The sequence below is a fragment of the Oncorhynchus nerka genome, linkage group LG6, assembly GCF_034236695.1.
Source record: "Oncorhynchus nerka isolate Pitt River linkage group LG6, Oner_Uvic_2.0, whole genome shotgun sequence".
NCBI classification, from domain to species: Eukaryota; Metazoa; Chordata; class Actinopteri; order Salmoniformes; family Salmonidae; genus Oncorhynchus; species Oncorhynchus nerka.
In genome coordinates, this window is record NC_088401.1 from 82548850 (window position 1) to 82620938 (window position 72089).

General features: G+C 41.0%; 1 protein-coding gene across 1 annotated transcript; it reads left to right on the forward strand.

Annotated features, from left to right (window-relative positions):
• Nucleotides 1–2370: 2370 nt before the first annotated feature.
• Nucleotides 2371–26489, forward strand: LOC115126072 (homeobox protein EMX1-like). Its single transcript, XM_065019152.1, has 3 exons — nt 2371–3121; nt 23592–23776; nt 24944–26489. The coding sequence occupies exons 1-3, from the start codon at nt 2779–2781 to the stop codon at nt 25112–25114; spliced, it is 699 nt and encodes a 232-aa protein (XP_064875224.1). The 5' UTR covers nt 2371–2778; the 3' UTR covers nt 25115–26489.
• The last annotated feature ends 45600 nt before the right edge of the window (nt 26490–72089 follow it).

Sequence of the window (72089 nt, forward strand, 5' to 3'; positions counted from 1 at the left end):
AGGTAATGTTTCATGTTTTGTGTGGATCCCAGGAAGAGTAGCTGACGGTTTTGCAACAGATACTGGGAATCCTAATTAAATGCAAAAAAAATAGAGCTCCCAAAGTAACTAATTAATTCACTTGAAATCATTAATTAACCACCAAATTAAATGCAAATGAAAATAAATTATTAAACCAGCACAAGATTTGACAAAATTATGCCCCTCAACTTTACCCTTGACAAATGTACTTAACTAGGACAATACTGTAACTATTTGAATTGATAAAGTTATTATTAAAATACTGATTTAATATCATCAACAACAATGTATATTTAATAAGGGGACTGTTTTCTTCATTCCATTTCTCATTCAATGTACTGAAACCATGAAGGTAATCTGTAATGACCTGATGTTGTCCATGAATGTTCCATTCATCAGAGTTCTATAAACTGCTCATGTTTTTCATGTCCTTTATTACTGTAGCTTACTATGTATAATAAAGTAAATGACAGGCATTTCCTATAACACATCCTATTTCTGTTCCTTTCTGAATAGAGTAACCTCATTCCTTGTAAAAAGGACTTAACTCCAGTTAGCTGATTCAAGGCAGACCATGCAGGAGGACAATAATCACATTTTAACTCAGCTTCACACCCCTGCGTGCCTACAAAAACTCCAGCTGCTTAATACCTCCTTTCAGACCAGCAAATTCTGTCATTAATTGCCAGAGGCAAAATTAATAGTTGTTAATGGCCACCTGAATCAAAGGCTTCGGGGCTAGATCTGCCAGTAAAACCTATTAATTCTATACAGGGGGACTGGGCGGTATAGGATTGGTATAGGGAACAAGAGGGGTGGAGAGTAAACTCCTTTGGGACTCAAAGGGCTCTTTGGTCCTTGGTGGTTCACATCAGCTTCCACAGAGCAGATCATGAAAGATGGAAGCAGGGGGCTTTTGTGGTTCGTCCTGATTATTTCTCCCCTGAAAGGACTGACATCTGTCCTGGGTTCCTGGGACTGGCTGTTCCTCTGATCTACTGGTACCCCCTCCTCTTCCTCAACAACATCTAAGATGGTAACTACCAAAAGAGGGAGGGAAGGTACCCTGGACATAACGTAAAGAGGACATATTTCCCAGACCTTTGACCTTAGTAAAACAATACCTCTTCAACTGACCTATTCTCAAAAGGAGTTTCATTTAGCAGACCTATAGGCCTATTCTGTAAAGGACCTCAATTTAGCAGACCTATGGGCCTATTCTGTAAAGAACTTTCATTTAGCAGACCTATAGGCCTATTCTGTAAAGGAGTATCAAATATCAGACCTATAGGCCTATTCTGTAAAGGAGTATCAAATATCAGATCTATAGGCCTATTCTGTAAAGGAGTATCAAATATCAGATCTATAGGCCTATTCTGTAAAGGAGTATCAAATATCAGATCTATAGGCCTATTCTGTAAAGGAGTATCAAATATCAGATCTATAGGCCTATTCTGTAAAGGACTTAAATGATTTTCAGTCATCAGTGGTTTTCGATGCCTTGACTAAAAAAAAATCATAGTAAACCTCAGAGATATTTTGTAGTTAATCCCTAGAATGATCAGGGACTAGTCTGATGACTGATCTGATATTTGATCTTTGACCTAGAATTAAATTGATCAATAAACCTACAGGTGCCACTGTCAGATATGGGCTATAAGATATGGAAAAGATATGGGCTATAAGATAGGAAATAGATATGGGCTATAAGATAGGAAATAGATATGGGCTATAAGATAGGAAATAGATATGGGCTATAAGATAGGAAATAGATATGGGCTATAAGATAGGGAAAAGATATGGGCTATAAGATAGGAAATAGATATGGGCTATACGATAGGGAAAAGATATGGGCTATAAGATAGGAAATAGATATGGGCTATAAGATAGGAAATAGATATGGGCTATACGATAGGGAAAATATATGGGCTATACGATAGGAAATAGCAGAATAACTTATTTGTGTGAGAATCTTTATGGTTTTCTATTACAAGGCTAATTTCCTAGATTTTAGGGACCATTTGGGGGACGGGACATAGGGAATAATAAACTTGTTATGAGTAAGTTACAATTAGTCAATCATTAACAAGAACATCTCATATTATGGTGCTTCTGATTTAATATGATATCACTTTGCAACATTTAAATAAACGTATATGGATAGGCTATTATTAGTCACAAGTCAATTCAATAGAGCATAAGTCACTCATTCAAACTAACAAAATGGCTGTCATCCGCTAGGCTACACGGTCTTATCTGCGCATGCCCACCACACCTCTGTCACCGACAGTAGAGACCAGGTATTGAGTCTGACGAGTGACAGGCTCTTTCTCAAAGGCTTAGCCTACTGATTCTGGCTCCTAATACAGCACAGTCCAACAATGGTTTCCAGGAGTGATGAGACCGAGACAAGAGCCAGGCTGTCATAAACCTAAAGTAATCACAGACTAATAGATCTGACGTTGCAGTGGTAACTAGAACCGAAACTTGATTTTTGGCATATTGTTACAGTAGAGAAAACCGGACGATATCCTGAGACAAGTGACGGCGACAACTGAACCGGCTCTACAGGCAACCTGCTTCCAGACGTCCACTGATATTGGCAACGAGGTTTGCACGCGCAAGGAACTGCGAGTTATGGATTTCCCGGGAACTGTCCTACTGCTTCTGTTGTGAGGTTTTCTTCTGCATCACCTGTTTTATAACAGTGTTATTGAATATATTATTAGAAATATATAAACTACAACCTATTTGATCATGTACCAACATAGTAAGAAATGTTTTACCATCGAATCCCTGGTTGGGAAAGACGTGAACTCTTCGACTACCGGCGACGAACCGATCAGACCTACAGCGCTGAGGTTCACGGAATCAATTCACCCGGCGCCCTTTGGGAGTTGTTTCCAGAACTCCGGCAGGACTTTATACAGCAGTCCAGACATGATGTTCCCTGACCCGGGCACACACACAGGGAACTCCGGTCTGCCCCTGCATCCCCTCCAGCTTCCATCTCAGCCTTTCTTCAACCCGCATCAGAGAGACACGTTGAATTTCTACCCGTGGGTTCTTCGAAACAGATATCTCGGACACAGGTTCCAAGGTAAGCGAACAAGTACTTTAATTTAACGAATATTGCTAAATTATTTTAAATAATATTATATGTTTGTGCATATCCTTGTTATTGCACACGTATGGGGACATATTACGCACGACCTAAATTACAATGACTGTAAACATTAGAATTGAGAACTCACTCTATAGTTCCGTGATGGAAGAAATGTCCTTATGATCCCTGAACATGCAACATGTTGGTAGGGATGGTAATTTATTCAGGAAACAAAAAATGTCTAAAAACGTCGTAAACAAAGCAACAAAAACAGGATCAATGCAAATGACTGAAACTACTGTTTGCAGAGGACAAAGTTTCAACATCCAACTATAGTTATTTTACTCCTTAAGTTATAGGTCTATTCATTATTGCTACATTTGTAGCATCTGAGATTGGATGCATTAAAATAAGCATAAAACAATGCACCCAGGCGTTGAACTCGCCGGTAGCTTAAAAAGCCTGTAAAAAAAACTTTTCGGCCATTTCCAGTAGTGATTTAAAAAAATACATTAATATATGTTTTAATTCAATGAAAGTAGACTATATTGTTTATTTTTATTCATTTATTCATTTACACATCGAAGCAATTGCACTTTTTTATAATATATGTTCCGATAAAGTTGTTAGGAGATCAATAGTCTAATATGTTTCATCATAATAATAATAATAATAGGGTAAATTCAATTAAATGTGTAAGTTGTATGCAATTATTGCAATAAAATAGGCCAATAATCAAGAATGATTTCACTTTTGCCTAACCATTCGTTTTAGGTTTTGCATCATTCAAAAAGTTAATTATAAGTAGTGGTGCAAAAAGTACCCAATTATCATACTTGAGTAAAAGTAAAGATATCTTAACAGAAAATTACTAACGTAAAAGTAAAATACGACTTGAATAAAAGTCTAAAAGTATTTTTTTTTAAATATACTTAAGTATCAAAAGCACAAATATGAATGATTTCACATTCCTTATATTAAGCAAACTGGACGGCACGATTTTCTTGATTTTTAAATTTACGTATAGCCAGGGGCACACTTCAACACTCAGACATAGTTTACAAACGAAGCATTTGTGTTTAGTGAGTCTGCCAGATCAGTGGCAGTAGGGATAACTAGGGATGTTCTCTTGAGAAGGACCATTTTCCTGTCCTGCTAAGCATTCGAAATGTAACGAGTACTTTTAGGTGCCATAAAATGTATGGAGTAAAAAGTACATTATTTTCTTTAGAAATGTAGTGGAGTAAAAGTAAAAATATATATAAATAGTAAAGTGAAGTACAAATACCCTAAAAAACGACTTAGTAGTACTTTAAAGTATTTTTACACCACTGATTATAAGGATTTTTGTTTCTCAAATATTTAGATATAATTACCGTAACTAATATTTAATTAGACAATTTAGACAGGAATAATGTAATATTATTAATAATCATATTATGGTATTATACAAATAGTAACAGAAATAATAAACAATAATCAAATAATAACAATATTATTTGATTGAAATTTGCTTTGTGTTCAAATGTTGATTTAAGGGCTGCATATTTCTGATAAGACAATGGACAGATACAAAAGTCTTTAGGAACCAAATAAATCCATGAGAGAAATTGAATATTGGAAAATCTCAGGATTCAGTGACCAAAACTTTAAATCTTATTACTCAAGCTATGTGCAGTGCATTCATGCAATACATGGTGAACATCCTTAATAACTGATGCTGGGTGGTCCTCAAAAAACAAAAAGCAATTTGTTAAACCAGACAGATCAATAACTTTCAACGCTCATCTCGTTAACTCAGTGGACAGCAGTAGTTAGCCACATCAGGTGTGCTCTCAGGTATGTTACACTCTGACCAAGGCTGTATTCACAGTGTCTCAGGGTATTAGTGCTAATCTAGGATCAGCCTTTTAGATCATTAATGAATGAGATTATGAGGACAAAGAGGGGGAATCTGATCCCAGATCAGCACTCCTCTTCTTTATGGTCCTGTCCAGGCAACCTTCAGGGTGTACCTCAGTCAGGTAATCAGTGGGAGTCAGAGGTTGTTTGTCACTGTTGCTCAGATCAGGATCTCAGATAAAGTGGCTTTGTTTACAGACACAGCAGATCCACTCACTGATGGTGTCCAATAACCATGAACACTAGTGTTTAGACAAGGCTAACTACAGACTGGAGGAGTGAGAGGAGAGGATTAGCCATCATGACTGTCACTTACTGTTAGGGATGGATGGGAGATTTATTTTCTTTCATACTCCCCACACTTCCTGAGAGAGAGAGAGAGAAGTACAATATAAACAGGTTCGTAGGTCTTACACATCTGAGCAGCTCTTTATATTGGGGTGCATTTCAGTGTGTAATCTCTGGGGTACATTTGAGTGTGTATGAGATTGTTATGGGATTGTTATCATCAGGAAGGAGGGCAGACAGTTCATTCACCCATCTCATCTCCCAATGGTCTGATGGTCTGGAGGTTTGCTTTGACACATATTTATTCATTATGAGGTGTTGAATGTCAGAAGATACGTGTCCGAGGTTAACTGATAGGATAACAGGGCATTGTAAACATTATTTTCCAAACATATTGGATAGTTCATAGAATACTCCTCTTTTGTTTTTGTTTCAGTCTTTGGTTTATAATCAGACAGAAAAACAATCAATCAATCAATCACTGAAATAAAGACGGACTGTATGAGGAGGATAAAACATTATGATTACTTGCATATAAAATCCTAATAGATAAAATGTTGTATGTAAAGAATCATTTATGCAGGAATTGATAGTTTCCTTTTCACATTCATTAATTAGCTCTCTACACGTATACTTTATAGTCCATTTAGTGCTAAACGGAAATAGACCATCCTAGTCCTTAATAACAGCCATCCGGCTCCCTCTGTATTCATCCATCCAGGGTTAGAATGAGAGATTGGCCCCCACCACTACCCAGTGTGTAGCTGACTGCTGACAAGACCATTCTTGTTGGTGCCAAGGGACTGGTGTTATTGGTGATGAACACAGCTCTCTGGCTGGCGCTGCCATCTGCTCCCTGGTAGTCATGTTGGAGGCATGTTCCCCCATGTTCTGACTACAGGCCAGAGTGTTGAAGGCTCATCGCCTGGAGGGTATTCCCTCTGTGGGTTAGTATTCACAAAGAGTCTCGGAGTCAGAGTGTTGATTTAGGATCAGGTCCCAGAGTCCATATAATTATATTTATTATGCTCTATAAGGCTATATTGATCCTAGATCAGCACTCTTACTGAGTGGAGGTCTGAGCAGAACCAGCATTTTTTAAATTTGATTTTACTAGGCAAATCAGTTAAGAACAAATTCTTATTTTCAATGACGGCCTAGGAACAGTGGGTTAACTGCCTGTTCAGGGGCAGAACGACAGATTTGTACCTTGTCAGCTCGGGGGTTTGAACTTGCAACCTTCCAGTTACTAGTCCAACACTCTAACCACTAGGCTACCCTGGCGCCCCAAGCATTCAGGCCTAGTGTTCAGCCTGGGGAGTTCCTCCCCAGTCTCAGTCTTCTCCAGGGGGATGTGAGTGGAGGTGACGCCACTAACGCCGTACAACAGATGATGCCAGTCTGACTGTCTATCTGAGTGGCTAAACCACCAGCCAGAACTAGCATGGGGTTCACCAGTGTGTGATAGGAGGGAAAATTCTCAAGGAAAATCATATTGTTTATTTCCTTATTAATGCATTACTATATTAGATGAAAACTACAATAGTTACTGTTGTTAAAAATTAAGACTTTAACACAAGATATATTACATTACATTCTCCTAAATTTATTTAATTCGGCCTAATGCTGAGATTTACAAAATAAATGTACCACAAAATGGAGATAATATTTAGTTATTTTATTTTAGGACATGGACCCTAAAACCAGGATATCCTGTGACTTCTGTGACAGTATGGCTCGTTGGTGTTCAGTGCCCCTTGAGAAGCATTAAGACCAAAGTTTTCATCACCTGCAGCTGCAATGGATCTCTTTTTACATTCTCCTGTTCTACCAGAGTCGCGCTCCTCACATTCTCTCTCTTCAGAGGTGTCTCTATTGTTATCTTCTCTGATGTTCAAAGCATTTTCAGCATGCCAGCTGAAGATGGTTGTTAACGACAGTCCTGTGGCAGAAAATATGCATTCTTTAGTTAGCTAACCCAGCTGAAGTGCTGGAGAGCATACCGTATTTGGTGCGGACCCCAATATACTGTTATCCATGGCATTGTTAGTGCTATAGCCTATTTATTGTAGCAGTAAGGGGTGCTACAGTGCCTTCAGAAGTATTCACACCCCTTGAGTTTTTCCACATTTTGTTGTGTTACAGCTTGAATTTAAAATGTATTACATTAAGATTTTGTGACACTGGCCTACATACAATAGCCCCAAATGCCAAAGTGGAATTATGTTTTTCGATTTTTTTTTTTACAAATGAATTAAAAATGAAAAGCTGAAATGTCTTGAGTCAATAAGTATTCAACCCCTTGGTTATGACAAGCCTAAATAAGTTCAGGAGTTAACAAGTCACATAATAAGTTGCATGGACTCACTCTGCGTGCGATAATAGTGTTTAACATTATTTTTGCATGTCTACCTCATCTCTGTACCCCACATACATCTATAAGGTCCCTCAGTCGAGCAGTGAATTTCAAACACAGAATCAACCGCAAAGACCAGGGAGGTTTTTCAATGCCTTGCAAAGAAAGAGCACCTATTGGGTAAAAAAGAAGAGGAAAGAAAAGCAGACATTGAGTATTCCTTTGAGCATGGTGAAGTTATTAATTACACTTTGGATGGTGTATCAATACACCCAGAACCCTACAAAGATACGGGCGTCCATGAGGCCAATGTTTACTTTAAAACAGTTGCAGAGTTTAATGGCTGTGATAGGAGAAAAATAAGGATGGATCAACAACATTGTAGTTACTCCACAATACTAACTTAATTGACTGAGTGAAGAGAAGGAAGCCTGTACAGAATACAAATATTCATTTTTTAAATTAAAATTATTATTTTTCTTATTTACAATGACGGCCTGGGAACAGTGAGTGAAAGGCCTTGTTCAGGGGCAGAAAACAACATTGTCAGCTCAGGGATTCGATCTAGCTACCTTTCGGTTGCACGCCCAACGCTCCAACCACTAGGCTACCTGCCGCCCAAAACATGCATCCTGTTTGCAACAAGGCCCTAAAGTAAAACTGCATAACATTTGGCTAAGAAATGTCCTGAATAAAAAGCGTTATGTTTGGGGCAATCAAACACAACACGTCACTGACTACCACTCTTCATATTTTCAAGCATGGTGGTGGTTGCATCATGTTATGGGTATGCTTGTCATCGGCAAGGACTAGGGAGTTTGGAGCTAACCATGGAGCTAAGCATAGTCAAAATCCTAGTGGAAAACCTGGTTCAGTCAGCTTTCCAACAGACACTAGGATACAAATTCACATTTCAGCAGTACAATAACCTAAGCCAAATATACACTGCATTGACTTAACATGACGACATTGACTGTTCCTGAGTGGCCTAGTTAGTGTTTACATAAATCTATGTCAAGTCTTGAAAATGGCTGTCTAGCAATGATCAACAACAAAATTAACAGAGCTTGATGAATTAAAAAAAAATATATATTATGCAAATATTGTACAATCCAGGTGTGCAAAGCTTTTAGAGACTTACCCAGAAAGACTCACAGCTGTAATCACTGCCAAATGTTATTCTGACATCAGGGGTGTGAATACTTATGTAAATGAAAGATTTCTGTATTTCATTTTCAATACATTTACAAAAATGTCTAAGAACATGTTTTCACTTTGTCATTATGGGGTATTGTATGTAGATGTGTGGGGAAAAAAAATATTTATCCATTTTGAATTTAGGCTGTAACACAACAAAATGTGGAATAAGTCAAGGGGTATGAATACTTTCTGAAGACACTGAGTTTACAAAACTTTAGGGGGTCTCCAACCTTTTCTAGCACAAGAACTACTTTTAAAAAATGTAACATGTCACAAGTTACACATTTTTTTCCTAGTCATTAAATAGGCCCGTTCTTCTCTTCTCCCCTGCAACTCTTCCTTGGGTCCTTGGTGTACAAGATATGTGTTTTCTGTCAATATAGGTGGTAATATAATGGTTAATAAACAACTCTTCCCCGGGTCCTTGGTGTACAAGAGAAAGTAGTGCGCTGATTTTTGGGCAATATACCTTGTAAAATAACACAAACAACTCTAAGGGAGGCCTTATAAAATAACGGTTCACAAACAACTCTAAGGGAGGCCTTATAAAATCTGTGATTCTTTCCCCAAATTCTGTTGATTATTTTCCCAAATTCAATATACCTTTCTCCGTTTTAGTTTTCCTGGTTTTAGTTGAGTTTTTCGCAATCAAAAATACAATTGTTCATAGAGAAACAACGAAATTGGACGTTCTGTGTTGATGGCAATGCTAAAATCATATCACATTTGTTTTAGGTCTGGAAGAAAACAAACACATTCAGATTTTTTTTGTGTGTAATTCCCCTTTAATTGCGCATCTAGCGAGTGAGGATTGTGCCATCTAATGTGCTGCTCTAGCGATGGTTCTAGTGGCAAAGTTAGTAAATAACAAATAATAGATACAAATGATATACTCATGATATACTTCTGCCAGGTAAGCAAGCCTACTTTGCAGTTAACATTTAATTGAGAAGGTTTGAGGGAAAGTATTTCTGTCAACCCACAAGACGTTAATCACATCAAATCGCCACACACGGAGTGATTAACAAACACGTGCACCACACAGGCATACAGGGGCAATATTGCTGGAAATTAATTGGCAAATATTGTGTTAGGTTTGCCTTTTTAAACCAGTAGTAGCTAACCAGGGGTGGGATAATGTCAATCTTGCGTCGATAAGATAGTAGCTTGGAACTTGCTGTGTCTGATGGTTGTGAGATTTGTTAATGACAGTATGCGGTGGAACACATGAAAATCACTTTACCTTCAGAATTGTTTGGCAAACTACTCAGCGGTAGCTACTGGTAGCTGGCGATCGACCTGTTAGAGACCCCTGAGACACAGACTGTCCAGGTGAAAGCTATGGTCCCATATTCATGTCACTTGTTAAATCCACTTCAATCAGTGTAGATGAAGGGCAGGAGACAGGTTAAAGAATGATTTTAAGCCTTGAGACAATTGAGTATGTGTGCCATTCAGAGGGTGAATGGGCAAGATAAAATATTTAACTACCTTTGAACGGGGTATGGTAGTAGGAGCTAGGCGCACCGGTTTGTGTGAAGAACTGCAACACTGCTGAGTTTTTCGCGCTCAACAGTTTCCTGTATGTATCAAGAATGGTTCACCACCCAAAGGACATCCAGCCAATTTGACACAACTGTGGGAAGCATTGGAGTCAACATGGGCCAGCATCCCTGTGGAACGCTTTCGACACCTTGTAGAGTCCATGCCCAGAGGAATTGAGTCTGTTCTGATGGGAAAATGGGGGAGGGGTACATAGGACGGTGTTCTTAATGCTTTATACACTTGGTGTATATTCATCTGTGCATGTAGAAAAACATTGTTGTAGCATTGTTTTGAATAGAAGCTGAGGAAACCTGCTGTTAGCTATTATTACCTGGTGCTAATAAGAAAGATTATTTCTTTATTTGATATATTAGGATCCCCATTAGTCGACACTGATGGCGACAGCTAGTCTTACTGGGGTCCGACACATAACAAATAATACATTACAGACAAAAGACTTTACAATTGACACACATTTATTTTTATTTTTTTATTTAACCTTTATTTAACTAGGCAAGTCAGTTAAGAACAAATTCTTATTTTCAATGACGGCCTAGGAACAGTGGGTTAACTGCCTGTTCAGGGGCAGAACGACAGATTTGTACCTTGTCAGCTCGGGGGTTTGAACTAGCAACCTTCCGGTTACTAGTCCAACGCTCTAACTACCCCATTTGGGGCGGCAGGTAGCCTAGTGGTTAGAGCGTTGGGCCAGTTGCTGAATCTAATCCCTGAGCTGACAAGGTAAAAATCTGGCCTTCTGCCCATGAACAAGGCGGTTTACACACTGTTCCCCGGTAGGCCGTCATTGTAAATAATAATTCGTTCTTAACTGACTTGCCTAGTTAAATAAATGTAAAACATTAATGTGTGTGTGCATCTATCAGTTACACAAACATGTCAGTTCATACACACAACCAGTAGATCACATGTCAGTACATACACACAACCAGTAGATCACATGTCAGTTCATACACACAACCAGTAGATCACATGTCAGTTCAGACACACAACCAGTAGATCACATGTCAGTTCATACACACAACAAGTAGATCACATGTCAGTTCATACACACAACCAGTAGATCACATGTCAGTACATACACACAACAAGTAGATCACATGTCAGTACATACACACAACAAGTAGATCACATGTCAGTTCATACACACAACCAGTAGATAGATCACATGTCAGTTCATACACACAACCAGTAGATAGATCACATGTCAGTTCATACACACAACAAGTAGATCACATGTCAGTACATACACACAACCAGTAGATCACATGTCAGTACATACACACAACCAGTAGATAGATCACATGTCAGTTCATACACACAACCAGTAGATAGATCACATGTCAGTTCATACACACAACCAGTAGATCACATGTCAGTTCATACACACAACAAGTAGATCACATGTCAGTTCATACACACAACCAGTAGATCACATGTCAGTTCATACACACAACCAGTAGATCACATGTCAGTTCATATACACAACCAGTAGATCACATGTCAGTACATACACACAACCAGTAGATCACATGTCAGTTCATACACACAACCAGTAGATCACATGTCAGTTCATATACACAACCAGTAGATCACATGTCAGTTCATATACACAACCAGTAGATCACATGTCAGTTCATACACACAACCAGTAGATCACATGTCAGTTCATACACACAACCAGTAGATCACATGTCAGTTCATACACACAACCAGTAGATCACATGTCAGTTCATACACACAACCAGTAGATCACATGTCAGTTCATACACACAACAAGTAGATCACATGTCAGTTCATACACACAACCAGTAGATAGATCACATGTCAGTACATACACCCAACCAGTAGATCACATGTCAGTTCATACACACAACCAGTAGATCACATGTCAGTTCATACACACAACCAGTAGATCACATGTCAGTTCATACACACAACTAGTAGATCACATGTCAGTTCATACACACAACAAGTAGGTCACATGGGGGAGAGGTGGTGTTGCTGTTTACTTCCGCTACATAAGATGGAAGGAAGTTCCATGCACTCATGGCTCTGTATAATACTTTCCTTGAATTTGTTCTGGACCTGGGGACTGTGAAAAGACCCCTGGTGGCATGTCTGGTGGGGTAACTGTGTGTGTCAGTGCTGTGTGTAAGTTGACTATGCAAACCATTTGGAATTTCCAAACCGTTAATGTTTCTTATAAAAACAAGAAGTGACGAAGTCAGTGTTTCCTCAACTTTCAGCCAAAAGAGACTAGCATGCACCATATTAATATTAGCCCTCTACAACGAAGAGCAAGACGTGCCGCTCTGTTCTGGGCCAGCTGCATCTTAACTAGGTCTGTCTTTGCAGCTCATATGACTGGACAATAATCAACACAAGATTAAACTAGAGCCTGCAGGACTTGCTTTGTGGAGTGTGGTGTCAAAAAAGCAGAGCATCTCTTTATTACGGACAGACCTCTCCCCATCTTTACAACTATTGAATCTTTTGACCATGACAGTTTACAATCTAGTAATTTAGTCTCCTCAACTTATTCAACACAATTCATTACCAGATTCAGCTGAGGTCTAGAACTTAGGGAATGATTTATACCAAATATAATGCTCTTGGGTTTAGAGATGTTCAGGACCAGTTTATTACTGGCCACCCATTCTAAAACTGATTGCAACTCTTTGACTTTTATTAGCTGTGGTTGTTGATGCGTATATGGTTGAATCATCAGCATACATGGACACACATGTTTTGTTTAATGCCAGTGGCATGTCATTGGTAAAAATATAAAAGAATAGAGGGCCTAGAGAGCTGCCCTGCGGTACACCACACGTTACATGTTTGACATTAGGGAAGTTTTCATTAAAGAAAACCCTCAGAGTTCTATTTGATAGCTCTGAATCCACTATATGGCAGAGGTTGAAAAGCCATAACATACGTTTTCTCAACAACAGCTTATGGTCAATAATATAAAAGGCTGCACTGCAATCTACAGCTCCCACAATCTTCTTATTATCAATTTCTTTCAACCAATCATCAGTCATTTGTGTCAGTGCAGTACAAGTTGAGTGCCCTTCCCTATAAGCATGCTGGAAGTCTGTTGTTAATGTGTTTGACAGAGAAATTGCCTTGTATTTGGTCAAACACAATTTTTTCCAACAGTTTTCTAAGCGCTCGCAACAAGTTGATAGGTTTCCTGTTAGAACCAGTAAAGGCCTCTTTACCACTCTTGGGTAGCGGAATGACTAGTGCAGCTGGTAATTCCAGGCATGTCAAAGAAGATATTAAAAGTTGACCATAAGCAGATGTGATTTGTTATGCTAGGCCAGAAATACATTGTTGTTTCCAAATAAACAGTGCTTTCATTGAACTCATTTAACAATCTGTAGTAGAGAGCCAGGTCAGTTTCGAACTAGGTTTATATTAGCATGACATAATTCCTATAATATTGTAGTGTGTGCAAAGCTGTCATTAAGGCAAAGGGTGGCTACTTTGAAGAATCTCAAATATAAACTATATTTTGATTTGTTTAACACTTTTTTTGGTTACTACATGATTCCATATGTGTTATTTCATAGTTGTGATGTCTTCACTATTATTCTACAATGTAGAAAATAGTAAAAATAAAGAAAAACCCTTGAATGAGTAGGTGTGTCGAAGCTTTTGACTGGTACTGTTTACAAATTATCATAATGTCACAATATAGAGAGGAGAAAAGTCACTGAACGGGCCATCTACAGTGCTAATATAATCCTCTAGTTCTGAATCAACCTGCCATCTACAGTGCTAATATAATCCTCTATTTCTGAATCAACCTGCCATCTACAGTGGTAATATAATCCTCTAGTTCTGAATGAACCTGCCATCCACAGTGGTAGGATACTCCTCTAGTTCTGAATGAAGTGGGAATCAGTATTGAAACTAGATGATCTACACTGAACACAATTATACATGCAACATGCAACAATTTCAAAGATTTGACTGAGTTACAGTTCATATAAGGAAATCTGTCAATTTAATTAAATTCATTAGGACCTAATCTATGGATTTCACATGACTGGGAATACATACACTACCGGTCAAAAGTTTTAGAACACCTACTCATTCAAGGGTTTTCCTTTATTTGTACTATTTTCTACATTGTAGAATAATAGTGAAGACATCACAACTATGAAATAACACATATGGAATCATGTAGTAACCAAAAAGTGTTAAACAAATCAAAATATGTTTTAGATTTGAGATTCTTCAAAGTAGCCACCTTTTCCCTTGATGACAGCTTTGGACACTCTTGGCATTCTCTCAACCGGCTTCACTTGGAATGCTTTTCCAACAGTCTTGAAGGAGTTCCCACATATACTGAGCACTTATTGGCTGCTTTTCCTTCACTCTGCGGTCCGACTCATCCCAAACCATCTCAATTTTGTTGAGGTTGTGGAGACCAGATCATCTGATGCATCACTCCATCACTCTCCTTTTTGGTAAAATAGCCATTATGATTGGATGATTGTTGGGTCATTGTCCTGTTGAAAAACAAACTATAGTCCCACTAAACCCAAACCAGATGGGATTGTGTTTCACTGCAGAATGCTGTGGTAGCCATGGTAGTTAAGTGTGCCTTAAATTCTAAATACATCACAGACAGTTTCACCAGCAAAGCACCCCACACCATAACACCTCCTCCTCCATGCTTCATGATGGGAACCACACATGCGGAGATCATCCGTTCACCCACACCGTGTCTCACAAAGACACAGAGGCGGGATCCAAAAATCTCCAACTTGGACTCCAGACCAAAGGCCAAATTTCCACCGGTCTAACGTCCATTGTTCGTGTTTCTTGGCCTAAGAAAGTCTCTTCTTCTTATTGGTGTCCTTTAGTAGGGGTTTCTTTGAAGCAATTCGACCATGAAGTCCTGATTCACACAGTCTCCTCTGAACAGTTGATGTTGAGATGTGTCTGTTACTTGAACTCTGTGAAGCATTTATTTGGGCTGCAAATTCTGAGGATGGTAACTCTAATGAACTTATCCTCTGCAGCAGAGGTAACTCTGAGTCTTCCATTCCTGTGAGGGTCCTCATGAGAGCGAGTGTCATCATAGCGCTTGATAGTTTTTGTGACTGCACTTGAAGAAACTTTCAAAGTTCTTGAAATATTATGTATTGTCTGACCTTCATGCCCTAAGGTAATGATGAACTGTCATTCTCTTAGCTTATTTGAGCTGTTCTTGCCATAATATGGACTTGGTCTTTTACCAAATAGAGCTATCTTCTGTATACCACCCCTACCTTGTCACAACGCAACTTATTGGCTCAAATGCATTAAGAAGGAAAGAAATTCCACAACTTTTAAGAAGGCACACCTGTTTATTGAAATGCATTCTAGGTGACTACCTCATGTAGCTGGTTGAGAGAATGCTGAGAGTGTGCAAAGCTGTCATCAAGGTAAAGGGGGGCTATTTGAAGAATCTCAAATATATTTTTATTTGTTTAACACCTTTTTGGTTACTATATGATTCCATATGTGTTATTTCATAGTTTTGATGTCTTCACTATTATTCTACAGTAGCTGTTCTAAAACTTTTAGTGTTGTGAAACGGTAGAGTATATGCATCTGTTGGTCACAGATACCTTAAAAAAAGGTAGGGGCGTGGATCAGAAAATCAGTCAGTGTCTGATGTGACCACCATATGATGCATGCAGCACGACACATCTCCTTCGCATACAGTTGATCAGGCTGTTCATTGTGCCACTTCAATGTTCTCCCACTTCAATGGCTCTGCTAAGTTGCTGGATATTTGTGGGAACTGGAACATGCTGTTGTACATGTCGATCCAGAGCATCCCAAACATGTTCAATGGGTGACATGTCTGGTGAGTCTGCAGGCCATGGAAGAACTGGGACATGTCTGGTGAGTATGCAGGCCGTGGAAGAACTGGGACATGTCTGGTGAGTATGCAGGCCGTGGAAGAACTGGGACATGTCTGGTGAGTAGGCAGGCCGTGGAAGAACTGGGACATGTCTGGTGAGTAGGCAGGCCGTGGAAGAACTGGGACATGTCTGGTGAGTAGGCAGGCCGTGGAAGAACTGGGACATGTCTGGTGAGTAGGCAGGCCATGGAAGAACTGGGACATGTCTGGTGAGTAGGCAGGCCATGGAAGAACTGGGACATGTCTGGTGAGTAGGCAGGCCATGGAAGAACTGGGACATGTCTGGTGAGTAGGCTGGGACATGTCTGGTGAGTAGGCAGGCCATGGAAGAACTGGGACATGTCTGGTGAGTAGGCAGGCCATGGAAGAACTGGGACATGTCTGGTGAGTAGGCAGGCCATGGAAGAACTGGGACATGTCTGGTGAGTAGGCAGGCCATGGAAGAACTGGGACATGTCTGGTGAGTAGGCAGGCCATGGAAGAACTGGGACATGTCTGGTGAGTATGCAGGCCATGGAAGAACTGGGACATGTCTGGTGAGTATGCAGGCCATGGAAGAACTGAGACATGTCTGGTGAGTATGCAGGCCATGGAAGAACTGGGACATGTTCAGCTTCCAGAAATTATGTACTGATCATTGAGACATGGGGCCGTGCATTATCAATCTGAAACATGAGGTGATGGTGGCAGATGAATGGCACGACAATAGGCCTCAAGATCTCATCAAGGTATCTCTATGGATTTAAATTGCCATCAATAAAATGCAATTGTGTGCATTGTCCGTAGCTTACGCCTGCCCATACCATTACCCCACCGCTACCATGGGGCACTTTGTTAACAACGTTGACATCATCAAACCACTTGCCCACACAACGCCACACACACTGTCTGCCATCTGCCCGGTACAGTTGAAACCGGGATTCGTCCGTGAAGAGCACACTTCTCCAGCGTGCCAGCGGCCATCGAAGGTGAGCATTTGCCCACTTACATCGGTTACGACGCCAAACTCCAGTCAGGTCAAGACCCCGGTGAGGACGACGAGCATGAAGATTGTTTCTGAAAGTTCGTGCAGAAATTCTTTGGTTGTGCAAACAAAACAGTTTCATCAGCTGTCCAGGTGGCTGGTCTCAGATGATCCTGCAGGGGAAGAAGCCGGATGTGGAGGTCCTGGGCTGGTGTGGTTACACGTGGTCTGTGGATGTGGAGGTCCTGGGCTGGCTTGGTTACATGTGGTCTGTGGATGTGGAGGTCCTGGGCTGGCTTGGTTACATGTGGTCTGTGGATGTGGAGGTCCTGGGCTGGCTTGGTTACAGGTGGTCTGTGGATGTGGAGGTCCTGGGCTGGCGTGGTTACATGTGGTCTGTGGATGTGGAGGTCCTGGGTTACATGGGTCTGTGGATGTACATGGGCTGGTCTGTGGGATGTGGAGGTCCTGGGCTGGCTTGGTTACATGTGGTCTGTGGATGTTGAGGTCCTGGGCTGGCTTGGTTACATGTGGTCTGTGGATGTTGAGGTCCTGGGCTGGCTTGGTTACATGTGGTCTGTGGATGTTGAGGTCCTGGGCTGGCTTGGTTACATGTGGTCTGTGAATGTGGAGGTCCTGGGCTGGCTTGGTTACATGTGGTCTGTGGTTGTGGAGGTCCTGGGCTGGCTTGGTTACATGTGGTCTGTGGATCTTGAGGTCCTGGGCTGGCTTGGTTACATGTGGTCTGCGGTTGTGAGGGCAGTTGGACATACTGCCAAATTTTCTAAAACGACATTGGTGGCAGCTTTTGGTAGAGAAATTAACATTCAGTTTTCTGGTTACAGCTCTGATGGTCTTTCTTGCAGTCAGCATTCCAATTCTCCCTCAAAACTCGAGACATCCGTGGCATTGTTTTGTATGAGAAAATTGCACATTTTAAAGTGACCTTTTATTGTCCCCAGCACTGTGTAATGATCATTCTGTTTAATCAGCTTCTTGATATGACACACCTGTCAGGTGGATGGATTATCTTGGTAAAGGGGAAATACTCACTAACAGGGATGTAAACAAACTTGTGCACAATTTTTCTTTTGTGCATTTGGAACGTATCTGAGATCTTTCATTTCAGCCCATGAAACATGGGAACACTTTACATGTTGCGTTTATATTTTTGTTTAGTATACTTGGGGCTCCCAAGTGGCGCAGCAGTCTAAGGCACTGTATGTCAGTGCTAGAGGCATCACTACAGACACCCTGGTTCAAATCCAGGCTGTATCACAACTGGCCGTGATTGGGAGTCTCATAGGGTCTCACAGTTGGCCCGGTTTGGCCGGTGTAGGCTGTCATTGTAAATAAGAATTTGTTCTTAACTGACTTACCTGGTTAAATAAAATAAAAATACTTCTAGAGGTTTTTATTGAGTCTAGCCTAAGAAAAGTATTCAAAGATTTATGGAATAACTCACTTTAAATTACAGTACTATTAAAATGTGATTCATGTCTTTGTTATGTTGGCACACCTATGCAATGTCCTATTTAAAGTTTCTTATTTTTGAAACACTTTGATCTGAATAGCAAACATACATTTCTCTCACAATCAACATATGCTTATAAAAAATGAGGCACTTGAGCAAATTTCAGGTTTGCCGAGTGCAAACTTGAACTGTGTGAAAATTCTGTGCAACTTCCAGCACACGTTTGCTGAGGCTGTACCCACTTTAAGTTACTGTTTCAAAAAGTATTCTACTGTGGCTATTTGATCATAATGTAGGCTTAACAGAGTAGCCTACCATCAACAACAATTGAGAAATTGTATGTTGTTCAATATAGGACTACATTCCGTGAGTAAAAGTAAATAAATAGACATTACCCTGTTTATCCACTTGTCCTTCAGACAAGGAGGTGACCGAACATGTTGTGGTGTCCATGCAGGAAACCACTTTACAAAATTAAAGATCTTTATTATTCCCATACCATAATTACAGAGAATCAGACACATGATTCTACCCTCTGCCTATTGGCTATTTAGACCATAATTACAGAGAATCAGACAAATGATTCTACCCTCTGCCTATTGGCTATTTAGACCATAATTACAGAGAATCAGACAAATGATTCTACCCTCTGCCTATTGGCTACTTAGACCATAATTACAGAGAATCAGACAAATGATTCTACCCTCTGCCTATTGGCTACTTAGATCATAATTACAGAGAATCAGACAAATGATTCTACCCTCTGCCTATTGGCTACTTAGATCATAATTACAGAGAATCAGACAAATGATTCTACCCTCTGCCTATTGGCTACTTAGATCATAATTACAGAGAATCAGACAAATGATTCTACCCTCTGCCTATTGGCTACTTAGATCATAATTACAGAGAATCAGACAAATGATTCTACCCTCTGCCTATTGGCTACTTAGATCATAATTACAGAGAATCAGACAAATGATTCTACCCTCTGCCTATTGGCTACTTAGCTTATTCAAGCATGTCTCAAAATACAACATGGCCCCTTAATTAAAGACAAAACAAAAGCTTTTACCTGACTCGCTTTTCAAAGATGTACAGCTTTTCTTCTCTTGTAGGAAGAAATCACTCCCCCATTGCTGACTACTAATGATATATAACTGGGCTAATAACTCACTAACTAGCAAGGATATGAACAAATGTGCACATTTGGCTACATGCAGCTCTCGCTTTGATCTCAAAACAAGCGCATCTACTCATGACCGCTCATCCTGTTAACACAGTCCAGTTCAAAGTGAATGGCACAGATCCATATATGGCAATGGTCTATTTACATATAGGCCTACTGCAGCTCTGATTGGTTATGCCACACTGGTCTGGTCTGTGTAGAGTACGGGGCCTGACTCGTGCCTGATAGTGTTTAACTAAGTTGGAATACTAGAAAGTTGAGTGAAGTTAAATCTAGTGCGTCTCACTGTGCGGTAGTCCCAGGGGTGCGCACGAGCGCAGCTGAAGGCCTCAGTTTAGCTGAACTCGGCTAGCCGAACTGAACGGGTGTGCTCACAAACTCCCTTAAAAGACCGTCGCTTGAAAAATGAGAAAATAAGCAGCAATGGTACTGTTTGTCCCTTTTGAGACGCCATAGCCAGTATACACTTCCTCAAAATAGTCAGAATTAATCTAAGATAACTCAAGAAATGTGTAATTAATTTTGACGTTTAGTCTTGCAATTTTACATCTAACTAAGATGTTGACCAATCACCGACGAAGAGGCGTAGACTTCGGCTCCAAACTTCGGCTTGCTTCCAGAAAAAAAATGTGTGTTCCCGAACAACCGAAAAAACCCTCACCGAAGTCCAAAACAAACAAAATGTCGTCATAATATGTGCACGAACTCTACCGACCTGTTTCAGCTGGGAAGAATGCAGACACCTTTATTATTAGAGGGAACATTGGTCATGACCTTGATATATCAGAGTTTTTTTTTCTTTCAAATGTTCTTCTCTCTCTCTCTCTCTCTGTGTGTGTGTGTGTGTGTGTGTGTGTGTGTGTGTGTGTGTGTGTGTGTGTGTGTGTGTGTGTGTGTGTGTGTGAGGAACCAATAGGCTCGTTGTTGAAAGTTCCTGGAGATGGATGTCGTCCATGTTGGCTGAACCAACATGTCAATCATTCAACTCTACTATTTCCTAACTGTGATGAAATTCAGCACTACTATTTCCTAACTGTGATGACATTCAAACCTTATGTGTAATGCATACAGTATATCATCTCCTTAACGATAAATCTGTCTACATACTAGAACAAGCATGTGGAATGAGGTGTGGTAGCATTGTGAAATGGAGGGATAATGTCACAACCAAACATTAGTAGCGTTTACCTGTCCATGAATCAATTACTCACGTTAGGGGAAAGTGTCATGAATGATGAGTCAAGTGAAGATGCCCATCGGGGCACATTGATATGGCTGATACTGGCCTAGAGAGCAGCATGCAATGTGTTTCAACACTGATATCCTGCTTAGCAGCATGCAATACATATCAACACTGATATCCTGCTTAGCAGCATGCAACACTGATGTCCTGCTTAGCAGCATGCAACACTGATGTCCTGCTTAGCAGCATGCAACACTGATGTCCTGCTTAGCAGCATGCAACATGATGTCAATAGCATGCAACACTGATGTCCTGCTTATGCAACACTGATGTCCTGCTTGATGTCCTGCTTAGCAGCATGCAATACTGATGTCCTGCTTAGCAGCATGCAACACTGATGTCCTGCTTAGCAGCATGCAACACTGATGTCCTGCTTAGCAGCATGCAACACTGATGTCCTGCTTAGCAGCATGCAACACTGATGTCCTGCTTAGCAGCATGCAACACTGATGTCCTGCTTAGCAGCATGCAACACTGATGTCCTGCTTAGCAGCATGCAACACTGATGTCCTGCTTAGCAACATGCAATACTGATGTCCTGCTTAGCAACATGCAATACTTATCAATACTGATGTCCTGCTTAGCAGCATGCAATACTGATGTCCTGCTTAGCAACATGCAATACATATCAATACTGATGTCCTGCTTAGCAGCATGCAATACTGATGCCCTGCTTAGCAACATGCAATACTGATGTCCTGCTTAGCAACATGCAATACTGATGTCCTGCTTAGCAACATGCAATACTGATGTCCTGCTTAGCAACATGCAATACATATCAATACTGATGTCCTGCTTAGCAGCATGCAATACTGATGCCCTGCTTAGCAACATGCAATACTGATGTCCTGCTTAGCAACATGCAATACTGATGCCCTGCTTAGCAACATGCAATACTGATGTCCTGCTTAGCAACATGCAATACTGATGCCCTGCTTAGCAACATGCAATACTGATGTCCTGCTTAGCAACATGCAATACTGATGCCCTGCTTAGCAACATGCAATACTGATGTCCTGCTTAGCAACATGCAATACTGATGCCCTGCTTAGCAACATGCAATACTGATGTCCTGCTTAGCAACATGCAATACTGATGTCCTGCTTAGCAACATGCAATACTGATGTCCTGCTTAGCAACATGCAATACTGATGCCCTGCTTAGCAGCATGCAATACTGATGCCCTGCTTAGCAGCATGCAATACTGTTGCCCTGCTTAGCAACATGCAATACTGATGCCCTGCTTAGCAGCATGCAATACTGATGTCCTGCTTAGCAACATGCAATACTGATGCCCTGCTTAGCAACATGCAATACTGATGCCCTGCTTAGCAGCATGCAATACTGATGTCCTGCTTAGCAACATGCAATACTGATGTCCTGCTTAGCAACATGCAATACTGATGTCCTGCTTAGCAACATGCAATACTGATGTCCTGCTAATTCAGTTCTTTCTCCTCCTTTTGAGGTGTAATTAGACAAGCTATTAATCACAAACAACACCAAATTCTACAAACAAACCATTAGTATCAGTTTGCTAGTTAGTATACTATAGTTATTATACTATAGTTAGTATACAGCAGTTAGTATACTATAGTTAGTATACAGCAGTTAGTATACTATAGTTAGTATACTATAGTTAGTATACTATAGTTAGTATACAGCAGTTAGTATACTATAGTTAGTATACAGCAGTTAGTATACTATAGTTAGTATACTATAGTTAGTATACTATAGTTAGTATACAGCAGTTAGTATACTATAGTTAGTATACTATAGTTAGTATACAGCAGTTAGTATACTATAGTTAGTATACTATAGTTAGTATACAGCAGTTAGTATACTATAGTTAGTATACTATAGTTAGTATACAGCAGTTAGTATACTATAGTTAGTATACTATAGTTAGTATACTATAGTTAGTATACTATAGTTAGTATACAGCAGTTAGTATACTATAGTTAGTATACTATAGTTAGTATACAGCAGTTAGTATACTATACTTAGTATACTATAGTTAGTATACAGCAGTTAATATACTATAGTTAGTATACTATAGTTAGTATACAGCAGTTAGTATACAGCATTTAGTATACTATATTTAGTATACTATAGTTAGTATACTATAGTTAGTATACAGCAGTTAGTATACTATAGTTAGTATACTATAGTTAGTATACTATAGTTAGTATACTATATTTAGTATACTATAGTTAGTATACTATAGTTAGTATACTATAGTTTCTCTCTTTTACCGGTCTCTTTACACATACAACAAGAGCTGTTACGGTGTCATTCCTGTCTGTCAACCCTAAGTCTAACCCTTCACTTTCTCTCCTTCTTCTCCTCTCTCCAGATGAGGACAGCAGCCCAGAGAACCTGCTCCTTCATGGGCCTTTTTCCCGCAAGCCGAAGCGCATCCGGACAGCCTTCTCCCCCTCACAGCTCCTCAGGCTGGAGAGGGCCTTTGAGAAGAACCACTATGTGGTGGGAGCAGAACGGAAGCAGCTCGCCAGCGGCCTCTGCCTCACGGAGACACAGGTGTGTGATGGGGGGACTCAGCGATGTTGAACGCACCCTAAACCCCTAGGGCCTAAAAGCCCATTTGTGCTTGATCCGAAAATGTGTTCGGAGGCTCCGGATGGAGGGTGTGACACAATTGGGAGGCTTGCGGAGGCCAAATCGATCTCTGTACCGCATCGTTATGCTCCTTCGTATAGCTCGGTATAGCTCCGCATTGACATGATTGGTTGACGGTAGGTCCAGTATGAACATAAACTCACTTCCTTGACAACTTCCTTGACAACAGCTCTGCTCAGCGAAGTGCAAGAAGTATACATGCCCTGACTTTAGAGGCCGTATCATAGTAAATGCTGTATGGCCACTGCAGAACGCGGATTTACCGTGCAAAGCGTTTAAGGCATGGCTGCATTCCAGAGCGCTGAAACATGAGATATGAGTAGACTCGTAGTCAGAACTCCACAACACCCCCTCAACCAACGTATAGCAAAACCAGGTTTCTTAACCACAGGTTGTTTGTCCTACGGTAGCTATCGGGATGGGCAAGGTGATGTCAATAAATTATGTAGTAGATTTCACAATGATTATTTATGACTTCATTTCCATAATCAACATCAGAAACACGCTGCTGATAAACAGCAATTTAGGCTTTTCGCAATCCTCTCATGCAATATATTATACATTGGGAATACAGTATTGCGATGTGCTGAACTTTTAATTTCAAAGGAATTAGACCAATAATTGAATCAAGCTTGTAAATGTGATATAAAAATGACAACCAGACAATGCCTGAAACATGAGATAGAAATATGTTGCTATTTGCAAACAGCTGTAAAGAACGAGAGTATGTGAAGCCTTAGGTAAAGGCAATGTTTGCCAGTGCTATAGAGACAATATGGAAGCAATAACAGTTTTACACCATGTGAAATATTGTGTTGTCATTGTTGCTAGGACACTTTGAAAAAAGCTTCGCTTAAAAATCATAGGGGAGACACACGCAGACACTTTTATAACTAGTAAAGGTACATTTACTGAAGAAAATGTGTGTGCTTGCTTCAGCTGTCTCATGGTGTTTCATGGACGTGGAAGAACAAGTAGTAGTAGTTTTTACAAAAAGCACATTGATACTATATATTTTGCCAATGTTTCTTCCAGGACTAAACTTGACGTCTCTCCTTTCTCTCCCAGGTAAAGGTTTGGTTCCAGAACAGGAGGACGAAGCACAAGAGACAGAAGCTGGAGGAAGAGTCACCTGAGTCACAGCAGAAGAGGAAAGGAAGCCAGCACGTCAGCCGCTGGAGGGTGGCTACGCAGCAGGGCAGTGGCCCTGAGGACATCGATGTCATCTCAGAGGACTGACGTACGTCGTCGTTGTCACCTTGATTAAACCGTCATAAATCATTTGTCATGAATGCAGACTGACTGACTGACTGCTGACTGACTGTGTCGGCAGTCTGTGTGCTCCTCTGAACACCTGGTTTGACCTTTCAATGAAAACGATCACTGCTTTAAGTTGGACAGGAGAAGGCCAAGTTCATCATTTTTATTACACAGCTCTGCCTGCTGTAAACGTGGTGGACATCTGCATTTTGGTCTATGTTGCTTGCCGTAGCAGCACAAATGACTGAAGAGAGACGGTTTGACTGAGAGGAATCCATTCAATACAGTTGGTTACTCTATTGTCTACCTGAACTTGAGATTGTCCTTCACTCACATTTAACAAAACATTGTCATTGTTTTAGCGTTTTCAGTTTGTTGTGTAATTGTACAATGCTAAATATGCACAATATGTTTGAGGTCAAAAATAAGCCATTGGTATGATAGCTATAGAGGAACCACCTAGAACCTGCTGAATCTGTTTAGGATTTTGTTTGTCTTAATTATAGTCTTTACACCAGTCCCACTGAAAAGTAGGTAACCACCACTACAGACAATACATCAGATGCCACATTACCCTGAGATATGTTTTGGAATCTCACATTGGAATAGTTTGGACAATTTAAATTGTAAGTATTTATGTACATCTAAAAATGTTATTCTATGCATATTTTGTCCTTGTTTTGTTTCCTCTGTTTGTTTAAAAAGGCAGTTTTTGCCTAGTTTGTTACTCTTTAAATTCATTGCAAGTTTGTTTTTGCCCTTTGACAAATATTTGATCCATTCTACTGAGACCATGTAGAATGTACAGCGCAGGCACATTACAACTTGTCCACAAGAATGACATGGAAAAACAAATGTACCTCAATACTACATTTATTTCAGCAACCATTACAATTCCTGTGATATCATGTTATGTAGCACTTCGTAGTGGAATATATATATATATTTTTATTTGTTTTAAATAGATGTTAGAAATAACGCACTATAAGTAGGCCTACACTTTGATTTTCTTTGAACCTATGCCCCGAGAGTGAACGTTTTTTGTACTTTCTGTGTGTGGTCAGATGACTTTGGAAAATAAAAAACATCAACATAACATTATTTGTACAATACTACTGATATGTTATGTGCAAGGATGTCTAAGCGTTAATTTTATGACCTATTTTCAACATCTATAATTGTCGACACGTGAAACTATAAAAACGCGTATCGGTTAAATGACAACCACACAGAACTTGAAAAAGTTAATTGATTCACGACGATTTGGTATTTGTTATTTGGTCTACACCTTTGTAGAACAGCTGTTAATCTTTTTACGAACTGCGGTTGAATAGTCTAAGCTCAGCATATTTTTGTGACATGTATACATTTTTTATTTTTTTTTAAATAAAAAAGTACAGAAAGCCTAGTCTAGCCTATATACAGAGGCATGGTTCTAGTTTATAACGCTTTATCTTGTGTTGTTAAACGTGTTATCCATAAGAAACCCAAATGGTCTGTGTTTTACTCATCTATATTCAGTCTGCAGATAGCCTTTATTATTAGGCCTATCCTAAATTATACATTGGCTATAATAGGGTTATTGACAATTAGCCTAGATTATTAATACACCTTTTGACGAAAACATTAAACATAAGGAGGTTCTTTAGACGGCAGTAAGCCTATTAAGTTAGGGCCAATCCTTTTTCAATGTATTCTCCGTCTGGATTTGTGCCTGTAGGTCTATAATCTGTAACTCAACGAGACACTGGATAGGTTGCGATGAGTGCAGGGCCAAATACGACGACACGTTCAAAGCGATATGTGAAGCAAGTTTAACATAACTCGGTGTCAATACACACTCTGTTCCGTCTCGTGCTCTTCAAAGGACATCTTTCACCAGAAATATTGTTGTGCCAGAGATGTTTTTCTTTCCGGACACACCGAAGGACATATGCAACACTTACAACAGCAAAAATAGAGAATGACAAACCTAAATTCAGCCGAAAGAGTTTCCAAAAAGGTAGGCCTATGTCAGACTCAGAATCAAACGCATATTTTTATTCCAATTTTTGCCATGCATGAGATGAGGATATGCTGCTATGGGAAAACAACTTCACTGTTCCGTTATGCCGACACACACAGACGAGTAACGGCTGAGAAATAGACAATCACAGCAAGACATGTGTCGGGCCAAACGGACATGATCAACCCAACAACAGGTCAAAACCCGTCCCTGCTATTATTACTAACATGACATTTCCTCCTTACTAAAACGGCTTTCTTTGGGGAATAGAGACAAGTCTAGCGTGAGCCATAGTATTAATCAGTGATATATGGAGCATAGTCCCTGAGTGGTCAATCATTTAGAGCCGTTGTTCTTCATACTCAAACTGTCCCTAATTTCATTCTACGTTTTATTATATTCTATGTCACCATTGTTGTGTTTGATATTCAGCTTGTATTAATGTAGATTGATGAAACGTTGCTTGAAGGGCCTCTGCTGGGCCTTCGGTTCTGTGTTTTACCAGCTGGAAAATTAATTCATATCACCTTTATGCGTTGTGATTTACACCTGCTAATTCTTCAAGCCCCGAGCAATTGAGAGGTGTTAGATTTGCGTCATTTTCATCACCTTTTTACAATAGACAGCCTCATTATCGGCAGATAGGCGCATAAACTGTGAACAAAATGTAGGGGCAAACTATTCATATTCTCGGTAATTGGGACTTGAATCTTTTTTTCAGGGTACAATTACATAGTCAATTACATAGTTTCAGACACATTGATGATACGAGCATTGAAATAGGGATAGAAAAATCCGCCAAGGCAACATGATTGCCAGGATTTTGATGTTAAATTGATACAGTTGTTTCTGTTCTGCTTGAAGCATGAGTGGAATGCAAACCAGCTCTCTTTTAGTAATTCTAAGTAATCTTATTTGTACTGTTGGAATGGGTCATTAATCTATAGTATATTTAGTATAGTATAGTTGATTATATTATATTATTGACTGGGTGGTGTGAGCCCTGAATGCTGATTGGCTGACAGCCATGGTATATCAGACCTTATACCACAGGTATGACAAAACAGCTCTAATTACATTGGTAACCCTTTTATAATAGCAATAAGGCACCTATAAGGGTTTGTGGTATATGGACAATATACCACGGCCAAGGGCTGTATCCAGGCACTCCTCATTGCGTCGTGCTTAAGAACATTCCTTAGCTGTGGTATATTGACCATATACCCCCCCCCGTGCCTTATTGCTTAAGTATAGTGTAGTACAGTATAGTATATCATAGTATAGTATAGTATAGTACAGAATAGTATGGCACGCTGTAGTATATTATAGCATAGCACATTTTAGTATATTATACCATAGCATAGTATTACATTTGTATTACATTACATTTGTATAGTATAGTGCAATAAAGTCTGGTATAGTATAATATTGCATAGTACAGTATAGTAGTATAGTACATTACATTATAGTACAGTATAGTACAGTATATTATATTATAAAGGGGAAAGGAGAAAGGTGTATACTTAGTCAGTTTTAAAACTGAATGCATTCTACTGAAATGTGTCGTCCGCATTTAACCCAACCCCTCTGAATCAGAGAGGTGTGGAAGAATGTCTAAATCGACATTCACATCTTCGGCGCGCGGGGAACAGTGGGTTAACTGCCTTGCTTGTATAGTAAAGTATAGTAAAGTAATATGGTATTGTATAGTAAAGTAGTATTGTATAGTAAAGTAGTATGGTATTGTATAGTAAAGTAGTATTGCATTGTATAGTAAAGTAGCATTGTATTGTAAAGTAGAGTAGTATTGTATTGTATAGTAAAGTAGTATTGTATTGTATAGTAGAGTAGTATTGTGTAGTAAAGTAGTATGGTATTGTATAGTAAAGTAGTATTGTATTGTATAGTAAAGTAGTATGGTATTGTATAGTAAAGTAGTATGGTATTGTAAAGTAAAGTAGTCGGGTATTGTATAGTAAAGTAGTATTGTATTGTAAAGTAAAGTAGTATGGTATTGTATAGTAAAGTAGTATTGTATTGTATAGAATGCCTAATTTACAATAGATTATAGATTTGAAGATTATTTAGTAGTAGATTTATTAAAGTATTTTCCTGAGCCATATATTTTGAGAGTTGGGACAATTTATTATAGTCTTTTCCTGAGCCATATATTTTGAGAGTTGGGACAATTTATTATAGTCTGTTCCGGAGCCATATATTCAGAAAGTTGGGACAATTTATTATAGTCTGTTCCAGAGCCATATATTTAGAGAGTTGGGACAATTTATTATAGTCTGTTCCAGAGCCATATATTTAGAGAGTTGGGACAATTTATTATAGTCTGTTCCAGAGCCATATATTTAGAGAGTTGGGAAAATTTATTATAGTCTGTTCCAGAGCCATATATTTAGAGAGTTGGGAAAATTTATTATAGTCTGTTCCAGAGCCATATATTTAGAGAGTTGGGAAAATTTATTATAGTCTGTTCCAGAGCCATATATTTAGAGAGTTGGGACAATTTATTATAGTCTGTTCCTGAGGCATATATTTAGAATGTTGGGACTAATTATTATAGTCTGTTCCTGAGCCATATATTTAGAAAGTTGGGCGAATTAATTATAGTCTGTTCCGGAGCCATATATTTAGAAAGCTGGGACAATTTATTATATTCTGTTCCTGCGCCATATATTTAAAGAGTTGGAACAATTATTATAGCCTGTTCCAGAGCCATATATTTAGAACGTTGGGCCAATTATTATAGTCTGTTCCAGAGCCATATATTTAGAAAGTTGGGCCAATTTATTATAGTCTGTCCCTGAGCCATATATTTAGAAAGTTGGGACAATTATTATAGTCTGTTCCAGAGCCATATATTTTGAGAGTTGGGACAATTTATTATAGTCTGTTCCAGAGCCATATATTTAGAGAGTTGGGACAATTTATTATAGTCTGTTCCTGAGGCATATATTTAGAATGTTGGGACTAATTATTATAGTCTGTTCCTGAGCCATATATTTAGAAAGTTGGGCCAATTTATTATATTCTGTTCCTGAGCCATATATTTAGAAAGCTGGGACAATTTATTATATTCTGTTCCTGTGCCATATATTTAAAGAGTTGGAACAATTATTATAGCCTGTTCCAGAGCCATATATTTAGAAGGTTGGGCCAATTATTATAGTCTGTTCCAGAGCCATATATTTAGAAAGTTGGGCCAATTTATTATAGTCTGTTCCTGAGCCATATATTTAGAAAGTTGGGCCAATTTATTATAGTCTGTTCCTGAGCCAAATATTTAGAAAGTTGGGCCAATTTATTATAGTCTGTCCCTGAGCCATATATTTAGAAAGCTGGGACAATTTATTATATTCTGTTCCTGCGCCATATATTTAAAGAGTTGGGACAATTATTATAGCCTGTTCCAGAGCCATATATTTAGAAGGTTGGGCCAATTATTATAGTCTGTTCCAGAGCCATATATTTAGAAAGTTGGGCCAATTTATTATAGTCTGTTCCTGAGCCATATATTTAGAAAGTTGGGCCAATTTATTATAGTCTGTTCCTGAGCCAAATATTTAGAAAGTTGGGCCAATTTATTATATTCTGTTCCTGAGCCATATATTTAGAATGTTGGGACTAATTATTATAGTCTGTTCCTGAGCCATATATTTAGAAAGTTGGGACAATTTATTATAGTTTGTCCCTGAGCCATATATTTAGAAAGTTGGGACAATTTATTATATTCTGTTCCTGAGCCATATATTTAGAAAGTTGGGACAATTTATTATATTCTGTTCCTGAGCCATATATTTAGAAAGTTGGGACAATTTATTATAGTCTGTTCCAGAGCCATATATCCAGAGAGTTGGAACAACATTAAGAACATTTTCTAATTCTAGACATTCACAGCATTGTTTAAATATTCCCCATGTTATGTAATGCGGAGCTATCATGGCTACCATACACTGTTGTAGTGCCATGTAAATACATCATAATGCAGAAACCTCAATGTCCCCAGCTCTCTAAGTATATTGCGCTGTTCTGTCCAAATGCCCTCAGTTCAGTTGTAGCCTTATGAACCCTGTGAGTGGTTTTATTCAGGGGAAAACATTTATACACTTTCCTGCTACCTGCCTCCTTGGCGTTGCCATGGAAATTGGAAATTTATAGGGACAAATAAAATACCAGATGGTAGAATGCATGTAGGTGCACAGAATGATCAGCTTTGTTCAGTAGCCACCATATCTCAAGGGAAATCAAGAGAGAGATGTATTGTTATGATTATATTATGCTGTTGATATTTATTATAATAATTTAATATACTAAAGTATTTAATGTCTGGATTCCTTATTTTCATATCCCATTTTACATGTACTTTTATGTAGGTTAACTTATGCACACAACAGAGTAGTTGTGTGCAGCCAGCCATACAGCTGGCAGATCAAGAGGCCTATAACTACTGTATATAATTAAGTATTAGAACTCTAGAACTGGAGACTAGAACTATAGAATGACATATTAGAACTCTAGAACTAGAGACTATAACTATAGAATTAAATATTAGAACTCTAGAACTAGAGGCTAGAACTATAGAATTAAATATTAGAACTCTTAGAACTAGAGGCTAGAACTATGGAATGAGCTATGAGTGTTCTTCTTTCTGCTGATTGAAAGATGTAATCATCTTTATTACTAATTAGTGACTGACAATCCCACGAGGCTCCATTATGAGACCTCTGTTTGTCTGGATGTCAAAGACAAAGACACAAACACAGCTCACATTGACATGACCTTAGATAGATGGATGGAAAAGTTCCCTGTTGCTTTTCTCAAGTAAAAAAACAACAACTCTTCTTTCTTATTCAAATGTTTTTCTCAACCATTAGGCTTAAAATAAACACCATGAAGTGAAAAGAAGTTCGGTTCCTTTGTTGAAAGTCAGATAAGGGTTGTCAAGGGTTGTGTGAAAATGAATATGCCTTACGGTGTAATAGTGTTGTGAAAACTGGCGGAAGTGTAGGCTATTAGTAGCAGTTTTTATAATGACCTGAGTGATTGCAGTAATCAGAAAACGACACAACCCCCAGTACCTCTGTGTGTGTTTATGTGTGTGTGTGTGTGTGTGTGTGTGTGTGTGTGTGTGTGTGTGTGTGTGTGTGTGTGTGTGTGCGTTAGTGTATGTGTGTGTGTGTGTGTGTGTGTGTGTGTGTGTGTTAGTGTATGTGTGTGTGTGTGTGTGTGTGTGTGTGTGTGTGTGTGTGTGTGTTAGTGTATGTGTGTGCGTTAGTGTGTGTGTGTGTGTGTGTGTGTGTGTGTGTGTGTGTGTGTGTGTGTGTGCGTTAGTGTGTGTGTGTGTGTGTGCATTAGTGTATGTGTGTGCGTTAGTGTATGTGTGTGCGTTAGTGTATGTGTGTGTGTGTGTGTGTGTGTGTGTGTGTGTATGTGTGTGCATTAGTGCACTGTAAAAAGTCATTAGTTCTGCTAACAATTTTATTTTGGCGGAAACCCGCTGCCTAGAACCATTCCAGTAACCCAACTCAAAGTACAGTGCCTTCAAAAATGATTCACACCCCTTGACTTATTCCACATTTAGTTGTGTTACAGCCTGAATTCAAAATGGATTAAATGTATATGTTTTCCTCACAACATCTACACACAATACTCCATAAGGACAAAGGGAAAACATATTTTTAGAAATGTTTGCAAATGTATTGGAAATGAAATCCAGTAATGTCTCATTTCCATAAGTATTCACACCCCAGAGTCAGTACATGTTAGAATCATCTTTTGCAGCGATTACAGCTGTGAGTATTTCTGGGTAAGTCTCGAGGAGCTTTGTACACCTGGATTGTATTTGCCCATTATTCTTTTCAAAATTCTTCAAGCTCTGTCAAATTGGTTGTTGAACGTTGCTAGACAACCATTTTCAAGTCTTGCCATAGATTTTCAAGCAGATTTTAATCAAAACTGTAACTCGGCCACTCAGGAACATTCACTGTCTTGTTGGTAAGCAACACCAGTGTAGATTTAGCCTTGTGTTTTAGGTTATTGTCCTGCTAAAAAAGGTGAATTCATCTCCCAGTGTCTGGTGGAAAGCAGACGGAACCAGGTGTTCCTCTAGGATTTTGCCTGTGCTGAGCTCCATTCCATTGTTTTTTTACCCTGAAAAACTCCCCAGTTCTTGACGATTACAAGCATACCCATAACATGATGCAGCCACCACTATGCTTGAAAATATGGAGAATGGTACTCAGTAATGTGCTCTATTGGATTTGCCCCAAACACAACACTTTGTATTCAGGACCAAAAGTTAATTGCTTTGCCAATTTCTTTGCCTTGTTGCAAACAGGATGCATGTTTTGGAATATTTTTATTCTGTACGGGCTTCCTGCTTTTCACTCTGTCAATTAAGTTAGTATTGTGGAGTAACTACAGTGTTGTTGATACGTCCTCAGTTTCCTCCTATCACAGCCATTAAACTGTTTTATAGTCACTATTGGCCTCATAGTGAAATCCCTGAGCGGTTTCCTTCCTCTCCGGCAACTGAGTTATGAAGGACACCTGTATCTTTGTAGTGACTGGGTGTATTGATACACCATCCAAAGTGTAATTAATAACTTCACCATGCTCAAAGGAATACTCAATGTCTGCTTTCTGTTTTGTTTACACATCTACCAATAGGCGTCCTTCTTTGCGAGGCATTGGAAAACCTCATTGGTCTTTGTGGTTCAATCTGTATTTGAAATTCACTGCTGGACTGAGGGACCTCATAAATAATTGTATGTGTGGGGTACAGAGATGAGATAGTCATTCAACAATCATATTAAACACTATTATTGCATACAGTGAGTCTATGCAACTTATTATGTGACTTCTTAAGCAAATGTATACGACTTAACGTATTTAGGCTTGCCATAACAAAGGGGTTGGACACTGAGATTTTCATTTGTAATGAATGAGTAAAACATTTCTAAAAACATAATTTCACTTTGACGTTTTGGGCTATTGTGTGTAGGCCAGTGACCAAAAAATTCCAATTGAATACATTTTAAATTCATGTTGTAACACAACAAAATGTGGAAAAAGGTCAAAGGGTTGTAAATACAGTGCATACGGAAAGTATTCCGACCTCTTGACTTATTACACATTTTGTTAATTAATTAACAGCCTTATTCTCAAATTGATTTCCCGCATCAATCTACACACAATACCCCCATAATGACATCACAATACCCCATAATGACATCACAATACCCCATAATGTCAAAGCAAAAACAGTTTTTTAGAAATCTGAGCAAATGTATAAAAAAATACAAAACTGCAAAATCACATTTACATAAGTATTCAGACCCTTTACTCAGTACTTTGTTGAAGAACCGTAGGCAGCAATTAAGGCCTTGAGTCTTCTTGAGTATGACACGACCAGCTTGGCACACCTGTATTTGGGGAGTTTCTCCCATTCTTCTCTGCGGATCTTCTCAAGCTCTGTCAGGTTGGATAGGGAGCGTCCCTGCACAGCTATTTTCAGGTCTCTCCAGAGATGTTCAATCGGGTTCATGTCCGGGCTTTGTCTGTGCCACTCAAGGATATTCAGAGACTCCTCCTGAAGCCACTCTTTGTTTTGGCTGTGTGCTTAGGTTCGTTGTCCTGTTGGAAGGTGATCCTTCACCCCAGTCTGAGGTCCTGAGTGCTCTGGAGCAGGTTTTCATCAAGGATCTCTCTGTACTTTGCTCTGTTCAACTTTCCCTCAATTCTGACCAGTCTCCCAGTCCCTGCCGCTGAAAAACATCCCCACAACAGGATGCTAACACCACCATGCTTCACCATAGAGATGATGCCAGGATTCCTCTAGACGTGATGATTGGCATTCAGGCCGAAGAGTTTGATCTTAGTATCATTAGACCAGAGAATCTTGTTTATCATGGTCTGAGTCTTTAGGTGCCTTTTGTTAAACTCCAAGCGGGCTGTCGTGTGCCTTTTACTGAGGAGTAGCTTCCGTCTGGCCACTCTACCATAAAGGCCTGATTGGTGAAGTGCTGCGGAGATGGTTGTCCTTCTGAAAGGTTCTCCTATCTCCACAGAGGAACTCTATAGCTCTGTTCGAGTGACCATTGGGTTCTTGGTCACCTCCCTGACCAAGGCCCTTCTCCCTCGATTACGAAGTTTTGCCGGGCGGCCAGCTCTATTGGTGGTTCCAAACATCTTTCATTTAAGAATGACGGAGGCCACTGTGTTCTTGGGGACCTTCAATGCTGCAGACATTTTTTGGTACACCCTTCTCCAGATCTGTGCCTCAACACAATCCTGTCTCGGAACTCTTCAACCTTATGGCTTTGTTTTTTGCTCTGACATGCACTGTCAACTGTGGGACCTTATATAGACAGGTGTGTGCCCTTTCCAAATCATGTCCAATCAATTGAATTTACCACAGGTTGGACTCCAATCAAGTTGTAGAAACATCTCAAGGATGATCAACGGAAACATGATGCAGACTCAAAGCGTCTGAGTACATAAGGTATTTCTGTTTTTAATTTTTAATAAATTAGCTAAAATTGATAGCAAACTGTTTTTGTTTTGCTGTTATGGGATGATTGAATTGATTATTTGTTTGATCCATTTTAGAATAAGGCTGTCAAACAGGTCATAAAACACTAAACAGTTTAGTATTTAGAACTAGATAACCATATTGAAACCATACGGTTTCAGACCTATTGCATTTATGTATTCTGAATTATAACGACTGAAGTTACTTAAACATTCATATTTGTTGTAGTGAACATACACATTTAGAGTCCCTTCCATTTAAATTATAATTATATATGTATATTTTTTGTTGTTGTCAAGTGTAATAAGTTCTGATAAGTCATTTTCAGTGGTCTTGTCTTAATGTTTAATATTGTTTAATGTACAGTATTTGACGATTTGTCATTTGAACCCACCTTAGCAAACATTTTTTCTTCCTCCTCAGGATGCTGAAAATATGGGCATTTTAGGGCCTCAGATCCTCAAAAGGTTTTACAGCTGCACCGTTGAGAGCATCTTGACTGGCTGCATCACCGCCTGGTGTGGCAACAGCTCGGCATCCGAGGCGCTACAGGCGCCATCCAGGACTTCTATTCCAGGCGGTGTCAGAGGCAGTCCTGAAAAATTGTCAAAGACTCCAGCCACCCTAGTCATAGACTGTTCTCTCTGCTACCACATGGCAAGTGGTGCCGGAGTGCCAAGTCTGGGGCCAAAAGGATCCTGAACACCTTCTACCCCAAAGTCATAAGTCTGCTGAACAGTTAATCAAATGCTACTATTTACATTGACCCTTTATCATTCATTTTTGTATCTTAATTTTTTTGCAATGATTCTATTCACATTAACTAGACCCAACACACACACACACACACACACACACACACACACACACACACACACACACACACACACACACACACACACACACACACACCACACACACACACACACACGCACACACGCACGCACACACGCACACACACACACACACACACACACACACACACACACACACACACACACACACACACACACACACACACACACACACACACACACACACACTCACACACTTTAACACTCTTCACATCTGCTGCTGCTACTCTGTTTATTACCTATCCTGACTGCCTAATCACTTTAACCCCCTACCTACATGTACATATTACCTCAATTATACCTCAACTACCTCGTACCCACTCCTTGTATCTATCCTTGTTATTGGGATTTTATTCTGTTACTATTTCCTTTTTCATTTAGCAAAAATGTTTCTTACTTTTTAACTCTGCATTGTTGTTAATGGGCTCGTAAATAAATCAAATCAAAAAATCAAATCAAATGACATTTTATTTGTCACATACACATGGTTAGCAGATGTTAATGCGAGTGTAGTGAAATGCTTGTGCTTCTAGTTCCGACAATGCAGTAATAACCAACAAGTAATCTATCTAACAATTCCAAAACTACTACCTTATAAGCATTTCACTGTAAAGTCTGTTGTATTCATCATGTCACTGTGAGGTCTACCTACACCTGTTGTATTCAGCATTTCACTGTAAAGTCTGTTGTATTCATCATGTCACTGTAAAGTCTACTACACCTGTTGTATTCAGCATTTCACTGTAAAGTCTACTACACCTGTTGTATTCAGCATTTCACTGTGAGGTGTACTACACCTGTTGTATTCATCATGTCACTGTAAAGTCTACTACACCTGTTGTATTCAGCATTTCACTGTAAAGTCTACTACACCTGTTGTATTCAGCATTTCACTGTGAGGTGTACTACACCTGTTGTATTCAGCATTTCACTGTGAGGTCTACTACACCTGTTGTATTCAGCATTTCACTGTGAGGTCTACTACACCAGTTGTATTCAGCATTTCACTGTGAGGTCTACTACACCTGTTGTATTCAGCATTTCACTGTGAGGTCTACTACACCTGTTGTATTCAGCATTTCACTGTGAGGTCTACTACACCTGTTGTATTCAGCATTTCACTGTGAGGTCTACTACACCAGTTGTATTCAGCATTTCACTGTGAGGTCTACTACACCTGTTGTATTCAGCATTTCACTGTGAGGTCTACTACACCTGTTGTATTCAGCATTTCACTGTGAGGTCTACTACACCTGTTGTATTCAGCATTTCACTGTGAGGTCTACTACACCTGTTGTATTCAGCATTTCACTGTGAGGTCTACTACACCTGTTGTATTCAGCATTTCACTGTGAGGTCTACTACACCTGTTGTATTCAGCATTTCACTGTGAGGTCTACTACACCTGTTGTATTCAGCATTTCACTGTAAGGTCTACTACACCTGTTGTATTCAGCATTTCACTGTAAGGTCTACTACACCTGTTGTATTCAGCATTTCACTGTGAGGTCTACTACACCTGTTGTATTCAGCATTTCACTGTGAGGTCTACTACACCAGTTGTATTCAGCATTTCACTGTGAGGTCTACTACACCTGTTGTATTCAGCATTTCACTGTGAGGTCTACTACACCTGTTGTATTCAGCATTTCACTGTGAGGTCTACTACACCTGTTGTATTCAGCATTTCACTGTAAGGTCTACTACACCTGTTGTATTCAGCATTTCACTGTAAGGTCTACTACACCTGTTGTATTCAGCATTTCACTGTGAGGTCTACTACACCTGTTGTATTCAGCATTTCACTGTAAGGTCTACTACACCTGTTGTATTCAGCATTTCACTGTGAGGTCTACTACACCTGTTGTATTCAGCATTTCACTGTGAGGTCTACTACACCTGTTGTATTCAGCATTTCACTGTGAGGTCTACTACACCTGTTGTATTCAGCATTTCACTGTGAGGTCTACTACACCTGTTGTATTCAGCATTTCACTGTGAGGTCTACTACACCTGTTGTATTCAGCATTTCACTGTGAGGTCTACTACACCTGTTGTATTCAGCATTTCACTGTGAGGTCTACTACACCTGTTGTATTCAGCATTTCACTGTGAGGTCTACTACACCTGTTGTATTCAGCATTTCACTGTGAGGTATACTACACCTGTTGTATTCGACGCATGTGACCAATACAATTTGATTTGTTGAACAGATTACTCGATTGGATTTGATTTGATTTGAGATGACTCATTCCATGAAGCATCAAGCGCTACAGAATAATGAATGAACCTCTGTCATTAAGTCGCTCTGGATAAGAGCGTCTGCTAAATGACTTAAATGTAAATGTAAAAATTAAGAGTGGTGCATTTGGCCTTGTGGACGGCGGGAATGGCTTGTCTCGTTATTTAATGTCAATTTGCTTGAAGGTTTTGATATCCCATTCATCATGATCCATTACAACTCCTAGCACAACACGCTGCTTACAGTTTTTTTTCCAATTGCTAAACACACTAAAATGACATGCAACAGCACAGTTATTTAACCTGACACACAGAGAGCAAAACCTTCTTCTCAAGTCTCCAAAAGTCTAAACACATTTTCTGCTTTACGCACATTTTGCAATTCAACATGGCACTTTTTAAATGCACTTCACACGGTTCTCTGCATAAGACACAACAATCTGATATGAAGTCACATGTTTGCCATTTCAAAACACTGCCATTCAAAGTGACACTACATGAGCTAATTGGCCAATACATGTGCCACCTGGCCAAACACTTCAATGGTTAATTGTTACCACTTCAATCAGGAAGTAAGCACTATGAAGGTGAGCACCTTTTGTTTTACAACAACAATGGAAGCCGTTGCAGCGAGTGGAAGAGGAAGAGGAAGAGGAAGAGGGAGGGTGAGAATGAGAGGGGGAGGAAGAGTGAGAGGTAGGGGTAGAGCTGGTAGAGGAGTTCATGGCCAAAGAAGACAACAACTTTCAAATGAAATCAGAGCAACCTTAGTTGATCATGTCATTAACCATGGGGCTGACAATGTGAGAGAGGAAATCAGAGCAACCTTTACAGAGAGGGCTGACAATGAAATCAGAGCAACCTTAGTTGATCATGTCATCAACCATGGGGCTGACAATGTGAGGGGCTGGACAGAGAGTGAAATCAGAGCAACCTTAGTTGATTATGTCATTAACCATTGATCATTAATTAACATGGGCTGACAATGTGAGGGGCTGGACAGAGAGTGAAATCAGAGCAACCTTAGTTGATCATGTCATCAACCACGGGGCTGACAATGTGAGAGGCTGGACAGAGAGTGAAATCAGAGGGGCTGACAATGTGAGAGGCTGGACAGAGAGTGAAATCAGAGCAACCTTAGTTGATCATGTCATTAACCATGGGGCTGACAATGTGAGGGGCTGGACAGAGAGTGAAATCAGAGCAACCTTAGTTGATTATGTCATTAACCATTGATCATTAATTAACATGGGCTGACAATGTGAGGGGCTGGACAGAGAGTGAAATCAGAGCAACCTTAGTTGATCATGTCATCAACCACGGGGCTGACAATGTGAGAGGCTGGACAGAGAGTGAAATCAGAGGGGCTGACAATGTGAGAGGCTGGACAGAGAGTGAAATCAGAGCAACCTTAGTTGATCATGTCATTAACCATGGGGCTGACAATGTGAGAGGCTGGACAGAGAGTGAAATCAGAGCAACCTTAGTTGATCATGTCATTAACCATGGGGCTGACAATGTGAGAGGCTGGACAGAGAGTGAAATCAGAGCAACCTTAGTTGATCATGTCATCAACCATGGGGCTGACAATGTGAGAGGCTGGACAGAGAGTGAAATCAGAGCAACCTTAGTTGATTATGTCATCAACCATGGGGCTGACAATGTGAGAGGCTGGACAGAGAGTGAAATCAGAGCAACCTTAGTTGATCATATCATCAGCCATGGGGCTGACAATGTGAGGGGCTGGACAGAGAGTGAAATCAGAGCAACCTTAGTTGATCATGTCATTAACCATGGGGCTGACAATGTGAGAGGCTGGACAGAGAGTGAAATCAGAGCAACCTTAGTTGATCATGTCATTAACCATGGGGCTGACAATGTGAGAGGCTGGACAGAGAGTGAAATCAGAGCAACCTTAGTTGATCATGTCATCAACCATGGGGCTGACAATGTGAGAGGCTGGACAGAGAGTGAAATCAGAGCAACCTTAGTTGATTATGTCATCAACCATGGGGCTGACAATGTGAGAGGCTGGACAGAGAGTGAAATCAGAGCAACCTTAGTTGATCATATCATCAGCCATGGGGCTGACAATGTGAGGGGCTGGACAGAGAGTGAAATCAGAGCAACCTTAGTTGATCATGTCATTAACCATGGGGCTGACAATGTGAGGGGCTGGACAGAGAGTGAAATCAGAGCAACCTTAGTTGATCATGTCATCAACCATGGGGCTGACAATGTGAGAGGCTGGACAGAGAGTGAAATCAGAGCAACCTTAGTTGATTATGTCATCAACCATGTGGCTGACAATGTGAGGGGCTGGACAGAGAGTGAAATCAGAGCAACCTTAGTTGATCATGTCATTAACCATGGGGCTGACAATGTGAGGGGCTGGACAGAGAGTGAAATCAGAGCAACCTTAGTTGATCATGTCATTAACCATGGGGCTGACAATGTGAGAGGCTGGACAGAGAGTGAAATCAGAGCAACCTTAGTTGATCATGTGGACAGAGAGTGAAATCCATGGGGCTGACAATGTGAGGGGCTGGACAGAGAGTGAAATCAGAGCAACCTTAGTTGATCATGTCATTAACCATGGGGCTGACAATGTGAGAGGCTGGACAGAGAGTGAAATCAGAGCAACCTTAGTTGATCATGTCATTAACCATGGGGCTGACAATGTGAGAGGCTGGACAGAGAGTGAAATCAGAGCAACCTTAGTTGATAATGTCATCAGCCATGGGGCTGACAATGTGAGAGGCTGGACAGAGAGTGAAATCAGAGCAACCTTAGTTGATCATGTCATCAACCACGGGCTCACAATGTGAGAGGCTGGACAGAGAGTGAAATCAGAGCAACCTTAGTTGATCATGTCATCAACCATGTGGCTGACAATGTGAGAGGCTGGACAGAGAGTGAAATCAGAGCAACCTTAGTTGATCATGTCATTAACCATGGGGCTGACAATGTGAGAGGCTGGACAGAGAGTGAAATCAGAGCAACCTTAGTTGATCATGTCATTAACCATGGGGCTGACAATGTGAGGGGCTGGACAGAGAGTGAAATCAGAGCAACCTTAGTTGATCATGTCATCAACCATGGGGCTGACAATGTGAGAGGCTGGACAGAGAGTGAAATCAGAGCAACCTTAGTTGATCATGTCATCAACCATGGGGCTGACAATGTGAGAGGCTGGACAGAGAGTGAAATCAGAGCAACCTTAGTTGATCATGTCATCAACCATGGGGCTGACAATGTGAGAGGCTGGACAGAGAGTGAAATCAGAGCAACCTTAGTTGATCATGTCATCAACCATGGGGCTGACAATGTGAGGGGCTGGACAGAGAGTGAAATCAGAGCAACCTTAGTTGATCATGTCATCAACCATGGGGCTGACAATGTGAGGGGCTGGACAGAGAGTGAAATCAGAGCAACCTTAGTTGATCATGTCATCAACCATGGGGCTGACAATGTGAGAGGCTGGACAGAGAGTGAAATCAGAGCAACCTTAGTTGATCATGTCATCAACCATGTGGCTGACAATGTGAGAGGCTGGACAGAGAGTGAAATCAGAGCAACCTTAGTTGATCATCTCATCAACCATGTGGCTGACAATGCGAGAGGCTGGACAGAGAGCGCAGCCCAACTTGAGCCGTTTTACTGTCGCCTGTGTCATCCGGACATTTAGACTGAAGTACAGGTATGTAACCAACATTTCTTTCACACTATGTAGTACACCCCATGTCATAGTGTATCAGTTGGGTGACACCTGTTTACTTCATGAATGGTTGATGTCATACACTAACTGCACAAATTTCCTGTAGAATTTACTCTACTGTGGGGGAAATAGCTATAGGCTGCATTGTCCAAGCCCTATATTTTAGTTTATTTGTTTTTCTAAACATTTAAGGACTGAGAGACGCAACCATGGTGGAGGAAGGGGCCACATGTTCACCGGGGTACAGGAAGCTGTCATTCTAAACTTGGTTTTGGAAAATAATGAAATCAGATTACGATAAATTCAAAGCCACATCATCCAAGACAACACCATATTCAACACCATATTCAACACCATATTCAACGAGTCAGTCTGTCCACATTGGCTCGCATTCTCACGCGAAACCAAATCAGAATGAAACCACTTTATAAGGTGCCGTTTGAGAGAAACTCTCAAAGAAACAAAGAGGTCAGACGAGCATATGTGGATGTAAGTACAATATTGACTGCAGTACACTACACTTCCCAGTGTACTGGATAACACCATATTGACTGCAGTACACTACACTTCCCAGTGTACTGGATAACACCATATTGACTGCAACATTGTTTCCCAGTGTACTGGATAACACCATATTGACTGCAGTACACTACACACAACATAGTTTCCCAGTGTACTGGATAACACCATATTGACTGCAGTACACTACACACAACATTGTTTCCCAGTGTACTGGATAACACCATATTGACTGCAACATTGTTTCCCAGTGTACTGGATAACACCATATTGACTGCAGTACACTACACACAACATTGTTTCCCAGCGTACTGGATAACACCATATTGACTGCAGTACACTACACACAACATTGTTTCCCAGTGTACTGGATAACACCATATTGACTGCAACATTGTTTCCCAGTGTACTGGATAACACCATATTGACTGCAGTACACTACACACAACATTGTTTCCCAGCGTACTGGATAACACCATATTGACTGCAGTACACTACACGCAACATTGTTTCCCAGTGTACTGGATAACACCATATTGACTGCAGTACACTACACACAACATTGTTTCCCAGTGTACTGGATAACAACATATTGACTGCAGTACACTACACACAACATGGTTTCCCAGTGTACTGGATAACACCATACTGACTGCAGTACACTACACACAACATTGTTTCCCAGTGTACTGGATAACACCATATTGACTGCAGTACACTACACGCAACATTGTTTCCCAGTGTACTGGATAACACCATATTGACTGCTTTTGTTCTTTGTTTTCAGGGAGTACTGGAAATGGATGCTCATGCAATCCCACATGAGTTCATCTTTATAGATGAGGCTGGGTTCAACCTAGCAGAGACCAGAAGAAGAGGGAGAAACGTCATTGGCCACAGAGCCTTTATAGATGTTCCTGTCCAACGTGGTGGGAACATCACACTGTGGGCTGCCATCTCCAATACGCATGGTGTCCTCCACCTCATTATAGATGTTCCTGTCCAACGTGGTGGGAACATCACACTGTGCGCTGCCATCTCCAATACGCATGGTGTCCTCCACCTCATTATAGATGTTCCTGTCCAACGTGGTGGGAACATCACAATGTGGGCTGCCATCTCCAATACGCATGGTGTCCTCCACCTCATTATAGATGTTCCTGTCCAACGTGGTGGGAACATCACAATGTGGGCTGCCATCTCCAATACGCATGGTGTCCTCCACCGTCATGCCAACCTTGGACCATACAACACAGCCCATATTCTCACATCTGAAGAATTTTTGACAATTTGAACTGTTTTAGTATTATGGCAAATCATACTAAAGATGAGAGTGCTTTTCATTATGCCCAACAGTGTGTAGTTGGTTAGACAAAAATCTGGTCATATGAATGAAGTGTGTGCCATTTCATGCAAACGTTTGATTTTGATAATGCTATATGTAGTTTTGGTTGCAGGGCTTCATTTTGCAGGATATATGAGGTATTTTGCAGTTTGGGTGTGTGGTTTTGAGAGTTGTGTTAAGTATTTTGATAAAACCCGCCTAGTTTGCAAAATTGTGTTTTAGCAGTTTGGAAAAACTGTAATACTATTTTAGAAATATACTTTTCTTTCTTCAAACATGCATAAACCATTGTGTAAAAGTATAATAAAGTTTTTTAAAAATCCAATTACCCACAATCCTCTAAAAACAGAGACAAGTGGCACTATTACAGTGTATCCCAATTGTTTACACACTAAAACTGGCCCATGAGGCACAATGACCCAAACCTGTAACTAGTAGAACCAGACAACACATCTGCAATACTACATGTTTTGCTTTACACTCATAATCTAACAAACATTTGGCAAAACACAACACACAATTCTCTACCTTTGGCACAACCTTCACAACTAAAATGTATTGTGTGAAAAGGAAAAACAACACTGTTCAACAAGCTAAGATCAATTACCAATTGATCACTTTCTCTCTTCACATGTGCCAACACTAATTGTGTAAATGTTCACTTTACAATCAGACCTCTGGTATGGATAAAAAGGTCAGTTGCGTGTGTTTGGAGAACAATGTAAGCAAACATGGCAGACAGAGGTAGAGGTGGAGGTGGAGGTGGAGGTGGAAGAAGACCACGAACAAGGAGAGTAATCTCTGAGAGAGGCTGGTCAAAAATGTTTTAACCTTGAGAGAGGCTGGTCAACCATGGTTTAACCTTGAGAGAGGCTGGTCAACCATGGTTTGTCCTTGAGAGAGGCTGGTCAACCATGGTGTGACCTTGAGAGAGGTTGGTCAACCATGGTTTAACCTTGAGAGAGGTTGGTCAACCATGGTTTGTCCTTGAGAGAGGTTGGTCAACCATGGTTTAACCTTGAGAGAGGCTGGTCAACCATGGTTTAACCTTGAGAGAGGTTGGTCAACCATGGTTTGTCCTTGAGAGAGGTTGGTCAACCATGGTTTAACCTTGAGAGAGGCTGGTCAACCATGGTTTAACCTTGAGAGAGGTTGGTCAACCATGGTTTGTCCTTGAGAGAGGCTGGTCAACCATGGTTTAACCTTGAGAGAGGCTGGTCAACCATGGTTTAACCTTGAGAGAGGTTGGTCAACCATGGTTTGTCCTTGAGAGAGGTTGGTCAACCATGGTGTGGCCTTGAGAGAGGCTGGTCAACCATGGTGTGAACTTGAGAGAGGCTGGTCAACCATGGTTTAACCTTGAGAGAGGCTGGTCAACCATGGTGTGACCTTGAGAGAGGCTGGTCAACCATGGTGTGACCTTGAGAGAGGCTGGTCAACCATGGTGTGACCTTGAGAGAGGTTGGTCAACCATGGTGTGGCCTTGAGAGAGGCTGGTCAACCATGGTGTGACCTTGAGAGAGGCTGGTCAACCATGGTGTGACTTTTAGAGAGGCTGGTCAACCATGGTGTGACCTTGAGAGAGGTTGGTCAGAGAGTGCAGCCCAATCTGAGCCGCTTCACCGTAACATCCATCTTCTGGACGTTCCACAATGAGAAGAGGTTTGTACTGCAGACATCGGACCTCTCTACTACTTTTACTACTTGACAGTAGTGCAACATAAAACACAGTGAAGACTGTAGATTCCAATACATACTGTAAGGGGAAACAAAGTCAATGTTTCATGTATTAATGTACGTATGAAATTGGGAGCTATACTACTTTGTAACATGTTTATCGTGTATACTGTATTACTGTAGTGTTTACTGTACTGCACGCTATTTTGTTTTTGTAGAACTGAAAGACGACCACCACGCACGTGGTAGAGCGCATCTATTCACAGGAGAACAGGAGGCTGCCATTGTGCAAATGGTAGTTGAAAATAATGCCATAAGACTGCAGAAATCCAGATGATTGAAAACCCTGCCATCTTGCATAACATCAGAGTGAGCTTATCAACCGTAGTGTGCATCCTTAAGAAACACCATCTCCGGACGAAGCACATCTACAGAGTCCCATTTGAAGGAATTCCCAAAGAGTGAAGGATAAACAGTATGGAATATGTGCAAGTAAACAATGTAGTATTATAACACTCTTGAAACATTAGAGACTCGTTGATGTTGCCAGTGAACTTTTCTATACAGCAATTGAAGTATTTACTATCATTTCAGAGATTCATGGAGTTGGATGCAAGTCCCATCCCCCGGGAACTCATACTCTTAGATGAGGCAGGATTCAATTTAGCAAAGATGAGGAAGAGAGGAAGGAACATCATTGGTCAACACAACATTGTTGAGGTACCTGGCCAGTGCAGGGGAAATGTCACCATATGCGCAGATATGAGCCACAATGGGGTCCTCCACCGCCATGCCACCCTTGGACCATACAACACTGCCCATCTCCTTCATTTCCTGAACACTTTACATGACAATCTTTTTCAGCCAGAGCAGAGAGGGCCAGGTGATCCTGAGCAGCAAATGTATGATCTCACCACCTTCCGGAGACACCTGAAACCCCACCTCTTTAAGGAATACCTAGGATAGGATAAAGTAATCCCTCTCACCCCCCTTAAAAGATTTAGATGCACTACTGTTCCACTGGATGTCATAAGGTGAATGCACCAATTTGTAAGTCGCTCTGGATAAGAGCGTCTGCTAAATGACTTAAATGTAAATGTAAATGTAATCTAATTTGGGACAATGTGAGTTTCCATCGGGCTATTCAGGTCTACAACTGGTTCCATGACCATCCCAGGTTTACAATTCTCCAACCATATTCCCCATTTCTCAATCCCATTGAGGAGTTGTTTTCAGCATGGCGGTGGAAGGTTGTCACGCCTGCTCCCGCTCTCCCTCCCTGGCGCTCGAAGGCGCCAGGCTCCCCAGCATTACGCACTCCAGCCACCATCAATACGCACACCTGCCTTCCCCCTGTCGCGTGCATCAGCAATTATGGGACTCACCTGGACTCAACTACCCGTGTCATAACCTCTGCTACTGGCTTTCTGGATGGTGGTGACGTTGGGTCCGGGGGACGTGTCCGATGGAAAGAGGGGTGCCTAAGACAGTTTGTCAGGCTTCCACTCCCTAGCTGGCTCGAGAGGTTTTCTTGTCCCGGTTGGCTCGGCAGGCATCCATCCCACATCAGGCCTCAGTCCGCTCGCCCGGGTTTTACGCCTCAGCCGACTCGCCAGGTGTCTACGTTCCAGCCGTCTCATCAGGCGCCCACGTTCCAGCCGTCTCATCAGGCGCCCACGTTCCAGCCGTCTCATCAGGTGCCCACGTTCCAGCCGTCTCATCAGGCGCCCACGTTCCAGCCGTCTCATCAGGCGCCCACGTTCCAGCCGTCTCATCAGGCGCCCACGTTCCAGCGGGATCATCAGGCTGTCAGGCCTCAAACGGGTCGTCAGGCTCCCACACCTCAGCCAGTTCGCCAGGCTCCCACGCCCCTGCCAGTTCGTCGGGCTGTCACGCCCCAGCTGGCTGGTCCAGCTCCCAGGCCTCGGCCGGCCCGTCAGGCTCGCCCAGGCAGGACGCCGGACTCAATCACCTGTGTCATTACCTCCCCTATATCTGTCTGTTCCCTGCTTCAGGATTAATGTTTGTTTGTCTTTGCAAACCCGGTACTGACTCTGTCTCTGTCCTGTTTGTTGTCTGTTCCACATTAGATGTTCTACTCCCCGTACCTGCTTCTCTTCCCCAGCGTCGGTCCTTACAGAATGTGTATGATCGCAAACTCCATGAACGTATGGCCCTTCTCCAGGCAATGGAGGAGTCCTGTGGTGACATTCCAGCAGAGTCCTGTCAGGGGTGGACGTGTCATGCCAGAGGATATTTCCCCCGCTGTCTGGCCTGTGATATTGATGAAAATCTGTGGCTAGACCAAAACAACAGACATTACTGATTTTGTGTTCGCAATGGAGTATTTGTTTCTTGACTTATGACTTATGATTTGACTGTATTTTGACAGTTTCTTTATCTATTAGGGCGGTAGGGTAGCCTAGTGGTTAGAGTGTTGGACCAGTAACCGAAAGGTTGCAAGTTCAAACCCCCGAGCTGACAAGGTACAAATCTGTCGTTCTGCTCCTGAACAGGCAGTTAACCCACTGTTCCTTGGCTGTCATTGAAAATCAGAATTTGTTCTTAACTGACTTGCCTAGTTAAATAAAGGTAAAAAATAAAAAAATATTCCATGCAGTACAGTAGTACAAATAGGCCTATTTTTATTCCTCTGCATATGCTAAATATATTTACTGTATGTTTGCATTTTTACTGTGTGTGTGCTTACAGTATGCTGTTTGACATGTGTTGAGTTGAAATATAAAACGGACATTTTTGTATTTGTGTTCCTTTCTTCAATATACAGTATAGCAACACAATATTAGTCTTTACACTGAAATTGGTTCTGATAGTAGTGTTTTGAATATGTCACATTAGTGTGATCTTGGTTGTCACTTAGTTAGATTCATTTGACATGTGTGTGTGTGTGTGTGTGTGTGTGTGTGTGTGTGTGTGTGTGTGTGTGTGTGTGTGTGTGTGTCTGTCTCACTGTGTTTCATTCTGAGCAGGGAGTACAGGATTTTGATTGCTGTGTTTCATTTTGAAAAATGTCTGTGGGATTTGGGGGAAATAACTGTTTTGTGTTTCGTTTTTTAGAGTTTTGAGTATCTGAGATATAGTGTGTTAACAATTGGGAAAAACTGTACGTATTCATCATTTGCAAAAATGTGATAATTCTATATCAGCACAAGAACAACACAGATAAATCAAGTGCTCTAATATCTTTTTTATTTTTATTTTTATTTATTTATTTATTTTACCCCTTTTTCTCTCTAATTTCGTCGTATCCAATTGTTAGTAGCTACTATCTTGTCTCATCGCTACAACTCCCGTACGGGCTCGGGAGAGACGAAGGTTGAAAGTCATGCGTCCTCCGATACACAACACATTCAAGCCGCACTGCTTCTTTAACACAGCGCGCATCCAACCAGGAATCCGGCCGCACCAAGTGTTCTAATATCAATGTGTCTGACTACTACTTTATTAATTTAAGTAATACATAAAACATAATAGAATCTAGTCATAACAACTTATTTTAATAAATGTTAGATTGACTTTAAAATAATTATAATTATAATAACCCTAACTTGTAAAAATCAATAACTTTAGATTAGCAGAATAAGCGTAAATAAAGTTACATTTTCTCAATAACTTAAGAATATTCAATAATATTCAAAAACATGAAGTGATAGATTAAGTGATCTGATTGACACCTGAATGAGTACCACTTATATGATTTGAGTTCTAGAGGCAGTTGGAGATGGTTGAGTAACCACTACTCAATTGCTTTAATGAGTTAGACAATTACTTTTTACAGCGTGTACTTGTGTGTTTGTGTTAGTGTATGCGTGTGTGTGTGTGTGTGCATTAGTGTGTTTGTGTTAGTGTATGCGTGTGTGTGCATGAGTGCATGTGTGCGTGTGCATTAGTGTGTTTGTGTTAGTCTATGCGTGTGTGTGCATGAGTGCATGTGTGCGTGTGCATTAGTGTGTTTGTGTTAGTGTAAGCGTGTGTGTGCATGAGTGCATGTGTGCGTGTGCATTAGTGTGTTTGTGTTAGTGTATGCGTGTGTGTGCATGAGTGCATGTGTGTGTGTGCATTAGTGTGTTTGTGTTAGTGTATGCATGTGTGTGCATGAGTGCATGTGTGCGTGTGCATTAGTGTGTTTGTGTTAGTGTATGTGTGTGTGTGCATGAGTGCCTTTGTGCCTGTGCATGAGTGTGTTTGTGTTAGTGTATGTGTGTGTGTGCATGAGTGCCTTTGTGCGTGTGCATTAGTGTGTTTGTGTTAGTGTATGTATGTATGTCCTGTTGATCAGAAAACAGGTCAACAGCTTCCACAGGGATAATTGTGATAATTATTGTGTTATTGATCAAAATGAGATTAATTAATACACGTATCCTGTGTTCCTATTTTAGTACTGATTTTATAATCTAGCAAATGTAGAAATGCAACAATTAAAATAAGTCAAATCAATATAATTAGTTATGGTTCCTCCTAGGACCCAGTAGTTATACACTTATGTACACATGATTAATGCTGTTATGATGATTAAAGTCCTTCAGATACAACCAGCCTGCAGTAGAGGCAAGAGAACATGAAACTAGTTGTGTTTGGATCATGTAGCATGAGCTGCTATAGAGATCTGCCAGGGTAAAGGACGAAGATAGGTTAGCAGGGTTAAGAGTTAAGATAGGTTAGCAGGGTAAAGAGTTAAGATAGGTTAGCAGGGTAAAGGGTTAAGATAGGTTAGCAGGGTAAAGGGTTAAGATAGGTTAGCAAGGTAAAGAGTTAAGATAGGTTAGCAGGGTAAAGGGTTAAGATAGGTTAGCAGGGTAAAGGGTTAAGATAGGTTAGCAGGGTTAAGAGTTAAGATAGGTTAGCAGGGTAAAGAGTTAAGATAGGTTAGCAGGGTTAAGGGTTAAGATAGGTTAGCAGGGTAAATAGTTAAGATAGGTTAGCAGGGTTAAGGGTTAAGATAGGTTAGCAGGGTTAAGGGCTAAGATATGTTAGCAGGGTAAATTGATAAGATAGGTTTAGCAGGGTAAAGGGTTAAGATATGTTAGCAGGGTAAAGGGTTAAGATAGGTTAGCAGGGTAAAGGGTTAAGATAGGTTAGCAGGGTAAAGGGTTAAGATAGGTTAGCAGGGTTAAGAGTTAAGATAGGTTAGCAGGGTAAAGAGTTAAGATAGGTTAGCAGGGTTAAGGGTTAAGATAGGTTAGCAGGGTAAATAGTTAAGATAGGTTAGCAGGGTAAAGGGTTAAGATATGTTAGCAGGGTAAAGGGTTAAGATAGGTTAGCAGGGTTAAGGACTAATATAGGTTAGCAGGGTAAAGGGTTAAGATAGGTTAGCAGGGTTAAGGGCTAAGATAGGTTAGCAGGGTTAAGGGTTAAGATAGGTTAGCATGGTTAAGAAGGGTTAGCAGGGTAAAGGGTTAAGATAGGTTAGCATGGTTAAGATAGGTTAGCAGGGTAAAGAGTTAAGATAGGTTAGCAGGGTTAAGGACTAATATAGGTTAGCAGGGTAAAGGGTTAAGATATGTTAGCAGGGTAAAGGGTTAAGAGTTAAGATAGGCTAGCAGGGTTAAGGGTTAAGATAGGTTAGCAGGGTTAAGGACTAATATAGGTTAGCAGGGTAAAGGGTTAAGATATGTTAGCAGGGTAAAGGGTTAAGAGTTAAGATAGGTTAGCAGGGTTAAGGGTTAAGATAGGTTAGCAGGGTTAAGGACTAATATAGGTTAGCAGGGTAAAGGGTTAAGATAGGTTAGCAGGGTAAAGGGTTAAGAGTTAAGATAGGTTAGCAGGGTTAAGGGCTAAGATAGGTTAGCAGGGTTAAGGACTAATATAGGTTAGCAGGGATAAGGACTAATATAGGTTAGCAGGGTTAAGGGCTAAGATGGGTTAGCAGAGTAAAGGATTAAGATATGTTAGCAGGGTTAAGGGTTAAGATAGGTTAGCAAGGTAAAGAGTTAAGATAGGTTAGCATGGTTAAGAAGGGTTAGCAGGGTAAAGGGTTAAGATAGGTTAGCAAGGTAAAGAGTTAAGATAGGTTAGCAGGGTTAAGGGCTAAGATGGGTTAGCAGAGTAAAGGATTAAGATAGGTTAGCATGGTTAAGATAGGTTAGCAGGGTAAAGGGTTAAGATAGGTTAGCAGGGTTAAGGGTTAAGATAGGTTAGCAGGGTAAAGCAAACCTATCTTAACTCTTTACCCTGCTAACCTATCTTAACCCTTTACCCTGCTAACCTATCTTAACCCGTTACCCTGCTAACCTATATTAGTCCTTAACCCTGCTAACCTATCTTATCCCTTAACCCTGCTAACCTATCTTAACCCTTTACCCTGCTAACCTATCTTAGTCCTTTACCCTGCTAACCTATCTTAACCCTTAACCCTGCTAACCTATCTTAACCATTTACCCTGCTAACCTATCTTAGTCATTTACCCTGCTAACCTATCTTAGTCATTTACCCTGCTAACCCATCTTATCCATTTACCCTGCTAACCCATCTTAACTCTTAACCCTGCTAACCTATCTTAGTCCTTTACCCTGCTAACCTATCTTAACTCTTAACCCTGCTAACCTATCTTAGTCCTTTACCCTGCTAACCTATCTTAGTCCTTTACCCTGCTAACCTATCTTAACCCTTTACCCTGCTAACCTATCTTAGTCATTTACCCTGCTAACCTATCTTAGTCATTTACCCTGCTAACCCATCTTATCCATTTACCCTGCTAACCCATCTTAACTCTTAACCCTGCTAACCTATCTTGGTCCTTTACCCTGCTAACCTATCTTAGTCCTTTACCCTGCTAACCTATCTTAACTCTTAACCCTGCTAACCTATCTTAGTCCTTTACCCTGCTAACCTATCTTAGTCCTTTACCCTGCTAACCTATCTTAGTCCTTTACCCTGCTAACCTATCTTAGTCATTTACCCTGCTAACCTATCTTAGTCATTTACCCTGCTAACCCATCTTATCCATTTACCCTGCTAACCCATCTTAACTCTTTACCCTGCTAACCTATCTTAGTCCTTTACATTTACATTTACATTTAAGTCATTTAGCAGACGCTCTTATCCAGAGCGACTTACAAATTGGTGCATTCACCTTATGACCTCCAGTGGAACAGTAGTGCATCTAAATCTTTTCAGGGGGAGGGGGGGTGAGAGGGATTACTTTATCCTATCCTAGGTATTCCTTAAAGAGGTGGGGTTTCAGGTGTCTCCGGAAGGTGGTGATTGACTCTGCTGTCCTGGCGTCGTGAGGGAGTTTGTTCCACCATTGGGGGGCCAGAGCAGCGAACAGTTTTGACTGGGCTGAGCGGGAACTGTACTTCCTCAGTGGTAGGGAGGCGAGCAGGCCAGAGGTGGATGAACGCAGTGCCCTTGTTTGGGTGTAGGGCCTGATCAGAGCCTGGAGGTACTGAGGTGCCGTTCCCCTCACAGCTCCGTAGGCAAGCACCATGGTCTTGTAGCGGATGCGAGCTTCAACTGGAAGCCAGTGGAGGGAGCGGAGGAGCGGGGTGACGTGAGAGAACTTGGGAAGGTTGAACACCAGACGGGCTGCGGCGTTCTGGATGAGTTGTAGGGGTTTAATGGCACAGGCAGGGAGCCCAGCCAACAGCGAGTTGCAGTAATCCAGACGGGAGATGACAAGTGCCTGGATTAGGACCTGCGCCGCTTCCTGTGTGAGGCAGGGTCGTACTCTGCGGATGTTGTAGAGCATGAACCTACAGGAACGGGCCACCGCCTTGATGTTAGTTGAGAACGACAGGGTGTTGTCCAGGATCACGCCAAGGTTCTTAGCGCTCTGGGAGGAGGACACAATGGAGTTGTCAACCGTGATGGCGAGATCATGGAACGGGCAGTCCTTCCCGGGAGGAAGAGCAGCTCCGTCTTGCCGAGGTTCAGCTTGAGGTGGTGATCCGTCATCCACACGGATATGTCTGCCAGACATGCAGAGATGCGATTCGCCACCTGGTCATCAGAAGGGGGAAAGGAGAAGATTAATTGTGTGTCGTCTGCATAGCAATGATAGGAGAGACCATGTGAGGTTATGACAGAGCCAAGTGACTTGGTGTATAGCGAGAATAGGAGAGGGCCTAGAACAGAGCCCTGGGGGACACCAGTGGTGAGAGCACGTGGTGTGGAGACGGATTCTCGCCACGCCACCTGGTAGGAGCGACCTGTCAGGTAGGACGCAATCCAAGCGTGGGCCGCGCCGGAGATGCCCAACTCGGAGAGGGTGGAGAGGAGGATCTGATGGTTCACAGTATCGAAGGCAGCCGATAGGTCTAGAAGGATGAGAGCAGAGGAGAGAGAGTTAGCTTTAGCAGTGCGGAGCGCCTCCGTGATACAGAGAAGAGCAGTCTCAGTTGAATGACTAGTCTTGAAACCTGACTGATTTGGATCAAGAAGGTCATTCTGAGAGAGATAGCGGGAGAGCTGGCCAAGGACGGCACGTTCAAGAGTTTTGGAGAGAAAAGAAAGAAGGGATACTGGTCTGTAGTTGTTGACATCGGAGGGATCGAGTGTAGGTTTTTTCAGAAGGGGTGCAACTCTCGCTCTCTTGAAGACGGAAGGGACGTAGCCAGCGGTCAGGGATGAGTTGATGAGCGAGGTGAGGTAAGGGAGGAGGTCTCCGGAAATGGTCTGGAGAAGAGAGGAGGGGATAGGGTCAAGCGGGCAGGTTGTAGGGCGGCCGGCCGTCACAAGACGCGAGATTTCATCTGGAGAGAGAGGGGAGAAAGAGGTCAGAGCACAGGGTAGGGCAGTGTGAGCAGAACCAGCGGTGTCGTTTGACTTAGCAAACGAGGATCGGATGTCGTCGACCTTCTTTTCAAAATGGTTGACGAAGTCATCTGCAGAGAGGGAGGAGGGGGGAGGGGAGGAGGATTCAGGAGGGAGGAGAAGGTTGCAAAGAGCTTCCTAGGGTTAGAGGCAGATGCTTGGAATTTAGAGTGGTAGAAAGTGGCTTTAGCAGCAGAGAGAGAAGAGGAAAATGTAGAGAGGAGGGAGTGAAAGGATGTCAGGTCCGCAGGGAGGCGAGTTTTCCTCCATTTCCGCTCGGCTGCCCGGAGCCCTGTTCTGTGAGCTCGCAATGAGTCGTCGAGCCACGGAGCGGGAGGGGAGGACCGAGCCGGCCTGGAGGATAGGGGACATAGAGAGTCAAAGGATGCAGAAAGGGAGGAGAGGAGGGTTGAGGAGGCAGAATCAGGAGATAGGTTGGAGAAGGTTTGAGCAGAGGGAAGAGATGATAGGATGGAAGAGGAGAGAGTAGCGGGGAGAGAGAGCGAAGGTTGGGACGGCGCGATACCATCCGAGTAGGGGCAGTGTGGGAAGTGTTGGATGAGAGCGAGAGGGAAAAGGATACAAGGTAGTGGTCGGAGACTTGGAGGGGAGTTGCAACGAGGTTAGTGGAAGAACAGCATCTAGTAAAGATGAGGTCGAGCGTATTTCCTGCCTTGTGAGTAGGGGGGAAGGTGAGAGGGTGAGGTCAAAAGAGGAGAGGAGTGGAAAGAAGGAGGCAGAGAGGAATGAGTCAAAGGTAGGCGTGGGGAGGTTAAAGTCGCCCAGAACTGTGAGAGGTGAGCCGTCCTCAGGAAAGGAGCTTATCAAGGCATCAAGCTCATTGATGAACTCTCCGAGGAACCTGGAGGGCGATAAATGATAAGGATGTTAAGCTTGAAAGGGCTGGTAACTGTGACAGCATGGAATTCAAAGGAGGCGATAGACAGATGGGTAAGGGGAGAAAGAGAGAATGACCACTTGGGAGAGATGAGGATCCCGGTGCCACCACCCCGCTGACCAGAAGCTCTCGGGTGTGCGAGAACACGTGGGCAGACGAAGAGAGAGCAGTAGGAGTAGCAGTGTTGTCTGTGGTGATCCATGTTTCCGTCAGTGCCAAGAAGTCGAGGGACTGGAGGGAGACATAGGCGGAGATGAACTCTGCCTTGTTGGCCGCAGATCGGCAGTTCCAGAGGCTACCGGAGACCTGGAACTCCACGTGGGTCGTGCGCGCTGGGACCACCAGATTAGGGTGGCCGCGGCCACGCGGTGTGAGCGTTTGTATGGTCTGTGCAGAGAGGAGAGAACAGGGATAGACAGACACATAGTTGACAGGCTACACAAGAGGCTACGCTAATGCAAAGGAGATTGGAATGACAAGTGGACTACACGTCACGAGTGTTCAGAGAGTTAAGCTTACGTAGCAAGAATCTTATTGACTAAAATGATTAAAATGATACAGTACTGCTGAAGTAGGCTAGCTGGCAGAGGCTGCGTTGTTGACTAAGTAGGCTAGTTGGCATTGGCTGCGTTGTTGACACTACACTAATCAAGTCGTTCCGTTGAGTGTAATAGTTTCTACTGTGCTGCTATTCGGGGCTAGCTGGCTAGCTAGCAGTGTTGATTACGTTACGTTGCGTTAAAAGAACGACAATAGCTGGCTAACTAACCTAGGAAATCGCTCTAGGCTACACAATTATCTTTGATACAAAGACGGCTGTGTAGCTAGCTATGTAGCTAGCTACGATCAAACAAATCAAGCCGTTGTACTGTAATGAAATGAAATGAAAAATGTGATACTACCTGTGGAGCGAAGCGAAATGCGACCGGATTGTTGAGTGCAGAAGTTCACCCTTTACCCTGCTAACCTATCTTAGTCCTTTACCCTGCTAACCTATCTTAACTCTTTACCCTGCTAACCTATCTTAGTCCTTTACCCTGCTAACCCATCTTAACTCTTAACCCTGCTAACCTATCTTAGTCCTTTACCCTGCTAACCTATCTTAACTCTTAACCCTGCTAACCTATCTTAGACATTTACCCTGCTAACCTATCTTAGTCCTTTACCCTGCTAACCTATCTTAGTCATTTACCCTGCTAACCTATCTTAGTCATTTACCCTGCTAACCTATCTTAGTAATTTACCCTGCTAACCTATCTTAACCATTTACCCTGCTAACCTATCTTAGTCCTTTACCCTGCTAACCAATCTTAGTCATTTACCCTGCTAACCTATCTTAGTCATTTACCCTGCTAACCTATCTTAACCATTTACCCTGCTAACCTATCTTAGTAATTTACCCTGCTAACCTATCTTAACTCTTTACCCTGCTAACCTATCTTAGTCCTTTACCCTGCTAACCTATCTTAGTCCTTTACCCTGCTAACCTATCTTAACTCTTTACCCTGCTAACCTATCTTAGTCCTTTACCCTGCTAACCCATCTTAACTCTTAACCCTGCTAACCTATCTTAGTCCTTTACCCTGCTAACCTATCTTAACTCTTAACCCTGCTAACCTATCTTAGACATTTACCCTGCTAACCTATCTTAGTCCTTTACCCTGCTAACCTATCTTAGTCATTTACCCTGCTAACCTATCTTTGTCATTTACCCTGCTAACCTATCTTAGTCATTTACCCTGCTAACCTATCTTAGTAATTTACCCGGCTAACCTATCTTAACCATTTACCCTGCTAACCTATCTTAGTCCTTTACCCTGCTAACCAATCTTAGTCATTTACCCTGCTAACCTATCTTAGTCATTTACCCTGCTAACCTATCTTAACCATTTACCCTGCTAACCTATCTTAGTAATTTACCCTGCTAACCTATCTTAACCATTTACCCTGCTAACCTATCTTAGTCCTTTACCCTGCTAACCTATCTTAGTCATTTACCCTGCTAACCTATCTTAGTCATTTACCCTGCTAACCTATCTTAACCATTTACCCTGCTAACCCATCTTAGTCCTTTACCCTGCTAACCTATCTTAACTCTTAACCCTGCTAACCTATCTTAACTCTTAACCCTTTACCCTGCTAACCTATCATAGTCATTTACCCTGCTAACATATCTTAGTCCTTTACCCTGCTAACCTATCTTAGTCCTTTACCCTGCTAACCATCTTAACTCTTTACCCTGCTAACCTATCTTAGTCCTTTACCCTGCTAACCTATCTTAGTCCTTTACCCTGCTAACCTATCTTAACTCTTAACCCTGCTAACCTATCTTAACCCTTTACCCTGCTAACCGATCTTAACTCTTAACCCTGCTAACATATCTTAGTCCTTTACCCTGCTAACCTATCTTAGTCCTTTACCCTGCTAACCTATCTTAACTCTTAACCCTGCTAACCTATCTTAGTCATTTACCCTGCTAACCTATCTTAACCCTTTACCCTGCTAACCTATCTTAGTCCTTTACCCTGCTAACCTATCTTAACCCTTTACCCTGCTAACCTATCTTAGTCCTTTACCCTGCTAACCTATATTAGTCCTTTACCCTGCTAACCTATCTTAGTCCTTTACCCTGCTAACCTGTCTTAGTTATTTACCCTGCTAACATATCTTAGTCATTTACCCTGCTAACCTATCTTAACCCTTAACCCTGCTAACCTATCTTAACCCTTTACCCTGCTAACCTATCTTAGCCATTTACCCTGCTAACCTATCTTAGTCATTTACCCTGCTAACCTATCTTAGTCATTTACCCTGCTAACCTATCTTATCCATTTACCCTGCTAACCCATCTTAACTCTTAACCCTGCTAACCTATCTTAGTCCTTTACCCTGCTAACCTATCTTAACTCTTAACCCTGCTAACCTATCTTAGTCCTTTACCCTGCTAACCCATCTTAACTCTTAACCCTGCTAACCTATCTTAGTCCTTTACCCTGCTAACCTATCTTAACTCTTAACCCTGCTAACCTATCTTAACCCTTTACACTGCTAACCCATCTTAACTCTTAACCCTGCTAACCTATCTTAGTCCTTTACCCTGCTAACCTATCTTAGTCATTTACCCTGCTAACCTATCTTAACCATTTACCCTGCTAACCTATCTTAGTCCTTTACCCTGCTAACCAATCTTAGTCATTTACCCTGCTAACCTATCTTAGTCATTTACCCTGCTAACCTATCTTAACCATTTACCCTGCTAACCTATCTTAGTAATTTACCCTGCTAACCTATCTTAGTCCTTTACCCTGCTAACCTATCTTAGTCCTTTACCCTGCTAACCTATCTTAGTGCTTTACCCTGCAAACCTATCTTAACCCTTTACCCTGCTAACCGATCTTAACTCTTAACCCTGCTAACATATCTTAGTCCTTTACCCTGCTAACCTATCTTAGTCCTTTACCCTGCTAACCTATCTTAGTCCTTTACCCTGCTAACCTATCTTAGTCCTTTACCCTGCTAACCTATCTTAGTCATTTACCCTGCTAACCTATCTTAGTCATTTACCCTGCTAACCTATCTTAACCCTTAACCCTGCTAACCTATTTTAGTCCTTTACCCTGCTATCCTATCTTAACCCTTTACCCTGCTAACCTATCTTAACTCTTAACCCTGCTAACCTATCTTAACTCTTAACCCTTTACCCTGCTAACCTATCTTAGTCCTTTACCCTGCTAACCTATCTTAACCCTTTACCCTGCTAACCTATCTTAGTCATTTACCCTGCTAACCTATCTTAACCCTTTACCCTGCTAACCTATCTTAGTCCTTTACCCTGCTAACCTATCTTAACCCTTTACCCTGCTAACCTATCTTAGTCCTTTACCCTGCTAACCTATCTTAGTCCTTTACCCTGCTAACCTGTCTTAGTCATTTACCCTGCTAACATATATTAGTCATTTACCCTGCTAACCTATCTTAACCCTTAACCCTGCTAACCTATCTTAACCCTTTACCCTGCTAACCTATCTTAGCCATTTACCCTGCTAACCTATCTTAGTCATTTACCCTGCTAACCTATCTTAGTCATTTACCCTGCTAACCTATCTTAGTCCTTTACCCTGCTAACCTATCTTAGTCCTTTACCCTGCTAACCTATCTTAGTGCTTTACCCTGCAAACCTATCTTAACCATTTACCCTGCTAACCTATCTTAGTCCTTTACCCTGCTAACCCATCTTAACTCTTAACCCTGCTAACCTATCTTAGTCCTTTACCCTGCTAACCTATCTTAGTCCTTTACCCTGCTAACCTATCTTAACTCTTAACCCTGCTAACCTATCTTAGACATTTACCCTGCTAACCTATCTTAGTCCTTTACCCTGCTAACCTATCTTAGTCATTTACCCTGCTAACCTATCTTAGTCATTTACCCTGCTAACCTATCTTAGTCATTTACCCTGCTAACCTATCTTAGTCATTTACCCTGCTAACCTATCTTAACCATTTACCCTGCTAACCTATCTTAGTCCTTTACCCTGCTAACCAATCTTAGTCATTTACCCTGCTAACCTATCTTAGTCATTTACCCTGCTAACCTATCTTAACCATTTACCCTGCTAACCTATCTTAGTAATTTACCCTGCTAACCTATCTTAGTCATTTACCCTGCTAACCTATCTTAGTCATTTACCCTGCTAACCTATCTTAACCATTTACCCTGCTAACCTATCTTAGTCCTTTACCCTGCTAACCTGTCTTAGTCATTTACCCTGCTAACCTATCTTAGTCATTTACCCTGCTAACCTATCTTAACCATTTACCCTGCTAACCTATCTTTGTCATTTACCCTGCTAACCTATCTTAGTCCTTTACCCTGCTAACCTATCTTAGTCCTTTACCCTGCTAACCTATCTTAGTCATTTACCCTGCCAACCTATCTTAGTCATTTACCCTGCTAACTTATCTTAACCCTTTACCCTGCTAACCTATCTTAGTCCTTTACCCTGCTAACCTATCTTAACCATTTACCCTGCTAACCTATCTTAGTCCTTTACCCTGCTAACCTATCTTAGTCATTTACCCTGCTAACCTATCTTAGTCATTTACCCTGCTAACCTATCTTAGTCCTTTACCCTGCTAACCTATCTTAGTCCTTTACCCTGCTAACCCATCTTAACTCTTAACCCTGCTAACCTATCTTAACCCTTTACCCTGCTAACCTATCTTAGTCCTTTACCCTGCTAACCTATCTTAACTCTTAACCCTGCTAACCTATCTTAGACATTTACCCTGCTAACCTATCTTAGTCCTTTACCCTGCTAACCTATCTTAGTCATTTACCCTGCTAACCTATCTTAGTCATTTACCCTGCTAACCTATCTTAGTCATTTACCCTGCTAACCTATCTTAACTCTTTACCCTGCTAACCTATCTTAGTCCTTTACCCTGCTAACCCATCTTAACTCTTAACCCTGCTAACCTATCTTAGTCCTTTACCCTGCTAACCTATCTTAACTCTTAACCCTTAACCTATCTTAGACATTTACCCTGCTAACCTATCTTAGTCCTTTACCCTGCTAACCTATCTTAGTCATTTACCCTGCTAACCTATCTTTGTCATTTACCCTGCTAACCTATCTTAGTCATTTACCCTGCTAACCTATCTTAGTAATTTACCCGGCTAACCTATCTTAACCATTTACCCTGCTAACCTATCTTAGTCCTTTACCCTGCTAACCAATCTTAGTCATTTACCCTGCTAACCTATCTTAGTCATTTACCCTGCTAACCTATCTTAACCATTTACCCTGCTAACCTATCTTAGTAATTTACCCTGCTAACCTATCTTAACCATTTACCCTGCTAACCTATCTTAGTCCTTTACCCTGCTAACCTATCTTAGTCATTTACCCTGCTAACCTATCTTAGTCATTTACCCTGCTAACCTATCTTAACCATTTACCCTGCTAACCCATCTTAGTCCTTTACCCTGCTAACCTATCTTAACTCTTAACCCTGCTAACCTATCTTAACTCTTAACCCTTTACCCTGCTAACCTATCATAGTCATTTACCCTGCTAACATATCTTAGTCCTTTACCCTGCTAACCTATCTTAGTCCTTTACCCTGCTAACCATCTTAACTCTTTACCCTGCTAACCTATCTTAGTCCTTTACCCTGCTAACCTATCTTAGTCCTTTACCCTGCTAACCTATCTTAACTCTTAACCCTGCTAACCTATCTTAACCCTTTACCCTGCTAACCGATCTTAACCTAACCCCCTGCTAACATATCTTAGTCCTTTACCCTGCTAACCTATCTTAGTCCTTTACCCTGCTAACCTATCTTAACTCTTAACCCTGCTAACCTATCTTAGTCATTTACCCTGCTAACCTATCTTAACCCTTTACCCTGCTAACCTATCTTAGTCCTTTACCCTGCTAACCTATCTTAACCCTTTACCCTGCTAACCTATCTTAGTCCTTTACCCTGCTAACCTATATTAGTCCTTTACCCTGCTAACCTATCTTAGTCCTTTACCCTGCTAACCTGTCTTAGTTATTTACCCTGCTAACCTATCTTAGTCATTTACCCTGCTAACCTATCTTAACCCTTAACCCTGCTAACCTATCTTAACCCTTTACCCTGCTAACCTATCTTAGCCATTTACCCTGCTAACCTATCTTAGTCATTTACCCTGCTAACCTATCTTAGTCATTTACCCTGCTAACCTATCTTATCCATTTACCCTGCTAACCCATCTTAACTCTTAACCCTGCTAACCTATCTTAGTCCTTTACCCTGCTAACCTATCTTAACTCTTAACCCTGCTAACCTATCTTAGTCCTTTACCCTGCTAACCCATCTTAACTCTTAACCCTGCTAACCTATCTTAGTCCTTTACCCTGCTAACCAATCTTAACTCTTAACCCTGCTAACCTATCTTAACCCTTTACACTGCTAACCCATCTTAACTCTTAACCCTGCTAACCTATCTTAGTCCTTTACCCTGCTAACCTATCTTAGTCATTTACCCTGCTAACCTATCTTAACCATTTACCCTGCTAACCTATCTTAGTCCTTTACCCTGCTAACCAATCTTAGTCATTTACCCTGCTAACCTATCTTAGTCATTTACCCTGCTAACCTATCTTAACCATTTACCCTGCTAACCTATCTTAGTAATTTACCCTGCTAACCTATCTTAGTCCTTTACCCTGCTAACCTATCTTAGTCCTTTACCCTGCTAACCTATCTTAGTGCTTTACCCTGCAAACCTATCTTAACCCTTTACCCTGCTAACCGATCTTAACTCTTAACCCTGCTAACATATCTTAGTCCTTTACCCTGCTAACCTATCTTAGTCCTTTACCCTGCTAACCTATCTTAGTCCTTTACCCTGCTAACCTATCTTAGTCCTTTACCCTGCTAACCTATCTTAGTCATTTACCCTGCTAACCTATCTTAGTCATTTACCCTGCTAACCTATCTTAACCCTTAACCCTGCTAACCTATTTTAGTCCTTTACCCTGCTATCCTATCTACCCTGCTAACCTATCTTAACTCTTAACCCTGCTAACCTATCTTAACTCTTAACCCTTTACCCTGCTAACCTATCTTAGTCCTTTACCCTGCTAACCTATCTTAACCCTTTACCCTGCTAACCTATCTTAGTCATTTACCCTGCTAACCTATCTTAACCCTTTACCCTGCTAACCTATCTTAGTCCTTTACCCTGCTAACCTATCTTAACCCTTTACCCTGCTAACCTATCTTAGTCCTTTACCCTGCTAACCTATCTTAGTCCTTTACCCTGCTAACCTATCTTAGTCCTTTACCCTGCTAACCAATCTTAACTCTTAACCCTGCTAACCTATCTTAACCCTTTACACTGCTAACCCATCTTAACTCTTAACCCTGCTAACCTATCTTAGTCCTTTACCCTGCTAACCTATCTTAGTCATTTACCCTGCTAACCTATCTTAACCATTTACCCTGCTAACCTATCTTAGTCCTTTACCCTGCTAACCAATCTTAGTCATTTACCCTGCTAACCTATCTTAGTCATTTACCCTGCTAACCTATCTTAACCATTTACCCTGCTAACCTATCTTAGTAATTTACCCTGCTAACCTATCTTAGTCCTTTACCCTGCTAACCTATCTTAGTCCTTTACCCTGCTAACCTATCTTAGTGCTTTACCCTGCAAACCTATCTAACCCTTTACCCTGCTAACCGATCTTAACTCTTAACCCTGCTAACATATCTTAGTCCTTTACCCTGCTAACCTATCTTAGTCCTTTACCCTGCTAACCTATCTTAGTCCTTTACCCTGCTAACCTATCTTAGTCCTTTACCCTGCTAACCTATCTTAGTCATTTACCCTGCTAACCTATCTTAGTCATTTACCCTGCTAACCTATCTTAACCCTTAACCCTGCTAACCTATTTTAGTCCTTTACCCTGCTATCCTATCTTAACCCTTTACCCTGCTAACCTATCTTAACTCTTAACCCTGCTAACCTATCTTAACTCTTAACCCTTTACCCTGCTAACCTATCTTAGTCCTTTACCCTGCTAACCTATCTTAACCCTTTACCCTGCTAACCTATCTTAGTCATTTACCCTGCTAACCTATCTTAACCCTTTGCCCTGCTAACCTATCTTAGTCCTTTACCCTGCTAACCTATCTTAACCCTTTACCCTGCTAACCTATCTTAGTCCTTTACCCTGCTAACCTATCTTAGTCCTTTACCCTGCTAACCTGTCTTAGTCATTTACCCTGCTAACATATATTAGTCATTTACCCTGCTAACCTATCTTAACCCTTAACCCTGCTAACCTATCTTAACCCTTTACCCTGCTAACCTATCTTAGCCATTTACCCTGCTAACCTATCTTAGTCATTTACCCTGCTAACCTATCTTAGTCATTTACCCTGCTAACCTATCTTAGTCCTTTACCCTGCTAACCTATCTTAGTCCTTTACCCTGCTAACCTATCTTAGTGCTTTACCCTGCAAACCTATCTTAACCATTTACCCTGCTAACCTATCTTAGTCCTTTACCCTGCTAACCCATCTTAACTCTCCCTGCTAACCTATCTTAGTCCTTTACCCTGTCCTTCTTAGTCCTTTACTGCTAACCTATCTTAACTCTTAACCCTGCTAACCTATCTTAGACATTTACCCTGCTAACCTATCTTAGTCCTTTACCCTGCTAACCTATCTTAGTCATTTACCCTGCTAACCTATCTTAGTCATTTACCCTGCTAACCTATCTTAGTCATTTACCCTGCTAACCTATCTTAGTCATTTACCCTGCTAACCTATCTTAACCATTTACCCTGCTAACCTATCTTAGTCCTTTACCCTGCTAACCAATCTTAGTCATTTACCCTGCTAACCTATCTTAGTCATTTACCCTGCTAACCTATCTTAACCATTTACCCTGCTAACCTATCTTAGTAATTTACCCTGCTAACCTATCTTAGTCATTTACCCTGCTAACCTATCTTAGTCATTTACCCTGCTAACCTATCTTAACCATTTACCCTGCTAACCTATCTTAGTCCTTTACCCTGCTAACCTGTCTTAGTCATTTACCCTGCTAACCTATCTTAGTCATTTACCCTGCTAACCTATCTTAACCATTTACCCTGCTAACCTATCTTTGTCATTTACCCTGCTAACCTATCTTAGTCCTTTACCCTGCTAACCTATCTTAGTCCTTTACCCTGCTAACCTATCTTAGTCATTTACCCTGCCAACCTATCTTAGTCATTTACCCTGCTAACTTATCTTAACCCTTTACCCTGCTAACCTATCTTAGTCCTTTACCCTGCTAACCTATCTTAACCATTTACCCTGCTAACCTATCTTAACTCTTAACCCTGCTAACATATCTTAGTCCTTTACCCTGCTAACCTATCTTAGTCCTTTACCCTGCTAACCTATCTTAACTCTTAACCCTGCTAACCTATCTTAGTCATTTACCCTGCTAACCTATCTTAACCCTTTACCCTGCTAACCTATCTTAGTCCTTTACCCTGCTAACCTATCTTAACCCTTTACCCTGCTAACCTATCTTAGTCCTTTACCCTGCTAACCTATATTAGTCCTTTACCCTGCTAACCTATCTTAGTCCTTTACCCTGCTAACCTGTCTTAGTTATTTACCCTGCTAACATATCTTAGTCATTTACCCTGCTAACCTATCTTAACCCTTAACCCTGCTAACCTATCTTAACCCTTTACCCTGCTAACCTATCTTAGCCATTTACCCTGCTAACCTATCTTAGTCATTTACCCTGCTAACCTATCTTAGTCATTTACCCTGCTAACCTATCTTATCCATTTACCCTGCTAACCCATCTTAACTCTTAACCCTGCTAACCTATCTTAGTCCTTTACCCTGCTAACCTATCTTAACTCTTAACCCTGCTAACCTATCTTAGTCCTTTACCCTGCTAACCCATCTTAACTCTTAACCCTGCTAACCTATCTTAGTCCTTTACCCTGCTAACCAATCTTAACTCTTAACCCTGCTAACCTATCTTAACCCTTTACACTGCTAACCCATCTTAACTCTTAACCCTGCTAACCTATCTTAGTCCTTTACCCTGCTAACCTATCTTAGTCATTTACCCTGCTAACCTATCTTAACCATTTACCCTGCTAACCTATCTTAGTCCTTTACCCTGCTAACCAATCTTAGTCATTTACCCTGCTAACCTATCTTAGTCATTTACCCTGCTAACCTATCTTAACCATTTACCCTGCTAACCTATCTTAGTAATTTACCCTGCTAACCTATCTTAGTCCTTTACCCTGCTAACCTATCTTAGTCCTTTACCCTGCTAACCTATCTTAGTGCTTTACCCTGCAAACCTATCTTAACCCTTTACCCTGCTAACCGATCTTAACTCTTAACCCTGCTAACATATCTTAGTCCTTTACCCTGCTAACCTATCTTAGTCCTTTACCCTGCTAACCTATCTTAGTCCTTTACCCTGCTAACCTATCTTAGTCCTTTACCCTGCTAACCTATCTTAGTCATTTACCCTGCTAACCTATCTTAATTTAGCCTGCTAACCTATCTTAACCCTTAACCCTGCTAACCTATTTTAGTCCTTTACCCTGCTATCCTATCTTAACCCTTTACCCTGCTAACCTATCTTAACTCTTAACCCTGCTAACCTATCTTAACTCTTAACCCTTTACCCTGCTAACCTATCTTAGTCCTTTACCCTGCTAACCTATCTTAACCCTTTACCCTGCTAACCTATCTTAGTCATTTACCCTGCCAACCTATCTTAGTCATTTACCCTGCTAACTTATCTTAACCCTTTACCCTAACCTATCTTAGTCCTTTACCCTGCTAACCTATCTTAACCATTTACCCTGCTAACCCTATCTTAACTCTTTACCCTGCTAACATATCTTAGTCCTTTACCCTGCTAACCTATCTTAGTCCTTTACCCTGCTAACCTATCTTAACCATTTACCCTGCTAACCTATCTTAGTCATTTACCCTGCTAACCTATCTTAACATTTACCCTGCTAACCTATCTTAGTCCTTTACCCTGCTAACCTATCTTAACCCTTTACCCTGTATCTTAGTCCTTTACCCTGCTAACCTATATTAGTCCTTTACCCTGCTAACCTATCTTAGTCCTTTACCCTGCTAACCTGTCTTATTATTTACCCTTATCTTAGTCATTTACCCTGCTAACCTATCTTAACCTTAACCCTGCTAACCTATCTTAACCCTTTACCCTGCTAACCTATCTTAGCCATTTACCCTGCTAACCTATCTTAGTCCTTTACCCTGCTAACCTATCTTAGTCATTTACCCTGCTAACCTATCTTATCCATTTACCCTGCTAACCCATCTTAACTCTTAACCCTGCTAACCTATCTTAGTCCTTTACCCTGCTAACCTATCTTAGTTCTTTACCCTGCTAACCTATCTTAGTCATTTACCCTGCTAACCCATCTTAACTCTTAACCCTGCTAACCTATCTTAGTCCTTTACCCTGCTAACCTATCTTAACCTTAACCCTGCTAACCTATCTTAGTCCTTTACACTGCTAACCCATCTTAGTCCTTTACCCTGCTAACCTATCTTAGTCCTTTACCCTGCTAACCTATCTTAGTCATTTACCCTGCTAACCTATCTTAACCATTTACCCTGCTAACCTATCTTAGTCCTTTACCCTGCTAACCTATCTTAGTCATTTACCCTGCTAACCTATCTTAGTCATTTACCCTGCTAACCTATCTTAACCATTTACCCTGCTAACCTATCTTAGTCCTTTACCCTGCTAACCCATCTTAGTCCTTTACCCTGCTAACCTATCTTAGTCCTTTACCCTGCTAACCTATCTTAGTGCTTACCCTGCAAACCTATCTTAACCCTTTACTGCTAACCGATCTTAACTCTTAACCCTGCTAACATATCTTAGTCCTTTACCCTGCTAACCTATCTTAGTCCTTTACCCTGCTAACCTATCTTATTTACCCTGCTAACCTATCTTAGTCCTTTACCCTGCTAACCTATCTTAGTCATTTACCCTGCTAACCTATCTTAGTCATTTACCCTGCTAACCTATCTTAACCCTTAACCCTGCTAACCTATTTTAGTCATTTACCCTGCTAACCTATCTTAACCCTTTACCCTGCTAACCTATCTTAACTTTAACCCTGCTAACCTATCTTAACTCATTTACCCTGCTAACCTATCTTAGTCCTTTACCCTGCTAACCTATCTTAACCCTTTACCCTGCTAACCTATCTTAGTCATTTACCCTGCTAACCTATCTTAGCCTTTACCCTGCTAACCTATCTTAGTCTTTACCCTGCTAACCTATCTTAACCCTTTACCCTGCTAACCTATCTTAGTCCTTTACCCTGCTAACCTATCTTAGTCCTTTACCCTGCTAACCTATCTTAGTCATTTACCCTGCTAACATATATTAGTCATTTACCCTGCTAACCTATCTTAACCTTAACCCTGCTAACCTATCTTAACCCTTTACCCTGCTAACCTATCTTAGCCATTTACCCTGCTAACCTATCTTAGTCATTTACCCTGCTAACCTATCTTAGTCATTTACCCTGCTAACCTATCTTAGTCCTTTACCCTGCTAACCTATCTTAGTCTTAACCTATCTTAGTGCTTTACCCTGCAAACCTATCTTAACCATTTACCCTGCTAACCTATCTTATCTTAACTCTTCTTACTTAACCTGCTAACCTATCTTAGTCCTTTACCCTGCTAACCTATCTTAGTCCTTTACCCTGCTAACCTATCTTAACTCTTAACCCTGCTAACCTATCTTAGACATTTACCCTGCTAACCTATCTTAGTCCTTTACCCTGCTAACCTATCTTAGTCATTTACCCTGCTAACCTATCTTAGTCATTTACCCTGCTAACCTATCTTAGTCATTTACCCTGCTAACCTATCTTAGTCATTTACCCTGCTAACCTATCTTAACCATTTACCCTGCTAACCTATCTTAGTCCTTTACCCTGCTAACCAATCTTAGTCATTTACCCTGCTAACCTATCTTAGTCATTACCCTGCTAACCTATCTTAACCATTTACCCTGCTAACCTATCTTAGTAATTTACCCTGCTAACCTATCTTAGTCATTTACCCTGCTAACCTATCTTAGTCATTTACCCTGCTAACCTATCTTAACCATTTACCCTGCTAACCTATCTTAGTCCTTTACCCTGCTAACCTGTCTTAGTCATTTACCCTGCTAACCTATCTTAGTCATTTACCCTGCTAACCTATCTTAACCATTTACCCTGCTAACCTATCTTTGTCATTTACCCTGCTAACCTATCTTAGTCCTTTACCCTGCTAACCTATCTTAGTCCTTTACCCTGCTAACCTATCTTAGTCATTTACCCTGCCAACCTATCTTAGTCATTTACCCTGCTAACTTATCTTAACCCTTTACCCTGCTAACCTATCTTAGTCCTTTACCCTGCTAACCTATCTTAACCATTTACCCTGCTAACCTATCTTAGTCCTTTACCCTGCTAACCTATCTTAGTCATTTACCCTGCTAACCTATCTTAGTCATTTACCCTGCTAACCTATCTTAGTCCTTTACCCTGCTAACCTATCTTAGTCCTTTACCCTGCTAACCCATCTTAACTCTTAACCCTGCTAACCTATCTTAGTCCTTTACCCTGCTAACCTATCTTAGTCCTTTACCCTGCTAACCTATCTTAACTCTTAACCCTGCTAACCTATCTTAGACATTTACCCTGCTAACCTATCTTAGTCCTTTACCCTGCTAACCTATCTTAGTCATTTACCCTGCTAACCTATCTTAGTCATTTACCCTGCTAACCTATCTTAGTCATTTACCCTGCTAACCTATCTTAGTCATTTACCCTGCTAACCTATCTTAACCATTTACCCTGCTAACCTATCTTAGTCCTTTACCCTGCTAACCAATCTTAGTCATTTACCCTGCTAACCTATCTTAGTCATTTACCCTGCTAACCTATCTTAACCATTTACCCTGCTAACCTATCTTAGTAATTTACCCTGCTAACCTATCTTAGTCATTTACCCTGCTAACCTATCTTAGTCATTTACCCTGCTAACCTATCTTAACCATTTACCCTGCTAACCTATCTTAGTCCTTTACCCTGCTAACCTGTCTTAGTCATTTACCCTGCTAACCTATCTTAGTAATTTACCCTGCTAACCTATCTTAGTCATTTACCCTGCTAACCTATCTTAACCATTTACCCTGCTAACCTATCTTAGTCCTTTACCCTGCTAACCTGTCTTAGTCATTTACCCTGCTAACCTATCTTAGTCATTTACCCTGCTAACCTATCTTAACCATTTACCCTGCTAACCTATCTTCGTCATTTACCCTGCTAACCTATCTTAGTCCTTTACCCTGCTAACCTATCTTAGTCCTTTACCCTGCTAACCTATCTTAGTCATTTACCCTGCTAACCTATCTTAGTCATTTACCCTGCTAACCTATCTTTTACCCTGCTAACCTATCTTTCCTTTACCCTGCTAACCTATCTTAACCATTTACCCTGCTAACCTATCTTAGTCCTTTACCCTGCTAACCTATCTTAGTCATTTACCCTGCTAACCTATCTTAGTCATTTACCCTGCTAACCTATCTTAGTCCTTTACCCTGCTAACCTATCTTAGTCATTTACCCTGCTAACCTATCTTAGTCATTTACCCTGCTAACCTATCTTAGTCATTTACCCTGCTAACCTATCTTAGTCCTTTACCCTGCTAACCTATCTTAGTCATTTACCCTGCTAACCTATCTTAGTCATTTACCCTGCTAACCTATCTTAGTCATTTACCCTGCTAACCTATCTTAGTCATTTACCCTGCTAACCTATCTTAGTCATTTACCCTGCTAACCTATCTTAGTCATTTACCCTGCTAACCTATCTTAGTCATTTACCCTGCTAACCTATCTTAACTCTTTACCCTGCTAACCTATCTTAGTCATTTACCCTGCTAACCTATCTTAACCCTTTACCCTGCTAACCCATCTTAAGATAGGTCAGGAAGAGTACAAGGTTGACTTGCTTGACATTCCTTTTAGCTCCTAGTTGGTGAAGATAGTGAAGGGTTAAATTGCCAGCATTGTTGAGTGTCTGTAGAAATAGACGACAACTCACAACAAGCCCTGCATCCCCATAAATGATCAGCCCTAAATCATCCCCCCGTGTTAGGGAGTGGAAAGTTTCCCTGATATGTGACAGTTCTGCCACATCAGTCTTACTGCCTTTATCCATATTGAATGTATTGTATGAATATACACTGTATGTATCATAGTATTGTAAACTTTTGGTAGTTATTTTGTCTGAGAGGAATTGTACAATATAAACATTTACATACTGTATACAGTACAGGTTAATGTAATCCTTTTGTTAGTGTATAAAACATCTATTATGGATTTGATTCGACTGGTTTGATGTTTCAAGATCAATGCATAATACATATTTGATTTCATATAAGAGTAGAATCATGCTCTGTGATGTCTGACATTGACTGAAGTAATCCAGGGAATATTTACGTGATTGACAGGGTTGATGATGAAGGCGAGTGTAATGATCGGTGTCTAGAGTTATGTTGAGACAGGAGAGTGGAGATGGATGTCTGGAATTGTGTTGAGACAGGAGAGGGGAGATGGATGTCTGGAATTGTGTTGAGACAGGAGAGGGGAGATGGATGTCTGGAATTGTGTTGAGACAGGAGAGGGGAGATGGATGTCTGGAATTGTGTTGAGACAGGAGAGGGGAGATGGGTGTCTGGAATTGTGTTGAGACAGGAGAGGGGAGATGGGTGTCTGGAATTGTGTTGA

Coding starts and splice junctions, on each gene's coding strand:
- LOC115126072 (XM_065019152.1), top strand. CDS start 2,779: ATGTACCAACATAGTAAGAAATGTTTTACCATCGAATCCCTGGTTGGG. Junction 3,122..23,591: donor TCTCGGACACAGGTTCCAAG/GTAAGCGAACAA, acceptor TCCTCTCTCCAG/ATGAGGACAGCAGCCCAGAG. Junction 23,777..24,943: donor TCTGCCTCACGGAGACACAG/GTGTGTGATGGG, acceptor TTTCTCTCCCAG/GTAAAGGTTTGGTTCCAGAA.